General features: G+C 54.2%; 1 protein-coding gene and 1 long non-coding RNA gene across 9 annotated transcripts; one reads left to right on the top strand and one right to left on the bottom strand.

Moving 5' to 3' along the window:
- Positions 1 to 210: 210 nt before the first annotated feature.
- Positions 211 to 44,744, bottom strand: ADGRL1 (adhesion G protein-coupled receptor L1). Of its 8 annotated transcripts, XM_036239896.1 has the most exons (25): positions 44,559 to 44,744; positions 29,643 to 29,807; positions 25,611 to 25,824; positions 21,851 to 21,960; positions 18,428 to 18,442; positions 14,265 to 15,065; positions 13,063 to 13,377; positions 12,204 to 12,307; positions 11,733 to 11,918; positions 11,399 to 11,437; positions 11,059 to 11,242; positions 10,766 to 10,888; positions 10,052 to 10,266; positions 9,587 to 9,757; positions 9,325 to 9,408; positions 8,925 to 9,134; positions 8,616 to 8,836; positions 8,408 to 8,474; positions 7,941 to 8,032; positions 7,011 to 7,179; positions 5,224 to 5,352; positions 4,944 to 5,040; positions 4,725 to 4,853; positions 4,535 to 4,552; positions 2,017 to 4,063 (listed from the first exon to the last, which is right to left on the bottom strand). In XM_036239896.1, the coding sequence occupies exons 2-25, from the start codon at positions 29,710 to 29,712 to the stop codon at positions 3,315 to 3,317; spliced, it is 4,512 nt and encodes a 1,503-aa protein (XP_036095789.1). In that variant the 5' UTR covers positions 29,713 to 29,807; positions 44,559 to 44,744; the 3' UTR covers positions 2,017 to 3,314. The 8 variants fall into 8 exon arrangements, with proteins under 8 accessions (XP_036095793.1, XP_036095789.1, XP_036095790.1 ...); XM_036239897.1 differs by lacking the exon at positions 18,428 to 18,442; XM_036239899.1 differs by lacking the exon at positions 9,325 to 9,408.
- LOC118615220 lies at positions 1,924 to 7,131 on the top strand. Its single transcript, XR_004956402.1, has 3 exons — positions 1,924 to 2,022; positions 4,549 to 4,745; positions 7,024 to 7,131. It is a non-coding gene; the product is annotated as an uncharacterized LOC118615220 (long non-coding RNA).
- Positions 44,745 to 69,849: the final 25,105 nt, after the last annotated feature.

Genomic DNA, 69,849 nt, shown 5'->3' on the forward strand with positions numbered 1-69,849 from the left:
CAAATATTCAAAGACAAACTGAACCTGAATTGCTGCTCAACCAGGCCTAGGAACCTACCAAGTTCTGGGTAGGTTCTGTGACTCCAGGCCTCTGCCATGGGTTCTCCATGCTGCAGTGCAGGCCCCTCATGGTGTCAGAGCCTCATGTGGGTGCTCCATGCAGGTCCACTCACCTGTTTATTGCCCCTCAATGAGTCACACCACTCGTTATTCCAAGAAATCTTAATTTCTTTATTGTTTTTTTTTTTGACTCAACAATTTTTTAAACTTTTTTTTCTGAAACGTTCTTGTTGTTATGAGCCTTTTGTTTTGTTCTCGTTAAATGCACTCGACCCAAAATTGGTTTGGCATATCGAAAAGGAGACCAAGGAGGGACTGGGGGCATGGAGGGAGGGAGGCCCGAATGGACAGATAAATTGAGGTTGAGAGAAGAGGAACACAGAAACAGCAAGGAAAAAACAGGGAAAGAGGTGGAGACACAGAGAGAAAGGAAGGCAAGGGAAACCAAAAAGAAAAAAAAACAACAAACCCAGAGAAAAATAATTAACCAGATTGAGGAGCAAATGAATTCAGGAGCCCAAGGAAGGGAACAGGAGAGGAAACCAAGACCCTTCCTTCTCTATACCGTCCCAGCTGGGGTGGGGGCGTCAAGGCACCAGGTCTGGTTGGGGTAGGGGGATGGACACCTGGGCTCTCGGTAGTGGCTTTGTACTGGACTGCAGTGGCATTCAGCCCTGCCACACAGCTCTGAGGCCTAGGAATTCACCCTGGTGATTCTGGCTGGAATGGGAACCAAGGGACCCACTGCACCCTCTCTCTCCCCTTGATTGTCGGTGTCTAGAGATAAAAGGAGGGCTGAACAGGGGAGGATGAGGGACTCCTTGCATGCCTCCAGTTCCCCTGGAAACTCTCCTGCCCTGCTCTTCCAGCCCTCTTGCTGGTGTCAGAGGCAACCTCTGGCTCTAGCTGGGCTGATGTGTGGGCCAGGCCAACTCCTCCATCTACCCTAGTCTCCTGCCAGCTCTTCACAGGCTGTAGCTGCCCCTCCCACAGTAGAGCTCCTGGCCACCCAAAGCCAAGGCAGGCCCTGGAGCTGGCTCCTACCCTCCTCACAGAGCCACCTGGCCACCCTTACTTCTTCTCTGGGTCCAGACTCACTCATGGTCTTCTGGTAAAGGGGGTTAAACTTCCCTGCTAGAAAAAGCCAGAGATGGGACCCAACACTGCCTTCTCCCCACACATGTCCCCATACACAGGACAAATCACCATCTTTGGTCTGACCCCTTCTCCCCTGATGGGGACAAGCCAGCCCCAGCTCCCCAGAAGGGAGGGGCCTTCTAGCAGCAAAAAGGGCCCCTCCAGCCACCTGTCTGTTTTCCCTAGTTCCTTCCTAGAGCTCCTCCCCCTTAACCCAAAGAAGTTCATGGTAGCAGCAGGCTGAGACCCAAAGATGTTTGAAAACTCATGGCACTTGTGAGAAAAGAGGAAGGGGCAAAAGATACAAGGAGGGGTCAGAGTCGAGGTGGAGGGCCACCCCAGGGGAAATGGCAATTATGGGGCTAGATTAGTGTGGTACTGGGCTATGCTACCCCCAGAGTTGGGGAGGGGGGTTCTGGGAGGACCAGGGTGACAAGCTAGAGAGGGGACCAGAAGAGGTACTCGGGAGACATTCCAAGCCTGACGCTTTTAGGGTTTTCAGGTTCGGGGGTGAGCCCCCAGAACGGGTGTCCTGACTTGAGGCCCTGGTACCTGACTTTGCCTCCCCTGCAGGAGGATGTAGGGTAGGGAAGGTGATCTCTCACCTTTTGCGTCCCGCACCACCCCCACCCCCAAAAGAACACCACCTCACTATTCCCAGCCCTCCCTCCTCAGTCACATGAATCGCTGCTGTCCTCTTCCTTCCCTTATCAACCTCTCTAGGCAGGAAGGACTCCCCTCATCCCCAGCCAAGTTCCAGAAGCAATATACAAGAGGCAGGAACTCAAAGGAACAGCACAGCCATCTTGGCGAAAGCATCTTTGGGTGTGAGGGGTGTCTCCCCTGGGCCAGAGGGGAGGGAAGTGGGAGACAGGTCCCCAGTCCTGGGGCAGGCAGTGAGGTACACACCCCAGAAGGGCTGACTGATGCCAGGGTCAGGTGGAACAGGGGAAGTGGTGACAGAAAAGGGTGCCAGGAAGGAAACAGGTTCTTTGTTTTGCTGTTGCTTCTAGATTTTTTGTCTCTGGATTGTAAAAAGCTGCTCTGGGGGCCACCCACCTGGCTGGGGATGCACACATACACGGGAAGTCCTGGCTGCCAGGGCCCAGTGGCACTGCTCTGCTCCAGAGAAAGCCCGGGCTGGCTGGGCCACAGGCTCCCAGTGGCTTCAAGTGATGAGATTTTCTTTCTTTTTTTTTTTTTTTTTGTCTTTTCCATTTCTTTGAAATATTTACAGCAATAGGAGAGGAAAGAGCAAGGGAAAAAGGGCCCCCTAGGGGGAGATCCAAGCCCAGGACCCACTCCCCAGGGAGATCCAGACCCAAAATCTGTTCCCCAGATAGCCAGGCCCACAGGACTAGAACTGCCCAAATATGGCCACCCCTGTGGGCCGGGGGCCCTTCAGGGAGTTGTGCTTCATCAGGAGTCACCCTAAGGGAGGGGGTCATTGGGTGCACTTGAGGATGGCTGAGGGGATAGGTCTGCTGGGGAGGCAGGGACTAAGAGCAGAGGGAAGGAGCTTCAGAGAAAAATTCAACCTTTAAACCACCAGCCACAAGTGCCTGTTCCTCTCACCGAGGAGCTTATCTCCTGGGCTAGAGGCCCCAGTCTCCATGGAGCAGGGAGCTGTAGAGCAGGAGGAACCTGTCCATCTGTCCTCCTGCCCCCACTGCTCCCTCCCAGTGCAGCCCAGCATTTCTGGCTACAGAAAGAGGAGCAACCGATAGGTTCCATCCAGCAGGGCCTTTGGTCCAGGGACACCAAGCCCTCATTTCGCTACAGCAGGCAGGAAGAGTAGGGGAGAGGGGACAGTCAAGAGTAGGATGCACCCTTCCAGTTTCTCCTTCCTTACTCCCCTGGGGACCTCTTGGCTCCTTCTCATGGCACTTCCCCCAAATTAAGCTGGTGCCGTGTGGCTGGTGGGAAACACTGTCTGTGAACCCTGCACCTTGGGTCCCCACAGCAGAACCCCCAAGAGGCCTAGAGGGCCCTTGGACAATGGATGCCTGGAGAGTGGCCCACTAGCCACTGCCTCCTTCAGTCTCCCTCTCCCACCAAAGCCCTGCCCAGGGTTCCCTCCCTGGCCTAGGCCACCAGCCCCTGGTCCATGCGGTCCCTCAGAGGCTGGTAACCAGCTGCATCTGCCCATCCCCATCAGGCCCTGGCCCCTCGAGGCCTGGGGCTGCCAAATAGCCTTCATGGCTGGGCCGCCGCACCTGGTAGTAGCCTTGTAGGGGGTTTCGGGCCACCAAGGCTGGTGGGCGCGAGGTGTAGTAGATTTCAGGAGGGACAGGGGGTGCGGGTGGGGGTGGGGGTGGGGGCAGAGCCTCACTGGGCCCCTCAGGGCTGCTGTCCGGGTAGGAGGGTGAGTCCCGAAGGTTGGCCCCACTGGCATAGAGGGAGTCCCGGCCTGGAGGGGAGGACAGGGGCCGGCTGGTGGCCCCGTCCTCTGCTGTGCAGCTCTCTGACTCGTCCAGATCGCTCTGGTACAGCACCGACTGGGCCCGGGGCAGCAGCAGTGGCTCCTCCAGGGCCTTGTAAAGAAGTTCAATCTCCGCCCGGTCAGCACTCCCGGGCCCACCAGCCTCTTCCTCACTGCCACCCCCCGGCACAGGTGGTACAGGGGGCTCAGGCGGTGGTGGGCCCTTGGCCCCGCTGCTGCTGCCCCGAAGGTTATTGTGCACCAGCTCCGAGATGATCATCTTCTCAAAGGCAGCAGCATCTGCCAGGTTCCGGCTTCGGGGTGGCTCGGGTGCCCCGTCCCCTGGAGGGAAATCCCCACTTCGCAAAGAGTAACTGTTATTGAAGTTGCCGTTGAGGGGCAGCGTGTCCATGCCGCAGGCTTCTCGGCCTCCCAAGGGGTGCTCTGCAGGCAGAAGGGGGTTGCTCAGGAGGAGGGCCAGGCAGCCAGAAGGATGCAGGCCATGTGGAATAGGGGTGCCTGGGCTTACTCTTACTCCTTCTCCTGGGGACTGGGGTCTTCCACTCCCTCTTCCTCACTGGCAGTGGGGACACCCACTATACAGGTTGGTGGAGGGGGATGGGGACCAGTTTTCCCAGATTCCCCTCCCACCTAAGGGCTCAGATTCTTAGCGGTGTGAGGAGACTTGGGGGACTGGGTCTATTTCCTGTGCTCTGACCCTCATCCCTTTCATTCCCCATCTGAGGCCCAAATGCAACACCAGCCAGCTGCCAAACCTTGCATGTGCATGCATGTGCACGAGTTAGGGGCAGGGGAAGCACCCTGAGTTGTCCTAAGTAAGTGAGGCCATCCAAGGAGGCCACCATCTCGTTCCCCTCCCAGCCTCGGAAATGTTACCAGGAAAGTCATACTCACTGGGTTCCCGGTAGCTCCCTGCAGGTGTCAGCCAGGAGGGAAAAGAAAGAAGGTGAGTGGACTTGGAATGCTGAGTCCAGGCTCCAGTTCAGGAGGCACGAGGACACCCCAAGTGAAGAACCCTCAGGATGCAGACCCCATACTCCCTGACCTGGGCTGCTGCCCTCGCCCAGCACCAGAGTATTCTCACCTGGGGAGTTGAAGACAGGAGGTGAGGAGGGATTGAAGCCCACTGACTCAGCGATGAGGGTGTTGTAGGGGCTAGTGCCCCCACGGGGCTGCAGCACAGGATTGGTCAGGAGGTGGTTCCCCATGGTACCTGCCCAGGAGGTCAGAGGTCACAGGGCAGCCTGAAGACAGGCCAGGAATCTCAAGGTACTGGAGTCAGGGGCAAAGGACACTGTCTCACCTCGGTTCAGGGTGGGGGTGCTGTTGATATCCCCCGCCATGAAGGAGGATTCTGTCTGTTTCCTCACAGTATCATTCCACATCCTCCGGATTCGGCTCTGGGGACACAGCTCAGACATGAGGTGGCCCTCAAACTTCCCACCCTCCAGATCTTTCTGAGACTACTTGCCTGATGACCACTACCAGGGACCTGGGCAGAGCACTACCCAGTCTTTGGGGCTCCTGGGTCTAACACTCAGTCCCAGGGAGCCCTGCCTGGTGTCAAGCCCCAGCTAAGATACCTGGGTCCCTGTGTAGTAGCGGGTGTTGCTCCGCATGGCTGAGGTCTTGAGTGAGCCGTGAGCGCCCCCGGGTGGGGAGCGGATGCAGCAGTAGGAGTGTCGCAAGCACTTGCTATACTCCTTGTGCACCTGGGGGGTGAGGAGAACAGGCAGCTGGCAGCAGGTGCTCCCACCTCAGGAGTCCAGAGACCAAGGTATGGGCAGGCATCAGAAAGAAACCTGGCCTGTCCTCTTGCAGCCAGCCAGAGAAGACTCTCTCCTCACTCAGGCCCATCTTCCTTTCTTCACCACCACAGTTTCTCATCCGTTCACTGACTCAACAGCTCTTTAAGGAGCATCCTTTAGGCATGGTTTATACTCCAGGGATAGAACAAATCAGACACAAAGCCCTACCTCTCAGAGCTGCTATTTTAGTAGGCAGAGACATAACGTAGATGCAAACATCAGTACATAATGTAGAATGTCTTAGAGTGTTAGTATTGCGAAAAACCTGTAGCTGAGAAGGGGATTATAGGCAGTGCTGGTAGGGGTGTGGGGTGGTGGTGGTTTGATTTCAAATGGATAAGGAGAGGCCTCACTGAGAAGCAGACACTTTGGCAAAGACTTGAGAAAAGTAAGGCAGCGGACCCCTGTGGATATCTAGGGAGGAGCAGGGGACAAGCCCTAAGGACAGTCCATGTCTAGATGTCTTAAGAGAGCAGAGGAGGGCATGGCTGGAAGGGAGGGAAGTGAAGGGGGGTCCTGGGCAGATTGTGTGGGCCTAGGGGGCTTCTGTAAGGATGTCACTATTCCTGTATGTCCAATGGGGGCCACCAGTTTTGAGAGGAGGAAGGATATCGTCAAACTTGCAGGACTCTGATTGCTGCCTCCTTCATCCCCAACCTTAGCCATGCCCACCTCACTGTTCCCCCAGACTAACAGCCTGACAGGGCCCCCCCCCACTGCCTCCAGGACCAAGTATACAAATGCCTTGGCTCAGTTTTCATGGCTTGAGTCTTTTTTTTTTTTTTTTTTAATCCTCACCCGAGGATATTTTTCCACTTATCTTCAGATATAGAGTGGGAGGGGGAGAGAGAGAAACATTGATGTGAGAGGGACACATCAATTGGTCACCTCCCATACCACCCCAAGCAGGGCTGGGAACCAAACTGCGACCGAGATGTGTGCCCTTGCCCGGAATTGAACCTGCGACTCTTTGGTTTGTGGGCTGACACTCTAACCGCTAAGCCAGACTGGCCAGGGCAGTCTTTTTTTTTAAGGGAGGGAGAGGAAAGAAGCGAGATAGAAACATCTATGTGAGAGAGAAATATTGATCAGCTGACTCCTGCACGTCCCCTACTGGGGATTGAGCCTGAAATCCGGGCATGTGCCCTGACAGGTGCTTGAGTCTTGTGCGCCCTGTATGCCCTCTCCACATTCCTATACTTCTGTTACAACCTGTATTTACTTTCTTAAGATTTAGATTTTAACATGTTTTATTTAAGAAGGAAACTTTCTATCACCACAAAACTCACAGTCTGTCCCGTAACTATTAAAATAGGAAACGTGTCGGGATGGTGCCCAGAGTCATCTCCATTCTGCACGCCTGCTTCATGCCCCACACCCTAGGAAGAGACCCTGTCACCATGTCCCAAATCCTTTCTTCTCTTCCAGTCTTCTATCCTGCTCTTTTCCTGAGTCCTCTTCACCCCTGGCTAGATCCTCCTCGACTCTGAACCCGTGCTCCCCTTGCAGCAGAAACAGGCCACCACAGAAGACAGGCACCTGGGCCTCCTCCCTGACCTTACCTTCTTCTGCAAGGCGCAGTGAAAGACGAAAATGAAGACCCCCTGGAAGGCGTTGAAGGTGGTGAAGAGATAGGCCATGACTACTGACTCCTTGTTGATGAAGAGGAGGCCGAAAGCCCAGGTGAGGCCCAGCAGGAAGAGCAGCGCGATGGCCCCCAGGGCCCAGGATCTGGGGTGGGTGGGGAGAAGAGACAAGGACATCAAAGACCCCACCAGTGGAGATGCCTCCCCCATTAGCCTCTTTGGGCCGGGTTGTTCTCTGCCAAGACCCATCTAGGTGAGTAGGCCTCAGGATAATGGCCTGCCCAGCGACACTTCCACCCAACCTGGGCCTGATGGGAGGTCAGGGGACAGGAATAGTCAGTCATTCCCCTGCATCCTTTATCCTTTTAGCCATGTTTCCAGACCCTTAAACTATCTTTTGCTGCCTAAGGTGCCTTGAAATGGACTCGCTTTAAAAAAATTTTTTTCCTCTGTTGATTTTAGAGAGAGAGGAAGTGAGAGGGAGAGACAGAAACATTGATGCGAGAGAACATCAACTGGCCACCTCCTGTACCCTTCCCACTGGGGATTTGGCCTACAACCTGGACATGTGCCCTGATTGGGAATTGAACCAGTGACTTCTTGGTGCATGGGTCGACGCTCAACCACTGAGCCACACGAGTTGGACAAAATAGACTCATTTTTTTAACTTAGTCTTGCCCTAAGGAGTTATGCGGCTATGTCCCCAAAATCACAGGCTGAACATGCTCATGCCAGGCTTTTTAATATTCATTAAGTAGACATATAGCAAGCACAATAAGACACCATCTTTGTCCTTAAATCACACTGTATGACAACAGAGTGACAGCACCACATTTTATGAAGTCCTGGGAGAGGCTGGGCTGGTGTGGGATTTTGGGGACAAGGGTATGGGGAAGGGGTGCTCACTTAATGTTGTCTAGGCGACTGGAGTCGGGCTTGAGCACAGACGAGCTCCGGATCATCTTGTGTAGGGTCACCATGAGGAACACCAGGTTCACCTGGGGGCAGGACAAGGGCAGGGGCTGGGCTGGAGTTGCTCTGCCTGTTGGTGTGAGCTCCTGGCCAAGTCTCAGCCTGGACCCCCTTCTTCAGGGCCTCTTCCACTGGTTACCTGCCTCAGGTGCTCGCCAACTGGTATAACTCTGTTAACAGGGTTTCTGCTATTGGGAGGATGGGGTCCATAGCAGGGGCTCATATCACAGTTCCTGGATGGATAAACCTCATTGCTGGGGCTCTATAGACCCACTGTGCTCTTGTCCTCTTAGTTGGCTGTTCAGTTCCCGTGGGTTTCAAGGGCTTAGGGAGACTGGGGGTGCTTGGGGACCTGGATAGAGGATGGAGATACAGTACCGGGGTACTGCCTTCCAGCTTACCACAATAACAAAGGAGACCGGCCCAATGAAGCTCCAGATGAAATAATTATCCACTCGGAGCCAGCAACTATAAAGGAAGCAGGGCTGGGTAGGTAGAGGCGGAGGGAGGCCCCTCCCTCTGACCCCAGGAGCCCAGTGCCCCAAGGGTCCTGCTATTGAGCAGGGAACTAGGCAGGAGGAGAGATGGGGGGGGAGGGGAGGCACTCACGCCTTCTCGGTGCCATAGCTGCGGTAGTCGATGGCAGCTGCAATGCCTACCACCAGGGCTGGGAAGCAGTAGCCACCCAGGTAGTAATACTTGGTGCGGGAGTACTCGCTCTCAAACACCTCCACCAGCAGCAGATAAAGGTGCACACCCTCCAGGCACAGCCAGGAGAAGGCAGCCAGAAAAAAGTAGTGCAGCAGGCCGGCGAAGATGGGGCAGGCAATCTGGGGGGTGAGGGCACAACAAATAAGGGGCTGCCTGGACAGGTGGCCTCTCCTCCCTTCCCCTGCCCCCACCTCTTGCCTCGCCCACCTCATACTGAGTCTTGTCTATGCCAACCAGGAAGAGCAGCTCAGCCAGGAAGAGGTTGATGCACAGGTTCTTGTGGATGGTATTACGGTCAGTCTGCAGCCCCCTCAGGAAGCAGAAGGTGGAGATGCAGATGGCCAGGCAAACCAGGGAGATCACGATGCCTACCCAGGTGATGACTGACAGCAGCAGCTCATTGATGCGGCCCTGGTACTGGGGAAAAGCAATGGGTACACTCAGCACCCTTGGCCCTGCACACAGCCAGGGTCACCCTGGGCTTAAATAAGTACCAGTTGGGGACAAGGCTGCAGGCCACAAGCGCTGTTGGTGCAGCCCCCTCCCCCTGGCCTTCTGCCCTTGGCCAACTTGCCAGCTCCCACCCCTCTGCAGGTGGCGCGCTCACTTCCTCATGCTCTGGAAGGCGTGTGGAGAGATGACAAAGGTGACACCAACTTGCTTCTCCAGCGTGCCTTGGGAGAAGGTGGGACTGTGACCAGAGAGAACCAGATGTGTGGTCTCATACCCTGGGCAAGACTGGTGGCCCCCCATGCCCACGAAGCTGGTCTTCCCTGGCACTGCCCATGCTGTACTCTATGATGCCATGCAAAGCTGGGCCAGAGAGCAGGCCCACCAGGAGGAGCACAGCGGAGCACCAGCCAGCTTACGATCTCACGGTGAGCCATGAGCACGGCAAAGTTGGTGAGGTGGCTGCAGGCACATGTGGTGTGGGTCTTGTTGGACTCCACCAGGCGGCAGCCTTGGGTCGACCAGTAGCCCAGCATGGAGCGCTCCGAGTAGTTCCAAAAGGAGCAGTTAGCATTGAAGTGGTTCTTGGCCTGTTTGGTGGTGGTGGCCGGGAAGTCAGATCTGGGGAGTCTCCCTCCAACCCTCACACCCAGCTACAGGGATAGCAACAGGCATGGAGAAATGTTTGGGGCTCCAGGTGGCAGTCTGGTATCCCTGGGGACAAATGACTTAAGCAGTTGAGGTCAGGGCGGGAGGGGGCTCATGGCTCAAGGAGGGGGGCAAATTAGCTCTTGGGTGGATGAATAGGTTGTGGGGGGATATTCAGCATGGAAACACAGAGGATGCTGGGACCCTCATGGAGGGTGGGGGGTGCCTCAGCTCACCTCCAGGTGGGCCACAGTGAAGATGACAGGGTCCATGAGAAAGACACGGCTGGACTCCTTATTGATGGAGGCTGCGATGACCTGTGAGTTCACCACCAGGGAAGTGCCCCCTGGGCCACCCGTGCCTGTTTCGCCCGCCAACTTCACTGTGGCATTCTCAGTGGACAGGAAGAGACCCAGGTTGTTGTAGAGGATGAAGACAACCTTGACCACCCCTGGGGAGTACAAGTATAGCAGGGTGTGCCATCAGCCCTTGGCCAGTGCATCTCCAGCCACTGGGACCTGGCTTCTCCGGCCACAGCCCAGGTGAGTGGGGCTCAGGGAACCCTGCCCCAGGATGACCGCTCGGTTGTAGGTAGTGCCAAACAACAGGACAGCGGGCCAGAACACACAGGCACTTCTCATTTGCAGTGTCACCTCAAGCGAATCCCTGAGCTCTCTGTGCCTTAGTCTCAAGTGGGACAATCCTCCCTGAGCTATGAGGATCAACTGCTTTGCACAGAAGTGAGCCCTGCGGACTGCAGTGTCCTGGGCTCTGTGGGGCTTTGGGAAGACCTCATGAGTACCCTGAAATGTTCCACCAGCTTGAGCAGAGGACATCTCTGTGTTGTTATGGGTCCCACCTTTTCTCGGACGCTTCAACCCCATAAAAGCTGAGAGTCACTGTTCTTCGTAAGTGGGGCAGGGCTGCCACCTTGGGGGCTGGGCACTGACCGTTGCGGCTGTTCTGCTTGATGGTGTTGGCTGACAGCTGGATGGAGTTTTCGCTTGGGTACTCCTGGGGGAACACCAGCTCCTGCACTTGGCCCTCTGTGTTCAGAACCGTGACCTCCAGGACTGTGGGGACAAAGGATGGCAGGGCATACAGGGTTGGAGTCTGTCCCCACTCCAGGGCCCAAGGTCAAGGGCCAGAGTGCCAGGGCATCCCCTGTGAATTCTGGAACAGGGGGAACCGCACAGTTTAAGATTTGCACTTGAAATTGCCCCAGTGAAACCACAGCACTCACCCACATTCTGTTTGGCAGCCAAAAAGCGGGCCGGCTCCCTGACATTGTCGGCCAGCAGGAAGGCGCCCTCCTCTAGGACGTCCAGGAGCATCGTGGCTGTATGCACCTGCTCTGTGGCATTCATGTCCTTCCAGGACTCGAGAGCCTCTGGCCGCAGCAGGTTGTCCACTGTTTCCACCACAGCCTAAATGAGTAGGGTAGGAGGAAGGGGTGAGAGTTGGGGGTGGTGCTGTGAGTCTCCCCACACCCTCCAGTTTCTCAGGCTGGGCTCTGTATCCCACTGGTGCCTCCTGTGGCCTGCCCCACACCCCTCAGACAGCAGGAACCCTCTGAGCCTCACCTTGATGTAGTCCTTGCAGGTTCTCTCCCGTTTGTGCATCTAAGGAAAAAGATGGAGGCACTGTCAGCCTGGCCTCCTGCTCTACTCATCCCAACCCTCTCACTCTTCTGTCTGCCACAGCCTGGCGCTGGGCCACGAGCGAGAGTTTTTCTTAAGGGATCCCCCAACCCCCAGGACCTCCAAGGTCTTTCCCAGATGGGAAACTAGCAGGCCTGGATTCTGTCCCTTCTTTCTTTGACCATCATGGGTGGCAGCCCAGTTCTCAGGTACCAGGCTGGAACCTTCCTGAGCCCCTGGGACAGTGCCCACTGTTGGCCCTGCTGCCAGGCCCCACCTTGTTGTAGTTCTTGCCAGCTGACTCCCGCTCGATGGGCCGCAGAGCCTGCAGCTGGGCATCCAGGATGTCCAGCAGCTGTTCCATCAGCTTCACAGAGGAAGACACATCTCCCGCATAAATGGAGCCCCGGGTGTGGCGGGCCAGCTCACTGGCAATGTTGGCTGCATTCTCCCCGCTCTTGATCTGCATGAGGCAGAAGTGGGGAACCCAGCTCTGTCAGAGACCCTCCTGCTTCCCCCATGGTCCCTTTGCACATGCCTGGCCTGCTCGGCCCTTCTGTCTATCTGCCCTCTCTCCCACTCTGCAGGCTAAGAAGTGGACCCCACATTCCTGCCTCCCAGATCTGCCGCCCATTTGTCTCCCTCTGTCCCACTGCTCCACTGCCCCCACTGCCCCTTGTGCCCAGCCGCCCAGAGCCCAGTGTGTGAGCACAAGTGTCTGTCTGGGAGGAGCAGCTGCTGCTAGTACCTTCTGGGCCACCTGGTTGACCCAGGGGGAGGTGCAGTTGCTGAGGTCAGGGCCCCGGGGGTTCCAGAGCCCCAGGGCTGGTAAACACTGGAAGGAGGCAATTCCTGCAGGGACAGACAGACAGGAACAGAGAAGGGAGCCACAAGGAAGGAGGAGAGAAGGATGGGCCAAAGCAGGGGAAAAGGATACGACAGAGGGGGCAAGTAGGTGAGGGGAACATGAAAGACCAGACATGAAGCAGACCAGACAGTCAAGAGAGGTGTCACTCTGAGGTGACATAAGTCACTCCTGACTTCCCAAGCTCTCCCTCTTGGTTCCCCTTCCACCTTTGCCTACAGGAATGAGAACCTTTTAGCAAAGCCCATCTTGGAAGCCCCTCCCTCTCCACAAAGCCTCTTCTGACCCTTCCCTCAGATCCCTGGAGCACCTGGACCTGGCCCCACCCCTCTGGCACTTCAACTGCAGTCTGTCCTGCCATTAGCCGCTCCCAGGGCTGTTCCATCTCAGCCTAAGGCTGGGACACACCCAAGTCACCTCTGTGGGCTCCCTGCAGGGTCTACCTGGTGCTTTTCATGTGGCAGGTACTCGGTACTGCAGATGGGGACAGAGTTTGGGGTGGGGGAGAGTACTGAGCTGAACTGCTACTATGCCCTGGGAGCTCTGTTAGGCTCTGACACAGCTGCAGATGTCAGGTGTGACCCTGCCATTTAAAACCCATGGTTTGGCAGGGGAGACGGACAGGTAAGTGCATCTGTGCTAAGCTGAGTGATGGGCATGTCCCGTCCCTTCTCTGCCCAGACCAGCAATGGCCACCCCTGAAGGCAGTCACAGTGGAGGTGACTGAGGCCTCTGAACTCACCTCGCGTCCCCTTAGGGCAGGGCCTCTCCACCAGCATGCCCTGCTGGGTGGCCGGCCACTGAACCCGCCGCACCTCTCGAGGTTCACAGAAGAGCTCTGGAGACACGTGCAGATTAGGGGCTGGGGGCCGCCGGGTGCTAGGGGCAGGGGCTGTGGCTGGAGGCAGGTCAGGTCCCAGCTGGTTGATGGCACCCACCGGGTGCGTGGTGAGGGGTGCCCGGCGGAGTGGGGTGGTGGCTGCAGGTGAGGCCGTGCTGGTGAGGGGTGTGGGCCGGACTGTGGTGGTCGTGCTCAGGGGTGGGGAAGTGGCTGGGCCTGGAATGGAGAGGAGACATGAGATAGTCAGCCCCATGCTTGGAACCCTGTCACAGCATGCCTGGGCACTGGGATGCCTGGCACCCTAGCATCTTTCTCGACAATGAAGCAGAAAGGTGTCCTGGTCCCCACTGGGTCTAAAAGCAGATCTCCTCCACATTCTCTCTGCCCACAGAGGTCCCTCACACCTGTAGGACCATGTAAAGCATCAAAAAATGGTAAGAGTTCACTCATGTGCACCCTGAAGTCTGAAAAAACCACCAGAAAGGAAAGGCCATGAAGGAGATGAACATGGCCACTTCCCATCCTCAGTTACTCTCGCTCTGGTCTCTGTAACCTGGCCAGGTCCTGTTATGCACAGGAAGCTGGGGTTAGGGACCCTGGAGCCCTGGGACTGCTCAAAGCTGGCTCAGGGCAGCTGAGGGGACAAATGAAACTACGGAGAGGCCCTCCCTCCTTCACATCAGCAGCTCAGCCTTGTTCTATTTCACCAGATATTTGGGCTTCCACACAAGATTTTGGTTGTTAAGGGTTCCAGGGCTAAAACTGCACAGGCCACTGGGAGAGGCAGTGCACTTGGTAATTAGGTGCTCCGAGTCCTGAGCCCAAATACTCAAATACATAAGCTAATTCTCCAACCCTCCCCAGTGCCTCAGTTTCTTCTTGTGTAAACGGGAGGTGGGGGTGGGGCAGTAACAATCCCTGTGACTGGGAGGATTAGATGAGTTAGTTACCAGATGCGAAGTGCTTAGAACAGCATGTACTGTGTGACTCTGAGTTCCAGGTCTCCCCCAACCCACCTCCAGGTCCCTAAGAACTCCCAGATTGTACCCCTGACCCTGGGACCAGGGGAAGGGCCTGAGACAGTGAACAGGAGCCATCCTCACCAGCACTTGGGTCGGGTGGTCCAAACTCCAGGCTATAGCGCACCACGAAGTAGTTGTTCCAGACGTAGAGTTGGTTGTCGCGTGGATTGTAGTCCACAGAGGAGACAAACTGGTAGGGGTTGGGGAAGGCCAGGCTGACCGGCTCCTCCCGGTTAGCATTGGTGTTGAAGGCATAGTCCACACGGTTGCCAGCCGCCTCGCTGTCATCGTCCACATAGACAGAGCGCAGCACGTAGAGGACGCCGCACACCATGAAGGCATTGGACGCAGAGCGCTTGTCGTATCCTGTTTCCCAAGTGCCCTCGAAACGCAGTGTGTAGGGGTTGAGCTGGCTCACCACCAGCCGCCCGTTGTTGCCCTCAGTGGCGTAGATGACCCACAGCCCGTTCTCATCCACGGCCAGATCGATGTCAGTCTTGCCCCCCCAGCGGTAGGGCGAGGTGTCATGGTAGTTGGCTGTGTTGATGACCGTCTCCCCGCTCTTGATTCGTGTGCGCAGATCGTACTTCACGATGTTGCGCGTGCGCTCCTTGTTGTAGAAGACGGCGCCGTCGTAGACCACGAAGCCGGTGCCATCCACGCGGTTGGGCAGGCGGTAAGTGGTGGTGTGGCGTGCCGCCACGTAGTCCTCCCACGAAGCATACTCGGTCAACGTGTCCGTGCGGTAGGGGATCCAGGGCATGACGTAGATGCGGTCGCCAGCCTGCAGTGGATCCTTACACCAGGCACCAGACTGGTGCTCCGACTCATGCGTCGAGGTGGGCTCCAGCACCTTCTGCAGGGTCCCTGGGCACACGAAGACTGGGCAGGGTTGGTGGGAGGGGAGGAGACAGGAGAGGAGAAGCAGGGGTGAGGGAGGGGAGGAGAGAGGGGAGAGAGAGGCAAGTTGGTCACAAGGCCAAGGGGGAAGCCTGACTGTCCCCTCCTGCTGCTGCAGTCACGGTTGCTTGGTAGGGCTGATGATGGGAAGGGGGTTTCCGGGCTGGGACCCCTGCCCCGCCCAGCTGCCCCTCTCCCTGGAGGTATCAACCCTGGAGGCCATTAAGAGCAGGGTTAGTGCGGGGGAGGAGATACCCCTCTTTCCTTTCCTGGCTGATAGAGACCCCACAGGCTGGGGATAAAGGGTTTGGCAAGAGCCTTCCCAGAGACTTTCTGGTGTGCCTTAAGCATGGCAGAAAGACTTCCTCACTGCAGCCACTGCCTGGCAGCTTTGAGGTTCCAGGGACTCAGCACCCTGCTCCTTTGCCATCGTCTCCGCCCCCTATGGAAGAGCTAGAGTTGAGGGTCCCATCCTTCACCAACCACTCAAGGACAGATTTTTTTTTTTTACTCCACTTTCTTCCTCCTGCAAAAATTGCAAGGTAGTGATGTGTCTGTACCCACTGTGGGTGTCAGGAGCGTCCCCCCATTCCAACGTTCCTGATGCAGCCTGTGGCCTCCCTCCCCCCCCAGTACATACACAATCAGGAAGGGTTTTTGGAAAAGTCCAGCCCCTCCCCTACGGTGCCCAGCCCTGCCCCCAGCCGGCAGGGTCTCTCATGGGGTTTGTTCAGCAGCAGACACTGACACTGGTGCACAGGGATGGGGGGGTGAGACATGGGGAGGCAGGGACTCCCCAGGAGAGTTGGGGAGGGGGAAGGAAAGCTGCATGGAGGGAAGAGAGACAAGGTGGGGGGCCTCAGCAGAGGTCCTGGCTCCAAGGGAAGCACGCTGGAGACCACCTGGGAAGAAAGGGTTAGTGCTGGCAGAGGAGAGAGGGGATGAGCAGAGAATTCACTCCAAGGCCCAGGCCCGACTGAGGGTCCCTCAGGGGGGGCAGTCCCAGGTCCAGCTCAGAGTGGGCAAGGGAGGGAACCAAGTGCTAGGATAAAGACCCAGCCCACCCCAGCCAGGCCCCCACCTCCCCTGCCCCGGACCCCGATTTACCTGCAACCATCCCCGGCTCGGGAGGAGGGACCAAGGCAGCGCTGATGTCAGAAAGGTGGGGGGCCCCGCCCCACCCCCCCATTCCCTGAAAAGGAGGAAAACCTCAACTGCATCTCGTTGGCCCCCGCTGGCCTGCCCACCCTTGCCCCATCACGTCCCAGGGCCACCTACTCCTAGTCTCCTCTACTGACCCAGTGGAGATTTGAACTTTCATGGTCAGTATGGCCAGACTCCCCTCCTCCTCCCAGAGTGGTGACGGCCAGAGGCCCCTCCATCCAGGATGGCTGGGGCCTCCCTCTCACCTCCCTGCTAGCAGAACCCACAGACAGGCCAGGGTGAGGGTTTGCAGTGAATTCTCTGCTTCTGCTTGGCCTGTCACCAAAGCAGATGGCCCTGAGGGGGACAGGGAGGGCTGGGACCTGGCACTGGCTTGGGGGGCAGCCCAAGGGTCCCCAGGCACAAAGCAGCCAGGAGCATGCCCTATTTTAGAAGGGGAAGGGGAGCCTAGGGCACAGAGGTGGGCAGGGACCAGAAGGATCCTGGCTTAGGCCTTAGGGCTTCACCATCTCCCTGTTCCTGGTGCCCTGCGGTGTTGGTCTGTCCTTCCACCTATTTCCTATGTGCCCAGGTCTCCCCTCTCCCCAAGCCAGGGGGCCCCTGCCAGCTGTGTGTGTGAGGCGGGTGGTGGGAGGTCTCAGAGCCTGACCTGATCAGAAGGGTGTGGAGGAGGAAAATGTGGTTAAAGGTTACCTTGGGGAAGGGGGAGAATATAAAGAAGGGTCTGGGGCCTTTGCCAGCAAGGACCGCCCCCCCTAGCACCAAGCTCCTCTTCCCTCCCCGCACCCGCCTCTTGAAGAGAAAAGATCCAGGGCTGCGTGTCCAAACCACCACCGGACCTGCAAGAAGAGTGTCTGGTGCTGGGTAGGAGAGAGACTCCAGGAAAGAGAGAGGCGGAGTGTGGCAGGGTGTTTTGGGGCAGACCGTGGGCTGGCTTCCCAGGCCTCTCTGAGATGGGGAGGGAGACAGCGGGGAGGGGAGCAGCTTGGAGGGACCCCGCCCCACCTCCCTTGAAGGGGATGCTCCACAGACCACCGTAATTTCAAGGCAAAAGCTATCTGAAAGGGTGTCGCACCCAGCCTTTCTCTTGCTGCCAGCCTCAGAGCTGTCAATTTCCCAAAACTTTCAGGGGAGGAAGCAACCATCCCCAATATCCCAATATGTCCTCCAAGCCCTTCAGCTGCAGCCCCTGCCCTCCCCTCCATGACAGAGAGCCCTACCCACCACTCTCCAGTGCTGAAGGTTAAACCTGGCAAGAAATTACGGTGTTCCTGGAAGTCCCCAGACCTGGCCTATACTGTCCCCACCCCCCTCTCCCTGGTCCTCTAACCACAACAGCCCAGAAGAAACCCTGACTGCAGCTTTGCAAGTGTTTCAGAACCAGAGAAAAATGCTTCCCCACCCCGCACTCCCCCCACCTCGAGGCCCACCCCCACTCCCTTGCCCCCCCATCTGACAGGCTGCCCTCCCAGGGCTGAGGACAGTTTATGCCCCTCCCCAGGGGTGGGCCCCCAGCTGGTAGAGATTGGGGGTTAGGGGTGGGGGAGGCTGGTGCTCTGTGCTCCAAAACAGCTCTGGGCCTTGGAAATGCCAAACCAGAAGGAACTTAAAGCGACCAGGAGCCCGAGGGATAGGATGCATCTGCTCTCCAAAAGGAAAACAAAGGTGTTCCCTCCATCCCGCCTCCCCTCATAGGACAGAAGTTACCAAAGTTGGGGCAGGAAGAAGAGAAGAGACAGACGGCTCGCCCGATGCCCCCCCCCACCCCGCCCCCAGTAGGGAGCCAGGGAAGGGTGTCCCCACCCGCCCAGGATGCTTACAAACTTCTCCTGAAGGAGGCAAAAGAAGTATGAGAGAAGGCCAGGTCCCTCTAGCAAGGGCCAGGGACTAGGAAGGAGGGACAGGGAGAGACAGAGAGGCAGAGAGAGAGAGACAAAAGGTCCTGCCCATGTACTCAGAGAGGAGCTTCCTCCGCTGTCTGGGGTGTCTGGAGGGTGGAGCCGCCCATGGCTGGAGCAGGGCTGGCCCTACTGGGAGGACACCGGGGGTGGGGGCTATCGCCTTGACCCAGTTGGGGGGATGGGAGAAGAAGGGGCCAAGAGGGAGGGTGGGTCACATAAGTATGGTACAGGTAAAACAAAGTGTGAGTTAGGGGTTAGCATTGGTAACAGTGCGTTTACCTTTCTGCTCCACTTCTACTTTAAGCATCGGAAGAGAGAGAGAAAACAAATTGAAAAAAAAATGTGCAAGAAAAAAGAGAAAAAAAAGAGATTAAATTGCTTTTGTTTCTTTTTTGGCAACATGTCCCCTTTTCCTTTCTTTCCTCACTCCTGGTTCCCCAACCCCAAACGTTGCATCAGCTCAGCCCCCACCCCCCAAGTCCCTTCCTCTGGGGTAGGGTTGGGGCAAGAGGTCATGAGGGAGACAGTCACAGGGAGGGGAAAACACGCAGGAAGACAGAGACCAAGAGAGACACAGGGTGAGGGGGAGACAGGCAGGCAGGAGGACCATGCCTTCAGATGTGGGTGGGCACCTTCATGGGAGTGGGGAGTCCCAGCTGGGAGGCGGGCTCTGGTTAGGGGAGTACCAGGGAGGGAGTGGAGGGCACTCTGATCCCCTCTTGCCCTGCCTGCTGCCCTCCTGCCAGAACCAGGGGCCCAGGCTAGGGTGTTCAATTCCTCCTGGGACCTGGGTGCCCAGAACGGAGAGAACAGGCTGAATTCCTTCCCAGTCCGTGCTGGCCCTGCCTCAGTCCAGCTGGGTCCCCCCAAGCCCTCACAACCCAGAAAAAGCCAACACGGAGAAAGGGGGGCAGAGCTAGACACAGAATGACTGAGAAGCAGACAGGCAAAGCCCCCCTGGGCCTCAGAGAGCTGGGACAGGGGAGACAGAGGCAGAGGGAAGAGGCTGGGGTGGGGAGACGTCACATGGGACAGGACAGCAGGTGGCACAGACACTCTCTCCCGAGACTCAGTTTCTCTGCCCAGCAACCCCCCGGGAGCCCCGGAGCCAGGAGCTCCACGCCACCCGCTGCTGGTGGGCCGGTGGTACCTGGGGGAGGAAGGGGGCATGGTTAGACTGTGCACAGCTGCAAGGCAAATCCAGAGTTAGTCAGGCCTGTCCAATGTGTGTGGGAGGGATCCCACACATCCACTGGCCCCACCCCATGGTAGCCCCTACACCCACCCGCAATAGGCCTGCACCAGCACTGGGATCACCCCAGACTCTGAAGCCTCCAGACTGTGCCCCTGGCCTCTCAGGAACCTCTCCAGGGCCACTCTGGAGGCAGAAGCAGGGAGGTCCATAGGGGCAGGTTTGGCTGCCTTCCCAGTGCCTCATCCAAGGCCTGGAACACAGGAGGTGCTCAGCAGACTGGGGGGGACAAGTGTGTGCCCAGCCTCCCTGCTCTGTGGCCTGACTCAAGTCCTCTTGGTAACCCAGCCCCTTCCTCTGGGACCAGGAGCTAACAGATCTGCATGTCTAGAACATACATGGCCCCACCGTGTCCCCCAAAACTGTGCATGTTTGCATGTGTGTGTCTTGTCTCCCCCAGAGCTCGGCTGGCGCTGTCCCATCAGACTGGGCTGACTTGCCTTCCTCCTGATCTCTGTGGGCTATGCTCCTGCCCACCCAGGGGGTTAGCTTCAGAAGGTCTCTCCACCCCTTTCCTCCCCAGGCCCTCTAAACTTTTTTCCTGATTCTTTACCTGTGTGGCATCCATTCTGGACTCCCCTTAGACCAAGGGATTTTCTTTCCTGCCCTTTATCCCATCTGCCTCAGGAGGAACTGGGTTCATCATGTTTTCGTTTTGATTATCAACAGCAATAATAAGAATTGCTAGTTACAGCAGAAACATCGATGACCAAGTGCCCAGCACTCACCAGGTGCCAAGCACTCCCTGTGCAGTCTTTTGAGAGGCCTGTCCATAGATGGGGAACTGGGCTCAGTGACGTGAAGCAATATAGCTGAGGCCACAAGCTGGCAAAAATGGGCACCACTTCCTTCATACCCAAGTCTCAGGGCACATGAGGAGCTTTACTCATGTTCTCTCTATTCCTGTCAGTGTCCCAGAGAAGGTGTTTGGACCCTTCCCCCATCACAGATGGATATACAGGTTCAGCCGGCTGGCAAGGGCACTCGGATCATTACTGAGCACATCCTGAACCAGGCTTGGGTCTGGGAGCAAGCTCTGAGGCTGGCCCTGGGCTGGCTGCTTCGCACCCATGAACCCCTTGACTCTCACTCCCCTACAGCGGCCCAGAGAAATGAAGTCATTTACTCAAGTTTCAGAGCCAGAAAAATTCAAAAGCCTGGCTGAGCTTCGAATCCAGCCTGATTTCCCCGTTGTGCTATGCTCCCCACCTCCTGCCCTCCTTCCCTGCTGCCCCAGCCCCGGGGATGGGCAGTGTCCCCAGTGCTGTGGGAAGACTTCAATGATCAGATGGGCGTCCCCCTCAGGCGGTGGCTGGAGGCCTCTGTCGCTGAAAGGAAAGGGCGAGGAGTAAAAGAAGAAAGTTATGGAAGCACATAAGCGATCCTGATTTCCCTAGTGCATATCATCACCTGCGAGGAGAAATCAAAAGTTGGGGGAGAAGGCTGGAGTGGGAGGGGAGAGGAGGGAGAATCACAGGGCCTCCTGTTCCCGCCCCTACCCCCACACACACTCTGGTGGCCCTGCCTCCCCCCTCTGCCCAGAGGCCCTACCTCCTGGCTGGCTCTGTGGAGTGGGGTTGGGGGAAGGACAGGGGAGGCAGAGGAAAGAGTGAGGGCAGGAAAGAAGGATGATGTTAAGGGTGGGGTGCTGAGGAGGAGAGACCCTGTCTTTGTCTGCTACCCTTGGCCAGGTGCTAGGCCTCTGGCTCCCCAGATAACCCTCAGGCTTCCTGGGGGCTGCCCTCAGTCCAACACAGTGGCACTTCCTTTGCAAACAGGAAGTGCTGTCATGGCAATGAACAAACCAACCGGGAGCTAGGAATCTGTGGAAGATGCCCCCAGCCCTTCTCGCGGAATCTGCCAGGAGGCCTCAGCGGTGGTCTGCCTCTCCATGGGCATACAGTCCAGCTTCCAGGGCTGGGAAAAGGCAGGAGTGTGGGTGGGTGAGGGGTGAAGACAAGAGAAAGGAGAGGGAGTTCAGAGAGGAAGGTGGTGAGGGAGAGGGAAGAACAGGTGTGTGGGGGTCAGGAAGGGAAGGGATGAGAGGACAGGGAGGCAGAGGGACTAAAGGATTAAGGGAGAGATGTACGTGTGCCAAGCAGAGTGTGGGGGTGTGGCCTGGAAGTATATGAACAAGCCAGGTGCACATGAAGAAGCAGGGCAAGTCGGCTAGGGTAACAAGGGTTGGAGAAGGTGCCCAGTGGAAAGGGACAGAGTCTTTGGCTGTGGCTGGAGAAAAGGGGGGGATGGGTAGGCACTGAGTGTGGACAAGGGTGTCTAGAAGAAGAGAAAGTGTGAGGGAACAGGCCCAGCTGTTCCCCACTTACCTGGCCCCAATTTGGCCGTGTGTGTGTGTGTGTGTGTGTGTGTGTGTGTGGTCAAGGTATCTCCTCCTCGCTCACTCTGGGTGGGGAAGTACCCATGTTTGCATGAGGAACAAGATGACTCACTGTAGGGGACACAGTCGTACTGCACCTCCAGGTACTTGTAGGTCCCAGGACAGGGGTCAGGAAAGGCGTCAGAGCCGGCAACCACCACGCACTGGGTGCGGTTATTACACCTGTGGAGGAAAGACAGGGAGCTGGGAAAAGACAGGCCCAGAACTGGGAGGTCTCCAGGACAAGAAGAACAAATAACCCTAAACTGGGAAGAAACCATGGAGCCCAAGGCCAGAGGCCTTTCATGGATACTGTTTTCTGCTTCCCATCTGCTCTCTCCCACTAGACAGGCTTCTTCTACTCTCTGCTCCAGCATGGCTTTAAACTCAGGCCGATGCCATAACTGCTTGCCCCTGCCCTGGCTGGCTGGGCTCAGTGGTTAGAGCACCAGCCCATGGACCAAAGGGTCAAGTGTTCCATTCCCAAAGGTCAAGGGCACATACCTGGATTGCAGGTTCGGTCCCTAGCCCTGGTTGGGGCATGTGCGGGAGGCAACCAATCGATGTATCTTTCTCACGTGGATGTTTCTGTCTCTCTCTCTCTCTCTCTCTCATGCTCTCATCACTCCTCCCTCCTTCCCTTCCACTCTCTCTAAAAATGAATGAGAAAAAAATATCCTTAGGTGAGGATTAAAAAAAACAAGACAAAAAACTGCTTCCCCAGCCACCCTTTATCACTTCCATCCTGGCTGTGTGCTATCACATCCTTGGTGTTTGCCCTAAAAGGACTGCACAGCCCCTCCTTTGTTCACAGAAGAGTAAGGCACGTGAAGCCACACACAGGAGGCAGTGCTTTGCAGACATGCTGTTAATGAAACGCTCAGCGTCCTTCCGTGCCCGCCTCGTTGGATAGTGCTGCTGTGAGGATCTGCAGCCAGGGTACCCAGGACAGGGGCAGAGTCCTCACCTCATGGTGAAGCCATTCTTGATCTCCACAGGGAACTGTCAGCGCCTGTTAGCTTCTCAGGGTCTAGCCAACATGTAAAGTGAGGCCTACTTAACAACAACTGGAAAATGTTGCTCCTCTGTGTCCCCACAGTCAGGGCCTGTTTCCTGGAGCAGCCCAGGTCTCAGCTGGCGGGATAGCAACCCAACTGTGAGTGTGCAGGAAGCAGTTTGGGGGGACTTCCTGACAACTATGTCTTCTTTCCTCAATCCTGCCCTTAACCAAAGAGGATCTGCTCAGAGCCACCCACTCCAAACTTCTTCTTTAAAAACAGGACACTGGCCTCAGAAGGTTAATCGGGGAGTTACCTGTGGCCCAGAAACTCCACCCTTTGTTATATTCCCAAAATAAGTGAAAGCTCGTGCTTAAACAACTATTGTACGTGCACATTCACAGCAGTGTCATTCACATAATCACCAAGAGGCGGGAACAACCCAAATGTCCATCAGCGGATGAATGGATAAACAAAACGTGGTCCATCCAGACAATGGAGTATTCCTCAGCCACAAAGAGGAGGGAAGCACACGCCACAATGAGGATGAGCCTCGAAAACATGCTGCGTGGGAGAAGCCAGACACTAAAGGCCATGTGTTTCATGATTCTATTTAACTGAAATGTCCAGAATAGGCGAATCCAGAGACAGAAAGACCAGAGGTTGCCAGGAGGGTGGGGAACGGAGAGGGACTGCTGACGGGCACAGGTTTCCTTTCGGGGTTATGAAAATGTTCTGGAACTAGGTAGGGATGGTGGTCGCAAAACTTGTGAAACATACTAAATGCCACTAAACTGTTCACTTTAAAACAGTGAGTGTTATGTTATGTGAATTGCACCTCAACATCGAGAAGAAAAGGGAAAGCCGCTGGCCGTCCAGCTGCAGAGAGCATGTGGCGGGTGCAGGAGGCAGAAGACGGATGAGGTGGTGAAGGTCTTCTCAGCTCCGAGCACTGTGTTTATTCGGGGGTGTCTCTGTCAGAGCAGTGACTGCACTCTAACTGATACACAGCACCTCCAGGTTTAAGACAGTAGAGTAACAGCCTCATAACACTCCCTCAGCCCTGGTAACCACACTGCTCAGCATTTTCCCCTCTGGAAATGAGAACCCATGAGCATCGAAACTGAGCCAGTTGCTGTGCTGGATGCTGGGGAGACACCACAGATCCCAGAACCGGAGCTGAATAAACTCTAGGGGAGAATGAGGTGAGGGAGGAGGAAGGAGGAAAGGGGTTCCAAGGAGAAGGGGGCACTGCCCAAGTAAAGACTGGGAGGTTGGACTGTCACCACCCATGCAGGGGAGATTGGAAGGGAAAAGGGACAAGATTAATGGAGGGGCACAGATGTTGGACAGAGTGAAGTTGGGAGGGAGGGGATGAAGCGGCTCTAGCCTGGCCAACCAGTCTGAGCCACCTGAACACACACGTCTGTCCTGTGCCGAAAACTCTCTGTAGGCACTCAGAGTCCCGCCCAGTGACATATTCTAGAATCCTCTGCCTGAATTCAGGGAGCTGCAGAGCCGGCCCAAGCCCTCCTTCCCTTTTCCAGTTCTATGCCCTGGGTTCCGGAGAATCCTGCATTCTCACAGGTATTGGGCAAAAATTCAGTGAGTGCCTGCTGCGGACACAGCAGTGACAGACAAAACTTCCTGTCCCTGTGGGGCTGACAGCCCAGCAAGGGAAGACATAAAATAAATAACATAAAGAGGCAAAATACCTATTGGAACTGTGGTGGAAGTCAGGGCTAGAAGAGAAACAAAGCAGAGAAGCGGTGAGGAAATGGGAGCTGTGATTTTAGAGAGGGTGGTCAGGCAGGCCTGGAGGGGAGGTTAGGTGAAAAACCCCCGAGTGAGGGGAGGGAGGAGCCATGTGGCTGCTGGGGGACAGCAACACAGGCTGGGGGAACGTCAATGCAAAGGCCCCAACAAGGCCCTTAGGGGAAGACGCCCGGTGTGTAAGGAGTAGGCAGGATGGCTGGAATGGAGTGAGAGGGGGAGCATGGAGGAAGTGAGGGCTGGGGGAGGAAAGGGCAGAGCATGCAGGGCCTTGCAGGCTGAGGGAGGACTTGGGATTTGGTTCTGAGTGAGGTGGGAGCCAGGTAGGATTCTGAGCAGACCTGGGATGGTTCCAGATTCTGGTGCTCACAGATGCACTCTGGCTACTGTGGAGGGAACAGGCTGTAGAAGGCAAGAGAGAGCAAAGAAAGGGGGCAGAAGGTACTGTGGGGGGTGGGGGTGGGGTATGGACTTGGTAGAAACAGTGGTCAAGTCAGTAAAATTTGAAGGAAGTGTTGACCAGCTCTAAGTGGACAAAGGCTTCTGCAGATTTGAGCACCCAGTGCCTCTGCCTGGCATATCCCCACTCACTACATCCCCACGTACAGGCACTACCATTCTCATACTCACACTCACATGCACTTCTGCCATCTGTATTCAGATGTCACCTCCTCAGCGAAGCCTGGTCAGATTCTGGCCCTCCCTCAGCTCCCATGACACCTGCACCCTGTCCCGCCATTGCCTTTACATTGCAAGCCCTCGCCACCTCCCTGTAATCTTGGTATGGGCTTCTGGAGGCATCAGGCTCATGTGTGTATATGTGCGTGTGTGGGGGATACAGAAGGGTGGGCGACAAGATGAGTGGGGATGGGCTGGGTCTCTGCTGTTTGCATGGCACCTGGCACCTAGCAGGTACTTGGGAAATGTGTGTGGAACACAGAAGAGGAAGATGGAAGGTGACCACTGTGCATTGTCCAGGGAGTGCATGGAGGACAGGCACGGTGTTCAGAAACTCCCAAAACTGCCACCACCCTGCCTCTGAGAGTCCCGTGGGCCCCTCACCTCTGCGACATGATCTTGAAGGCATCAGGCAGGTAGCACTGCACATTCTCCATCTGGAAAGGGTCAGCATCGCAGATCTTATCGTCCGTGCGTCCGTAGTTGGCATTTTCCACCATGATGACATCGCTGCCTGGGCACCGAAGCTCGATGGGGTAGCCTTCACATGCCAGCTCCCGGCGCATCAGCCCAAATGGGAGCCCAGCCCGGCTCAGGCCTGTGGGGAAAGGGGGCAGGGTGTCATGCTCAGGGCATAGGGAAGGGAGGGAAGACCCTGCAGAGGCACCACTTCCAGCTTAGCTGTATCTGGGACACATGCTATATGAACCTCAGTTTATTCATCTGTAAAATGGGCTTCTCAGTGTACCCAATGTAAAGTCGTTAACCTGCTCAAAGAGAGTTTGGCTTTTGCTTCAGGACCTGGAAGAGCCCTCCAAGCCCTTGGAATGTTCTGCCTGATAAGAATGTCAGTTTACTGGGGGCCTTGGGCCATGCCAGAGAGTCTGTGCTCTGTTAGGGGTTGAATTGTGTCCTTCCTCCCTAAATTCCTATGCCAAAGTCCTAACCCCTAGGACCAAATTTGGAGATAGGGTCTTTATAGAGATAATCAAGTTAAAAGGAGGCCAGTAAGATAGACCCTAATCCAATATAAAAAAAAGGAAATTTGGCCTGGCTGGTGTTGCTCAGTGGTTGAGTGTCGACCCATGCACCAAGAGGTTGCTGGTTCAATTCCCAGTCAGGGCACATGCACAGGTTGTGGGCCTGATCCCCAGTTGGGGGCACACAGGAGGCAGCCAATCAATGTTCCCTCTTACCGATGTTTCTATCTTTCTCTCCCTCTCCCTTCTTCTATCTCTAAAAAATAAAATAAAAAAATACATTTTAAAAAGAGAGGAAATTTGGACACAGAGACACACCAGAAGGAAGACCATGTGGAGACAGAGGGAGGAGATGGCCATCTATAAGCCAAGGAGGGAGGCCTGAAACAAATCCTTTCCTTGCCGCCCTGAGAAGGAACCAACCCCACCAACACCTTGAGCTCAGACTTCCAGCCTCCAGTACTGCGAGGAAATAAATTTCTGTTGTTTAAGCACTTCCATCTGTGGTACTTGGTTACAGCTGCACTGACAAGCTAGTACACTAACAATGTGGTTCAGATGGGAGCTTTGGGTCATGAAGTATCGGTTGACCTCTGGAGGGGCTGGAGATCAAGGTCAGCCATGTGGGTGGTCAGAGCCCCAGCAGAGATGGTGGACACCGAGGCTCAGGGGAGCTTCCCAGGGTGGCACTGCCAGGAGAGTTAACACTGTCCACAACCACTGAGGGAGGGGACAACTGCAAGCTCCATGCATGAAACTCACCTGGATGCTGCCCCATGTACCTTTTCTCTTAGATGATTTAAATCTGCATCAGTTCACTGTAATAAACTGTAAATTTAATGGCATTTCTGAATTCTGTGAATCCTAGCAAACCATCAAACCTGAGGATGGTCTGAGGGATCCCTGAATTGCAATTAGTGTCAAAAGTGAGGGTGTGATCTTGAGTGCTTCCCAAAATTTATACCACCCCACACAAGGTGCAGACGTGGCATTGGGGTGGGTTATGAACTCATATTCTGGAAGAAACCACAGAGCCTGACTTGCCACTTCCTAAATGACAGGCGAAGCATGTCATTGGCCCAGGGATCAGCAGCCCCAGAATCACACTGCAGCTGGTTCAGAATGCAAATTATGACCACCTTACCCCTAGGCCTGCTGAATGAGGAGGGGTCAAGTCAGGAGCCTTTGATCTATACACCCACCAGCAATTCTGATTTTCACTCGTTTGGACAGCCACCCTGTAGCCTCCCTGGGCCTCAGTTTCCTGATCTGTAAATGGGCACTCATTGCCCAGAGCCCTACTGTGAGGATTCATGCGCTAGGAATGAATGTTTGTGACAGGGGTGCTGAGCCTGGTGCTGTGAACGGTGAGGGCGCCACCAGGAGGGTCCTCCTCATTACCACCTGGGAAACCTCACAGAGTTGTGTGAAAATGAAAGAGCACACCCTGGGCAGGCTCAGCTCTCGGTGGGGTTGCACTGTCACATCGGTCCCCATCATGTGTCATACAGGAACTGAGAGCTTGAACTGATGGGTTTAAATCCCAGCTCAACCACTCCCTGGCTGGTGGCTTTGTCCAGTCACTGACCACCTCTGTGCCTGGTCCCTTCCCCGAGGAGCTGACAGCTCCACCTCATAGTGCCAGGGTGCGGGAGGGATGCGGTGAATGCGGCAGTGCACAGTGAGACCACGGGGTGTCGATTACTGTTATTATTAAGATGATTAAGGCAGCTAGTCTCTGCAGGACAAAGTGTGCGTGGCTGGGTCCAAGCATGCTGAGGCATCCACCTTCCCAGACACTGGTCCCAGCCGGGCCTTGCTGGATGCCAGAGGGAAGTGGGGATGCACAGAGTGGCCCAGAGGCTCCAACATGGGCATCTGTTATTTGTAGATGAAGAGAAGGTACCAGTGCATAGGGGTAGCAAAGCTAAGCAGGCCTCTTCTCTTTTTCTTTTTTATATCCTCACCCAAGGATATTTTTGCATTTATCTTGAGATAGAGCCGGAGGGACAGAGGGAGGAAGTGAGAGGGAAACACTGAGTGAACGCCACCCACACGACTCCAACCAGGGCTGGAGACAAACTGTGACCGAGGTTCGTGCCCTTAGCAGGAACCAAACCCGGGACTCTCTGGTCTGCAGGCCAATGCTCTAACCACTGAGCCAAACTGGCCAGGGCAGCAGGCCTCTTTTCTAAGAACTGGTCCCTCCACTGTTGGCTGGGGACCCATGGAGAATGGCAGCTAGGCCCCTGGGGTTTTCTGGGGTGAGTTGTCCCACTTGGGGGAAAGTTTTACATGTGTTCCTCTAGCACCATCTGCTTCCACAGCTAATTTTAGACCTTCCTGGGTCTGGGAGGCAGGCTGGGGGTGGAGGGCTGGCTCAGAGGGGCCTAGGGGGTGGAAACAGCCCCTCCCAGCCCAGCTGGGACTATAGGGCAGGACCTGGATGGGCAGAGACCTTGGGCACTGGGGAAGCAGAGGGTGCCAGCTGGCCAGAACAGTACCAAGGCCCTGGGCATGTTTGAATAATGCCTCCTCCTCTTTTTTGGCTTTCTAAAGGTGGAGCTACATGATGGGGCACTGGGAAGCAATGTTCACTGTCAGTGCCCTCCAAATCGGCCTCAAGAAGTGGGCAGGGGGCATGCCCCCGGGCAAGGGGGAAGGCCAGCAGGCCCCTTCTCTCTGCCTCCCTCCTTGCTCTGCCCTTGCCCACCATGGGACCATAACTGAGTAGCTGGTAAGGGTAGATGGGTAGATTTGTGGGGCACTAACTGTGGCATGCACAGGATACCAGGGATGGCACAGGGCTGAGCTGGGTAATTTGTTGTTTTTATATTTTATCCTCACCTGAGGACATTTTTTTTGCATTTATCTTCAGATAGAGCAGGAGGGAGAGAGGGAGGAAGAGAGAGAGAGAGAAACATCGATGCGAGAGAGACACATCGACCAGTCGCCACCCACACAACCCCAACTGGGCCGGGGACAAAATGTAACTGAGGTACGTGCCCTTAGTGGGAACTGAACCCGGGTCTCTCTGGTCTGCGGGCCGACGCTCTAACCACTAAGCCAAACTGGCCAGGGTTAATTAGTTGTTTTTAAATTAAGTGTTAATGGGCACACTTTAATTAAGCCTCTTCCCAGTGAGAGCCAGGAAGATGTAGACGTGTGTACACACACACACACACACACACACACACACACACGAGCCTCAGCTCACCAGGAAGGCTTGCATCCCAGGCTCTGGGACCCCTGGGTGTTGGAGGTGAGGGTCTAGGGACCTTCAGTGTTGCTGGGAATGCGTAACCACCAAGCCTTCCTCTGGCCTGGTTCCTGAGGTGTGGGTGGGGTGGGGGCCTCAACAAGTAGTCCAGAGGTATTTCAATATTCTGCCCATCCTCCCAGCCAAGGTTTGGAGGCATGGCCCAGTAGCACCTACCTTGGGTGGCCGAGGTGACCAGGACGGCGGTTATGCAGAGACTCCACAGCACAGCAGCCAAGCGGGCCATGGCAATGGCTGGGGGTGTTTTCAGGGCTCTCAGTGGCTTGTACAGGGGTCCTTGCCCTGCATCACCAGGTGGGCACCACGGCCTGGCCCACCAGCCTGGGGAGGACAGGGAGAGTGAGGTAGGGTCCACCCCTCAGCAGGCTTAGAAGGGGCTTTTGGGCAACCCCCTCCTGCTGGTGGCCAAGGGCATCTGTCCTGCAGGCCTGACAGGGGCCAGTCCATGTCCAACACCTCCACTGACAAAAGCCACACCCTCTGCCCAGAATCTGCCCCCTTCCAGGGCCCCGGGCTCATACCACTCCTATCCCTACTCCAGCAGACAGAACAGCCTTTCTGGTGACAGAGGCAACTCATCAGGACATCACCAGGCAGGCCTCAGTCCCTACATCCTGGGGAAAGGGACCCTCTGGAAGCCTCTTACCCATTCTGAAGTCCCGACCCTGCCCATTGGCCCCACAGCCTAGCTTCCTCACCTGCAGAGCACACAGGGTGGGGACCAGGCATCCTGGCTGGGTTTGCAGCACCCCCTTCATGATCACCGGCAGGAATCTAGGCCCCACCCCCAGCCCCCTACTTCCTGTCTCTCTTACTCTGGTAGTTAATTAGAATCCAGCTGGCTGGCACCATATATCGGGGAGTAGGGACAACTGAGTCCCCTCTTTCCTTCCCAGAGAACCCTGGAGTAAGCTGGAGACAGGCAGGCGGGGAGGGGGGAGTGCAGCCCCCTTGAGGGCCAGGGAGGGTAAGGAAGGGGTGAAGGTTGTGTGCCCAACCCTGCCTGCTCTTCCCTATCCAGGGGCTGCTCTAGCACAGAGCAAGGTTCTGACCCTTTCATTTCCTCCCTCTCAGTCACTCCTCCCACTTCTTGCTGCCTCAGTTTCTTTTTTATTTTTATTTTTTTATCCTCACCAGAGGACATTTTTTCATTTTTTGTTCAGGTAGAGTGGGAGGGAGAGAGAGGAACAGAGAGAGAGGAGAGAAACATCGATGTGAAGAGACACATCGAGTGGCTGCCACCCGCACGACCAACCAGGGCCAGGGACAAACTGCAACCGAGGTATGTGCCCTTAGCGGGAACCGAACCCGGGTCTCTCCAGACCACAAGCCGACGCTCTAACCGCTGAGCCAAACCGGCCAGGGCACCTCAGTTTCTTTGGGATGCTCTTCAGTTGCATGCCCAGATCTCTACTCTCGGCCCTTTGCTGTGTCTACACCCATTTTGCCACGTGTAGCCCAGCCCTAGCAGCACCAGCCTAGCCAGGAATTTGCTAGAAACACATTCTCTGGGGAGGGCCAGCACCTGTGTTTTAACCAGCCCTATAGTGTATGAACCCCCACTCTGTCCCCTCCTGCTGCCATCCCAGCCTGTCCCACAGGCTCAACACCATCCACCACCCAAAACTTTCCCAATCTCTTATTTCCAGTCTGGAACCTCTCAACAGAGACACAGCTACTTGCTGCCGCGCCCCCCTACCCCCCCAATGAAAGCTTATTGACTGGCCCAGTAAGCTTTCAGACCATGTCTCTGCTCCAGTCACCCCTGCCTCTTGCTATTCCTCCACCACACCAAGCCCTACCCCAGGGCCGCACTTCCTTTGGACAGTTATCCACATGGCCACCTGCTCTGCTCCCTCATCACCTGTAGGCCTTTGTTCAAATGTGACTACCTAGCGTATGGAATGGCCCCTGCCCAGCAGGGATCATTGGGTTGTTTTGCTCACAGCCCCATCCCCAGCTTCTAGAACAGGCCCAGCACACAGCAGTGAATATTTGTTGAATGAATCTCAGACCCCAAACTAGGAGTCTGCCTCAGTTCCTTGCCTCTGCCCCCCTTCATAAACTCTGTCAGCAACCCTGTGGGCTCTGTAAAAGATCTCACCCATCTGCTCATTTCTGGGCCTCAAAGCCACCACCCAGGAGCAAGCCACTAGCCTGCTGCACCTGGACACTGTCCTGGCCTCCACACCTGCCCTCCACTCAGTGCTAAGGGATCATTTAATGACATAGCTCTCTTTGCTCTCCACTGAAGCTCCATTCCTCACCAGGGTCTAGAGGCTGCTGGTGATCGGGGCCACCAGGTTACCCAACTCTTCCATTCCTAGACTGCTGCAGCCCCCTTCTGCCCCGCCTGCCCCACCCCCAGCCTTTGCCTGGGCCGTTTTCTCTTCCAGGATCCCTTACACCTGCTGCAGTCTTTCCCCGTTCAGGCACCAGCCTCCTGCCACGTGCAATGGGACAGTGACTTCACAGAATAGCCCCGAGTCCCTGCAGCAGCTTTCTGCCCCTTTCCCACCCCACAGCAGGACACTGCCCCCACTGCCCAAACTCTCCTCCCACAGCCCTGGCTGGACATGGCCTGTGGCACGTTTGGTTCATTTCACAGCATTTTATAAGTTTACACTGGGGGAAGCGCGTTCCTCACCAGCTCATTTCTCACCCCCACCCCATCTTCCAGCCTTGGTCAGGCTCAGGAGAGGCACTGACTCAGGCTGATGGACACTCCCTTCCCTGTCTCTCCCTGAGGCACTTAAACTGGTTATCAGGAGGTTAATGCTGGGGAGGATGGGGGCCCAGGCTCTGAGGACAGCTAACCCATATGGGTCTGGGTCTTGAGTCTGCCATTTATGTGCTGTGTGACCTTGACCAGGTCCTTTACCCTCCCCCACCCCAGTTCCCTAGTCTGAATCTGCAGGGTTATGGTAAGGACCCATCAGAGGGTGCTGTCCACAGCACAGTGTGAGTCAGGCCACAGGGGAGCATCCATCCAAGGGGGGTGGTTCCTATCCTTCCTGCTAGGCTGCACCCCAGGACCTTGGAACCCCAGTGGGGAGTCCCCAGGCCTCTTCCCTGTCCTTATCTTCCTCTTGAGGATCCCAAACAGCCTCATGGCTTTAGCTACCATTTATACTGTGACTGCCACATTCAAGCTCCAGCTGCCTCCCTCCTCACCTTCTACACCTCCACTGCAGTTTCCGACATTCCTTAAGCCTGACCAGACCAAGACAAAGCCCCCCCACCATCAATCAGCCCATGGTCCCACTATCCTCTTCGGTCCTTGGGCCAAAACCTCAGTAGTCAAATCCTTTGGCTCCTCTGTCCTTCATCCCCACGACATCCAGTTCAGGAGCAAGTCCTGGGTTTGTGCCTCCAGGACATTCCTGTCTGTCCATCCTTGGCAGCCACCCTCCAGACCCGGGCTCACCGCCTACCCAGATGGCCCTGACCTCTTTCCTACTGCACTCCAGCCCTCTTACTCCCACACTCCAGGTTCGCTCAGCGGATAGAGGGGCCTTTTTAAAAATTACGGTTTTAGCCCGGCCGGTGTGGCTCAGGGGATTGAGCATCGTCCCATGCACTGAGAGGTCTTGGTTTGATTCCTGGTCCGGGCACATGCCCAGGTTGTGGGCTCAATCCCCAGTAGGGGGTGTGTGGGAAGTAACTGATCAACATTTCTCTCTTAACACTGATGATTTTCTCTCTCTCTAAAAAAAAAAATCAATGAAAACATTAAAAAAAAAACTATGACTTTAGCCCTGGCTGGTGTTGCTCAGTGGTTGGAGCATCAACTCGAACTGGAGTGTCTCGGGCCTGATTCCCGGTCAAGGGAACGTAGCTAGGTTGCAGGTTTGATCCCAGTTCTGGTGGGGGCGCCTACGGGAGGTAACTAATTGCGGTCTCTCTCTCTAAATCAATGGAAAAAATATCCTCAGGTGAGGACTACAAAAAAAAGTCAGTGGCATTAATTACATTCTCAATGCTGTGCCACCACCACCATGGTCTATTTCCAAAACTTTTACAATCAACCCAAACAGAAACTCTGTGCCTATTAAGCAAAACACTTCTTTTCCCCTCTCCCCTTCAGCCCCTGGCAAATACTAATCTGTTTTCTGTCTCTGTGGATGTGCCTGTTCTGGACATTTCAGATAAACGAAATCACTCAATATGATGTTTTCAAGGTTCATCTAAGTTGGAGCACATGTCAGAACTTCATTCCTCTTTATGACTGAATAATATGCCACTGTATGGATGGACCACATTTAGTTCATTCATCCAAAGATGGACACTGGGTTGTTTCCGCACAGGGTCTTTTCAAAGATAATCTGAACAGTTTGCTCCCAGCTTAAATTCCTGCAACAACTCCAATTCCATGGCCCATGAGGCCACACATGCTGACTCCTGCCCCTGTCCCCTCATGCTCCCGCCACCCGGCCTGTGTGCCCAGCTCTGCATCCCTTAGATCTCAGCTCAGGTGTGTACTCCTCAGAGGTGTGGGCGGGCCTCCAACACCCTGCCTCACAGCACCTTGCAGTCAATGCCTGCCTATCCAGCCCCCACCATCCTCTAACCTCCTGTGCCCTGTTTTCCTCTTGGTAAAATGGGGATACCTCATAGGACAGCTGTGCGATACGATTTCACACACAGGAAACACTTAGGGCCACACCTGACACATAGTGAGTGCCAAGTGTCTCCTGCAGCAATAGTTCCACTGTCACCACGGATCACGTCTCTGCCATGTGACTTGACCTGTCCAGTTGTGGATTTCTTTTGTACCCTCAGGAGAACGGAAGCTCCTGAGACTGTCTCCTGGTGCCTAGACATGCAGTAGGTCCTCAAATAAATATTTACTGAATGAACCAAGGTGAGTGAGTGACTAAGGATGGTGGTGGGGGCAGCCGGAGATGGGACGTCTGCCCCGTGACCTGGGCCAAGCTTGGCCCACACTGGCTAGGCACCAATGCCTCAGAAACACAAAAAGTGTTCCCCAGGGGCTGCCAGCTGCTCCCCAAGGCCCCAGGAACAGCTCCCCCGAGAAGCCCCAGACACACCCAGAACCAGCCCCAGCTCAGGAGCTGGGCCCTGCAGCTCCCATCCCCTTCCTTCCTGGCCTGACGGCACGTCCATCCCACTGGAGAGTTTCACTTGCCACCTGATGCCCACCTAGGTGGGGAGGCCAGGCGTGGGTATGTGGGAGCCACCCGGGAGACCCAGGCCTGACCAACCCTGAGGCCTTTAGAGAGGGCTAGTATGGACTAAATCTTGTCTTCCCCCGAAAAAGATATGTTCGAGTCCTATCCCTCCTATCCCCCAGGACCTCAGAATGGGACCTTACTTAAAAGAAGTAATCAAGTTACAGTGAGGTCATTAAGATGGCCCCTAACCAGTAGAACGGGTTTCCTTATAAAAAGGGACAATTTGGACACAGCTATGCACATGCGGAGAACTCCACGTGAAGACAGAGGCAGAATCAGGGTGATGGGTTTATAAGCTAAGGGACCCCAAGGGCCGTGGCAGCCACAGCCAGCGGGGAGGCTGGGTAGATTCTGGCCTCGGAGCCCAGAAGGAGCCAACCCTGACGGAGCCATGACCTTGGACTTCCGGCCTGCAGGACTGAGACAGTACATTTCTGGCACTAAAGCCACCTAGTCTAGGGAACTTGGTCACATCAGCCCTAGGAAAATCACAGAGGGGTTAGGACACATGGAGGTGAGGGGCAGAGGGGGGCAGGACCTTGGGGAACACCGCTTCGGGGAACCTTTCACAAGCTGCAGGGCGGTGCAGAGCTGCTGGGATCTCTGGTGTTTGACCACCTGAGGTGCCAGGCGCAGCAACTGACACATGCTTGTGCCGAGCACGGTGCACTTGTACCTCACTTAATCCTCATGAGAAACGAGTCACGGGGAGGGACCCACATTTCATAGATGAGGAAATCGAGGTCCCAGGGGTACCTAACTGGTAAGGAGGCTTTGAATCCAGGCAGACTAACCCCCCAGGCTGGGCACTGAGAATTGGGGACACCCTGGGGGCCAGAAGAACTCCCCTCCAGGCCCCACTGCATTTGTGTAAGTTCTCAGGGCTGGACTTCCGGTGGCCTACACCCACGGGGCCAGCTGAGCCTGCACCTGCACCTGTTGCCACCTTGAGCCTCAGTGGACTTGAATGGCCCCAGCTGAACCCAAAGGAAGCAAGGCTCACTGCCCTCATGCTGAGAGAGGGACTGGGCCCCAAGTGGGGCTGATTCCCAGGTTGGGCAGGGGGCCCACCTGCCTCACACCTGCCACGGTGTTTGTGCCTGAGCCCCTGACCCCCAGGTCGGTCTCAAGTCAAGAGGTGGGGGACAACGCGCAACCTGGTGGTGGGTGTTGCAGCCTAGGCCCTGTCCTCAGGTGCCCTGGGACAGGGCAGGGCAGGTGACAGGAGAATGGGCTGCTGGAGGAGAGGGGGCACCTCCCACTTGCCCTAGAGTACAGCTGCCATAGCAACCCTCTGTGCTCAAGTGGGTGGGAGTCTGAGTGCCTGGGGGGTAGATCCGACTGTGGGGCTCTGAGCCCCTCACTACCCACCCTCCACACAGTATCTCCCATTCCCTCCTCAGCAGATAAATCCTCCCTGAGCCCAGAAGCCGAGAGCCCAGCTCCACAGGCCCTCCTCCTCCAGAAAGCCTTCAGGCATGACAGAGTGAGCAAGGGGCAGGCCCTGGATCTGAATCTGCTGTGCTGCCTTGGGCAGGGCTCTTGGCCTCTCTGAAACCATTTCCTCATCCCTATTCCAGACGAACAGATCTACCTCACACAGACAGAACAAGTGCCCAGAGCATGGCCCTCCTTCAGGAAAGGAATTGTGGGTTCAGGGAGGGCAGGATCCCTGCCAAACAGTCATCTTCCCATTTCTGACATTTCAGCAGTGGGCAGCGGGTCCTCCTGGGTGCTCAGTAATGTACAGTAATCCTGGACCCCTCTTCTCCTCTCACCCCCACATCCAACCCCAGCAGCTCCTGTGGCCTCCCCTTCACAATCTTCACTTCTCCATACCCTTTAGCCACCTCCCTGGTCCCGTCCCATCATTTCACCCCCTACACCAGCCTGGTGGTCCTCTCCCAGGTCTCCTGGCTCCTGTTTACACTGCCCACAACCTGTTCCTCCCATAGTGGCCAGAGGGCACCTGTGAGCACCTGAGCACCTGCAAGCCTCTCCAAAGATCAGAACCCTCCACTGCTCCCACCTCACTCAGACCAAAAGCACAAGTCCTCCTGTAGCCTACAAGGCCAGCAAGGCCCTGCCCACTCTGCCCTGGCCCCTCCCTGCCCTTACCACCTGCTTGCTCAGCTCCCATTTTCCTGGTGGAAAACTCTGGGCACAGTCCCACCTCAGAGCTTTTGCACGGGCTGTTCACTCTTCCTCGGCCACCCAGACAGCTCCTCTCTAGCCTCCTTCGGCCTTTACTCAAACACCGCCTGCTCAGGGAGGCCCTGCTGGCCCCAGCACCCCTACATCCTGTTCTGGCTTTTTTAGGCCCACCGCACTCAGCGCTGGCACCCCAGCCATGCATCTTACTTATCTGCAATACCATCTGGGGTCTGCCTGTTTTGTAAGCTTTATTTATTTATTTTGGGAAATTTTTTCTGTACTTTTAAATGGCCAAACTTGATTATATCAGATGCTTTTTTAAATTTAAATTTTATTTTTTTATTTACAGTTTATCTTTATTGTTGAAAGTATTACAGATATTCCTTTTTATCTTCCCATTGACCCCCTTCTCCCTGCCCCATTGTTTTCACCACTCTATTGTCTGTGCCCACCGGTTGTTTTTTGTTGTTGTTAATCCTCACTAGAGGATCTTTTCACACTGATTTTGAGAGAGTGGATGGGGGAGAGAGAGAGAGAAACATCGATGTGAGAGAGACACACTGACATGCCTCCTGCATGACCCTGACGAGGCCAGGGATCAAACCTGCAACCCAGGTATGTGCCCCTGACCAAAACTGAACCTGCGACCCTTCGGTCTGCAGGCCAATACTCTAACTGCTGAGCCAAACTGGCCAGGGTATTGCTTGTAAGTTTTAAAAGATCACTCTGGCTGCCGAGTGGCACTGGACTGCAGAGGAGTGGGGTCTGTTCATAGTATCCCCTTTCCCCAGAGGCCTCCTTTCTGGTCTCCCTCCTCTGTTTGCCACTCCCACACTATCCAATCTCCACCGTGTAGCCAGGGTGATCTTTGCAAAACGAAAACCCAATCATGTCCCTGCCTGCCTGCAATTCTCCATGGCTCCCTACTGCCTCAGTGTCCTAACAGAGTATCTCAGGCCTGATCTCCTGCTACTTTGTCATCACCTACTCTGTTCTCCCAAGGTACTTTTTCTCTGCACACCCTCCCCCTCCCCAACTCTCTCTCTCTCTTTCACACACACACACACACACACACACACACACACTGTGCTGGGCCTCCCCCCCCCCCCTTTTTCCCCAACACTCTGCCTACCAGGACTGCATTAGTCTTCCCACACCCACACTAGCAGCACATGAGGCCTCCACCTTTTGCTCCCCTAATTGGATTTGGACTCTACTGTTGATTGGCTGTCTTTTCCCCCACTGAGCACTCCACAGGGAAAGTTTCATCATGGCTGCTTGGCACTCTGTTGCATCCCTTGCCCCAGGCCAGGAGCATGTACTTTTGTTAATTTGTTTAATGAACTAAGACAAAACAAATCCAGAGAACAGGTCAGTTCATTCAGTGGATAGTTACCCAGTTCCCACCAAGTCACAAGTGCTTTGGGGGAAGATAAGCCTGAAGGGGAGAGACTGGGGGTAGGAAGTAGACAGAGACTGCATTGTTGAGGGGGTGACATTCTGGCAGAGGTCTCAGGGAGGTGAGCCATCTAAGTACCTGGGGAAAGAGGACCCCAAGTCGCAGGAATAACATGTGCAAAGGCCCTGAAGCAGGATGTGGAGTGTAGCTTCAGCCAGGAGAGAGAGGGGGAGTAGGAAGAAGAAAGGGGGATGGTCACAGAGCAGACCATGCAGGGCCTTGTGGGTACTCTCCACCCCCACCCCTCTTCTTTCCTCCACAAACCTGCAGTTTCTCCCATGGCCCCTTTCCTCCGCCTTCCAGCCAATCATCCACCAAGTCATGTCAACTCAAGACTGGAAAGCCCCCTACCAGCCTCTCTAACATCTCAAGGCCTGCACTGGAGCCCTCACCTCGACAGACAGCCGCAGTGCCTGCCTTCCTGCCCTCTCAGTGTTCTTCACCGGCAGCCAGAGGGAGCTTATGCTGGACATTCACACCCTGTCCTGTGGGCACTGATCTATCCACAATTCTTCTCATTCCCACGGACAAACAAAAATGCAAACTCACAAACTAGTCCTTTGGCCCCTAGACCACGAGCAAGATCTTCCCTTTTTTCTTTTGAGCCACCACCTACTTTGTGACCTCAGGGTAGGCCCCTCCCTCTCCCTCTCCTTCCCCTCCACTTTATCCTTCCTTCCTCCTCCAGGTCACAGCTGAGAAGCCCCCTCCTCCAGGAAACCCTTCTAGGGTGGCCAGGCGCCTCCTCTGCTCCCCACCACAAAGCGTGGTACCACAGTGCCTGGAGGTCTATCTCCCCATCAAGGTGTTCACTGCCCGGCCCTGAGCATCCCACTCTGGGCTCAGCAGAGCAGAGCTGAAAAGTCACAGAAGCCAGGGCCAGAAGCAGAGGGCATGGAAGAAGGCTCTGGGTCCTCTGGTGCCACAAGGTGCTGGCAGTGCAGGGGCAGGGTACGGGATGCAGAGAACAAGGGAGGGGGAGACAGTGCTGGCATCCCATGCTTGTTCGAGGACCAGTGAGGAAGCCAGTGTGACCAGTGGGGAGTGAGCACAGGAGAGTAGGAGGATAGGGCAGGGAGGCTACACTGAACTCACCCCAAATGGGGCTGCCCCCTGCTGATGAGGATGCATCCATGGGTGCCCCAAGCCCCACTATCATGGGCAATTTGGGGTGTTCTAAGGCAGGAGTCGGCCATCCATGGCCCGGTCACCACCTGTTTTTGTGCAGCCAGTGAATTAAGAATGGTTCTGCCACTTTCAAAGGGTTGAGAAGAGGCAGAGGAAGAATACGCAAGAGTTGGTAAGTGGCCCACAAAGTCTCCAATACTTACTATATGGCTCTTCATGGAGAAAGTCTGCAAATCCATGATCTAGAGCTGTGCTTCTTAACCCAGGGTGGAGGTGGAGATGTGTGGGGGAGGGAGGACCAATTTTGCCCCCAACCTCAGCCACATGACAATGTCTGGAGACATTTTTAGGTGTGACCACTAGTGTGTGTGTGTGGGGGGGTATGCTACTGGTATTTAATGGGAGAAGACAAGGACAGCCCCCACAAAGAATGATGTGACCCCAATGTCAGGACTGCCTTGGCTGAGACTCTGCCGTGGGCCCCTCACCTGCCTGTACCACCTCACCTGTCTGTACCACCTCCCCAACAGCAGACAGGGGCCCCACCTGACTTCCTGGGTATCTTTAGCCTCTGAGGAGGGGCACTGGCTATTTTTAGCTTCAGCATCTATTTATTAAAATTTTTATTTCCCCAAATTTTGGATTTGGAGTGTGGCATGGGGCCTCTACTTGGCTAGTTCCCCAGGGCCAGGGCAGACCAAAAAAATAGGTCCCACCCAGCCGGTGTGGCTCACTGGTTGATGGTTGACCCATGCACCAAGAGGTTGCTGATTCGATTCCCAGTAAGGGCACATGCCCAGGATGTGGGCCCCATCCCCAGTGGGGGCATGCAGGAGGCGGCGAATCAGTGTTCTCTCTCATCGATGTATCTATCTCTCTCTTCCTCTCCCTTCCTCTCTTTCTAAAATCAATAAAAAACAAAAACAAAAAATAGGTCCCATTTCATGAGAGACAAGGTGGGTCAGTGCCCCAGGAAGAGGTAGAGGAGGGGCTGCTCAGGCTTTGACCTTGGGGCTCCTATCTCTGGCAAGGGCAGGGGCCCCACATTTCTCCTCTGAGCTCTAAACTCTATAGCACATACAGCCCACAGGAAAGCCACCTGCCCACTCAGACACCCTTACCCACAAATACCATGAGGCTACCTCAGAGACAGTCTGCCCAGGTGTGCCAGAGGACAGGTGCAGAGCTGGTCTAGCCTGGCCTCTGGCAGGCAGCCTCCAATTCCCCCAAGGGGTCCAGGGCAATGGGAAGCCCTAGCTATTCATGACCATGGGAGTCACCCTGAGGTCTCTGGTCCAATATGAGGCCAGGCCCCCTCATATTAACTCAGATAAGATTTCTTGAACACCTACTGTGGGCCAGGTATGAGTCTAGGCACCTGAGATCCAAAAGCAAACCAAATAAATTTCTTGAGCATATGGATCCTGGTCAGGGAGACAAGCAATAAACAAACAGGCGGAATAAATCAAGAAATTACAGAGTGCGACAAGCCATCAGTGTTATGGAAAGTCAGGAGGCGAGTAAAAGGCTCCAATTTTAAACAGGCTGCATGAGGTAAAACTTACTAGGGAGGTGACAGTTAAAACAGGTGAGCAAGCAAAAGCTTTTCAGATATCTGGGTGAGGTCCCAGGTGGAAGGACAGCCAGTGCAAAGGTCCTGGAGTAGAATCATGCTTTGCATGTTGGAGGAACAGCAATGAGAGAGAGGGCAAGGAAAAAGAATTTGGACCCCAGGACTCCCTATGTCTGGGACTGTTACAGTGCTGGAATGCAGGGCCTGCTGCCTTCCAAGTCTGGGGCTGTTCTTCCCCAGCTGGGACCCTGGTCGCTCTGAAGGGGGAGATACAAGCCTTCTCCCCAACTCCTATGATGTGAGCCCTTGACTGAAATCACTTATGTGTCACTAGACTGTGAGATCCATGAGGACAGAACCAGGGCACTGTCCCCATGGCATTCCCAGCATGGCACCTAGTAGAGAAGGCACTTGGCAAATGCATGAAGAGGTGACCTGGCCTCATTCCAAGGAGCCCCTTATACACACACCTGGGTACACACCTGCAGGTGCACACAGAATACACACAGCAGCTCACACGTGGAGCTACACACACACAAACACAGGGCCAGCCCCTCTGCAAAATTCACAAACACCAGCACATAGGAGACTCCTATGAACGTAGGACCAACTTGATGACATGTGGTCCCTTGCTGGCTCAGCCAGGTCACCATCCAAATCATTCACAGAACAGGTGCAGAAAGACAGACAATGACAATACTAGATTTCCCCCACCTTTGGACCCCACTTTTCTCTTTCATTAGGGTGGCCAAGACCTAGTCCAGAAAGGGCCATGGCTCAAGCATGCACCTTCAGGGTCACTGTAGTCAGGACCTGGTTCCAGACCCAGGGAACCCCCACCTAGGGAGCCCCTCCTTTTGCCTCCCCACAGAGAGGCCTGGAGGAGGGGAAGTGTCTGGCATCTGGAAATCGGATTCTTGAGAGGAGCCCACACAGAAACCAGAGCCTTCCGTGTCCTTGGCCACCCGTCTGACTGGAGAGGTAACAGGGCAGAGACCACTATGGAGCCCGCAGTCGGACAGGGGTGGCAGGGATCCCACTCCTTTTCCCCATTAGGGGTACCCACTCCAGGACCTAGCAGCACAACCTCTTGGGATCTGAAACCCGACCCCAGATGCCTACACTGGGGCTGAAGCCCCACACCATCTCCCTCCAGCCTGGGGGACACAGGGAGGACAGACATGTAGATGGCACAAATCCCTGTATGCAGGTCCACTATCCTGGAGCCCAGACCTTGATGCAAACAGTCTCAGGAGCAGCCCAGGCACTTGCCAGCCCCTCCCCCACATAACCACAGGGTCCTCCTTGGGTGCCCCCCCAGAGAAGGGGTTCCCTAGGGCAGGCTGGGAATAGAACTAGGCTTTGAGTCTCCTGCTTTCCACCTCCTCCCTACAGGGCCCACAGCCCAGCTGCACTGGTCCCCAGCTCCCTACCCTCCCCCACCCTGGGCGCCATCTCCACATCCAAGGGCAGGCATCAGTGCACCCATCAGTGATCAAGCCCTAAGACAACTCCCCACGAGTGGGGGTTGGGACCAGCGCCCAGTGGAGGGAGGGCAGGCCTAGCAGGGCATCAGAGACCAGGAGTGACAAGCATAGGGTGGGCTGAGGCCCTGCAGAAGGTCACTGAGGAAGAGGAAGGTGGTGATGCCAGCAAGAGGGCTGGCACTCACATGTGCATGTGCACATGTGGTTCAGAGCATGGGTGCGATTACTGCCAGCCAGGGATCGAATTAGTTCCCTTTTCCTCTTTCCAGATGATTTTTCATCTCTGTAATTAATGGGCAAGTCAGTTCTGAACAGCATGGCAGGCAAATTGCTAGTTAGGAAAATCATGGATAATTTTCTCGATATGATAATGAAGGTTGTATTCCTTCTCTTATTCTCCCCCTTTTCATCCCACTTTTAAGTAATAAATTCAACATTAGTAAGAAGGGAGTGGCGAGGAAAGAGAAGTCAGCTGGGGCCTGACCCAGGCCCACCCAGAGTCCTTAGCCCCTGGCCACTGGGCAGGCAGAGAGGATGACAAATGGGGACACTCTGTGGAGCACCCTGACCAATTCAGGGTGATCAATTCTGGGTGTCAGGCCTAGGAGACCTGGTGAATGGCAGGAAGCCAGCCCCAGGCTGTTGGCCTGGGTGAAGAGGTTGAGTCTGGGGTCAGGTTACAAGCTCAGGCCAGCCCCTGGGCTGCCCAAGAGGGAAGAGTCCAAAGGTCTCTCTCCAAGCAGTATTTGAGGTCAACAGGCCCAGAGCAGACATCCACACTCAGGTGTCCCACACACCTGTACCCACATTGTCCAACCACCTTTTGACAGTGACTCCCCTTGCAGCTAAGGATACAGAGCAAGCCAAGAGAGGTAGAAATAGAGATAGAGATAGCGGTATAGATAGAGGTAGAGAAAGAGAGAGAGAGAGAGAAAAAGAGAGAGAGAGAGAGAGAGAGAGGGAGGCACCAGCCATCTTGGCAGCCATTTTGAACCCCTCCCCCTACTCCCCTAGGCACACCACATGTTTGGATATAGGCAGAAAAACCCAGGCTCAGGGTCCTGCAGAAGCCAGAAAGAAAGGGGGCCCTGCCTCAAGACTGGGATGGAAAGACACCCACGCAGCTGCCACGACTAGGGGGAATGGGGCGGACCAGTAAGGTACAGTGAGGTGCTGGGTAGGGATGGGGCTGGGTGCTGACCTAGACTGAAAGAGTTGGTACTGGGATACGCGAAGAGGCCGTGTACAGGCAGGGTGCTGTCTTTAGATGGGAGCCAGGGGTGCACTGGGGGGCATTTTCTGGCCATGGCTGGAGCACACACAGCACTCCCCAACCTCTTCTGGCTCAGACTCCTGTCCCAGGACCCTCAGACGGGAGGATGGCAGTGAAAACCCCCAACACCTGGTGCAGGGGGAGGGCTCGTCCTCAAAGCTCGAATCCTAGTAGATCAATTCTGACAGCTTCCCATTCTTAACCGAGTACCACGGAAAGAAGATGCTGCCGGGCTGCAGCACTCCTCCTGACAGCGGCGCCCAGACAGACCCCTCCCTATACCCCGCGCCTCCGCTTCCCAAAGAAAAACAACCCCAGCCCAGCATCCTGCGGTGCCAGCCCCCGACAAGGCTCCTCGGAGGCCTGGGTCTCGCGCGCGGCGTGCACACGCACCCTCCCGGCTCACACCCAGACACCTACACAAACAGGGCGCCAAGCACCCGCGCGCACACGCACCGGGGACACGCAGGCACCGCCGCGCCGCTTCCCCACAAAGGCTGGTGCGCGCGCGGGCACACGAAGCCACGCGCGGGCACATTCACGGTCCCCTCCCCCCGCAGGGTCCCCGCGGCCGCCCATCCGCACCCCTGATCGCCGGGCGCTCCGTGGGGGCCGTCTTCCCGGCCTGGGGGTGAGGTGCCAGCAGCTCCTGACTCCCCTCCTGCTCTCATGCGATGACCCGCGGCTCCAGCATCCCCTCCCCCTTCGCGGCCCAGCCAGACACAGGTTCCCATCCTCTCCCTCTTGGCCCGCACACCTGGCCCAGGTGCAGTCTCCCTCGTCTTGTGCCCACAGATACTCACCTGTCCAGCGCCGCTCTGAGCTGGGCCCTGTGAGTCTCTCCTGCGGCTCCGCGTACCCGGGCCCCCCGCCCGGCACATCTCCCGGAATCGGGACGGGAAGGAAACGGGTGAGGGGTAGCGGAGCGAGGGCGGCCTCCGTGTCCCCTCCTTCCTTTGGCCCAGCACCGCCGCCACCAACCAAAAAAAAAAAAAGGCGGATCACACAGCTCCAAAGGCGGCCTCCTCGCGGCGGCGGCGGCGGCGGCGGCGGCTCGGGGCTGGGGGCGAATGGCTCTGCGCCCCTCCCGGGGAGGGAGGCGGCTAAGGCGGCGGGGCGGGGGCGGTGTCAGAGCTCCGGGGGCTGGGGCGAGGCGGAGCCCCCCGAGGCGGCGCCGGCCGCGGCCTGCATCTCCCCCGCAGCTCCGCGGCCCCGACGGAGGTGGCACGTGTGCGCCCAGGAGACTTCCCAGCCCCCCCGGACGGCAGCGGCCGAGGGGTTAGCGGGGCAGCAGGGGCGCCCCTGCAGCCCCCCGCCGCCCGGCGGCGCAGCTTCGGGACCCGCGCAGCCCCATCCGCCGGGGCCTCCTCGGCAGACGGCGGGGCGGGGGCGCCGCAGCGCCAACAGCTCCCGCGCCGACGGCTCGGGCTCCCCGCAGTGGCCGTGGGGGGCTCGGGTGGGGGAGCGAACGGCGCGGAGTCTGGCGGGGGCGCGGCTGGAAGCTGGCGCGGCGGCGTCGCGCCCCCGGGGCGGCCGGAGGAGGGGCGCCGGGCCAGGCCCGTGGGCACCGCAGGACGCGCGGACCGAGCCGGCGCCGGGCACCAGCAATGACAAGCCGCCTGTTCGCCCCGCTCCCCGGCGCACCAGCTCCGGGAGGGGGACAGCGGGAACACGCAAAACCCGGCCCGGCGTCACCGCCCGGGACCGGCCACCGCAACCTCCCCGAACGCACCGCGGGCCGGCCCCAAAACCCGGGCTGGAGTTTTCTCCCTTTCGCCTCCTCCGGCCCCCCTGGGAAAGCGGTGAGAGGAAAAGCGAGTTGCTGGATCTCAGCGTTGGAACGCTGAGGGGGGGAGAAAGGCGCAAGTAAGACCTGGAGCGGATTCTGCCGGCAGGATAGTAAAGGAGAGGCGAAGAGCCTAGAGAGGGGAGAAATGGAGCGATCTGGAAAGGGTATGCAAAACCCGGGTAGGATTAGGCAGAAACGGGAGGAATGGGGAGATGGGGAGCTGCGACATGGCCAGATGCACGCGGGGTACGCAAATTTGGGGCTGGATCCTTCCTCGGGAGACGGAGTAATGCGTCATGCCTAATGCAGTGGAAACAAGTAAGACCCGGTCTTATGTTCCCGGACCTAGGCTAGCAGGGGGCTCCAGCAGGAGGCTGCTTGGTTGCTGAGGAGGCGTATGCTACCCCCATCTTTTTGGCTGCGACGTGCAAGGGGGTGGGGCAAAAGGAGGGCTGGACTCTGGCAAGAGGAGACCTGGAGCGCTGGCTGCACCGGAGCGGGAAGGGAAAAGCGGTTTCAGGATCCAGGGGCGATGCGCCGGGCGAGCGTCGTAGAGGCTGCCACCCTGGGACACCAGACCTACAATAAAAGGCGAGGAAAGTCCGTAAAGCCAGGACCGGAGTCGCCCGGACGGGACAAAACCCCAGCAGAAGAACCCGGGCAACTGGACAAGGGCTCAGAGCTGACCGAGCGTCAGGAGCGGAGGGGAGGGAGTGTTAGGGAGAGGTTAGTATCTAGAAACGCCTCTAACGTCTCACTTGGGGCGGAGGTGGGGGGAGTGGGGGGCGCGAATGACGAGAGAAAAAAGTGAATTTTAGGTTCTTGACAAGAGCTAAAACCCGGTACGGATTTGCAAAGCCTAGCAACTACACTGCAGCTAGTGGACTTGAAGAAGTAAGGAAAGGAACCGGCGGGGTCCTAGGCATCTGAGGGGCACGTTTCAGGCTGAGGCTGCAGAGGGAGCCCCGCTGGTTCAGTCCGACCTGATTTGGATCCCTGGAGCCACAGCAGTGACTGCCAAGACCCAGAGTCCGGGCTATAAAATCGGGCCCCAGGCCAAAAATAAGCACTTCAGCAGAATAGACAACTCAGTGCAGGGTGGGGGCTGGGAGAAAATTGGAAGGGAGAAGAATCCTGGAGAGGGGAGTAGGGGAAAGTCCTGAGCAGTAAGACCCAGTGAGGATCTATCCAGACCAGACTTGGAAACCTAGCTGCTGGTTCCATTTTATGAAAGATGGGTGCAACTCTTAAGATTGATGGATGGGGAGGAGCAAATCCCTAGCTTTGATCCTTGGGGAAGAGTCCATCCAAGTCAGGCCTAAAAAGTAAAGCAAAGTCCAAAGTAGGAGCTGAATCTTGGTGGACCCAGAGTGGGCATTAATGGCTTGTGAGGAAGAGTAGGGCAGATAAGTCCAGATATGAATTATAGAGGAAGGGGGTGAGTTAAGGATGGGGATGGTGGCAAACCCAGTCTTTGTCTCCAGAGAAGAGAATGCATTGCCAACCAACCTTGGTTCCGCAGGTGAGGTATATAGGGAAAGTGTGTGGAAAAGGCAGTGGGAGGGGTTGGATAGCAAATACACAAAACTTGAGGCAGAATTGCATGGGAACTATTAGTATCTAAGAAAGCCTAAGTTTATTAACGTGGCCTCTAAGAATCCCTTCTGAGAAGCACGTCCTGGTGGTTGAACTTAGGGAAAGAGTTGCAGGGTGGCTGGGTGACCAGGGGTAACTTCTGCGGCAACCCCCACCTTCCACCCTCTTTTATGACAGCCTTCATTTCAGGACTGGGCAGGATTCTCATAGCCTGGAACCTGAGACACAACTGTGCCCCAAACTTCGAAATGGAGGATGTAGGTGGGCCACCTTCATGCTCCCTTCATGGGCAGGACTCCGCAGCTCCAGAGCTCCAGCTTTGATTCTGGGTGGCCAGGCCAGACAGCTGGATCTGAAGAACCAAATGCGAATGAAGCAGAGGTTGATGCGTGCAGAAACCGATCCCATACATCTGTGTTTGGCTGCAAATCTATCTATTATGGGGGTGGGGTGAGGGCACCTCAGTTTCCCACTTTGAGATATATCACCAGCACCTGGAAGATTTGGGGATGCTGGAGACTGGCTACAGTACTTTAGGGCAACCAGGACACCCCCACATCCAGCCAGCCAGGTTTCTATAAACCCAGCAGGACTGAAAGGGAGAGGGGGACCTGGGCAACCCCAGAGCCCTGGGGCTCCCAGCCTCCTCCAATGACCCCACCCTCTGTTTCTGCTCAGCTTATCCACCTCCCACTGCGGACCCTAGGAACCCATGAGTTTGCCTAGAAGGTGATTCTATCTTGCATTCTCCAGAGGCTACAAGAAGGGGGTGGTCGTTATTTATATGAAGGGAAGAGATGACATGCTTTAAGGAACCCCCGGCTCAGTTTGGAAAAATCCTGGCCAGGACCTCTTCCCCTCCCCTCTTTCTCCCAGTGCCCATTGTCGGTGCACCGCCCCTGGTCTAGATGGGGTCGGTTCACCTGTCTCCATTCCATCACGGTCTCTGGCCTCGTGGGCCAGCGGCGCAGGAGGTGAAGGATGGGGAGAGGCTGGGGTGCCAAAGAGCCGCGGCAGTCTCCGCCCCCAGACCCTCGGCTGCGCAGGCGCAGTGGAAGCCACACCAGCAGCTGTGCTGCTGGAACTAGTGCTTCGGTGGTGCGCGCGCAGTTTCGTCCCGGCGCCCAGTATCCCTCACCTCGCAGGTTGATAACCGCGCCCCGCCCCGGAATCCTTGCTATCTGCTCTCTGGCGCTCCTCCTTTCACTCACCCCACCTTGTGTCTCCAGACCCCCACTCATTGTGCCCTGCGCTTTGGACACCCATGTCCAGTCCACCACTTGTGCACCCGGTGTCAGGAAATCCCCACACCCCGGATGTTCTGCGCCTAGGACACCCCCTGTTCTGATACCCTGTGTCTTGGGGACGTTATATTGCTGTACAGCTCTCACCTCTGGCACTGCAACCTCAGACACCACTCTGTTCACCCGTGCCTTCTGGCTCTCGCTGTGCCCTCCAAGTGTTCTCCCACTGCCTGGTCCCCCTACACTGATCATCCCAGGTGCTGTGCTCCTCCAGCCTCCCCTATCCCCATTGCTCTGAATCCTTTGCCTCAGGCTGAGCTCCCTGGTTCCCAGTGCCCTATCTCAGGCTCCTTAGGTTCTGCAGGAGGGAGGAGGGAGGGTGTTCTGGGGGTGGGGGGTAGGAGAGTAGGAGAAACAAGTTTCTGGACTCAAGGAAACCAGTACACACACACACACACACACACACACACACACACACACAGAGGATGCATCCTCCTTTCAGGTCATTTCATTATCCAGTTCATGTATTCATTCCATACATTTCATACTCACAGAGTGCCCCTTACATGTTCTTAGTATGGGGCAGTGCTGGGCCTTGCGGATGACCTAGGGCCCCTCAAACAAGATTAGGAGGCCTCTCATGGGCACACTCGCTCTAGTGGGTGATGTAACACAGAAAGCATGATGGAATTAGCTCTGAAAAGTGAGGAGGGTGCTAGGGAATGAATGGCAGACCTTGATATTGAAGGGTGGGTCAGTGAAGTTCTTTGTGTTCCTGGCCCTCTTGGAGACTCCCAATACCCTCATCTTAGGCAATGTCTGAGACCCCTCCTGTTCCACACCCTCATCCAAATGAAAAGCAAGATAAAGAGGTCTCAGCATTGGCCTGGGAGGATGGGGCAAGGATTCATTCCAACTGCTGTCTTTGGGCAGGGGGACCAGTCAGTCAACAAACATTTATTGAGCACCTACTGTGCACCAGGCACTGTTCTGGATGTGGGGACTTAGTGGTGAACAAGGCAGATAAGATTCTCTGTTCATGAGGCTGACATTTTAATAGGGAAGGCAGACAAGAAATCAGACAAATGAAAGATACACAATGTCAGATAATGTTAAGTACCATGGGAGAAAATTAAGGAAGACAGAGGAGGGCATGGTGATGGCTGCATTTTAGATAGGGGAGGTCAGGGAAGGCCTTTCTGAGAAGGTAGTACTTGGTTAAAGACCTGAGGAGATGAGGTAGGAGTCATGGGGGGACCTGGGAGAAGGGCATTCCGGGCAGAGGGAACATCCCATGCAAAGGTCCTGAGGCAGAAACATGCTGGGTATTCAAAAGTGCCATGAGAGGGCCTGTGTGGTTGAAGAAGGTGAGGGCAGGGCAGTTATGGGACAGATTGTGCTGGCCTGGTGAGCTTTGGGGAGGACTTTGGCTTTTGGTCTGAGTGAGGTGGGAGCCATGGAGGGTTCTTGAGCAAAGGAGTGATATGACCTGCCTCAGGTGTTCACAGGCACCCTCTGGCCACTATGGGGGAGCAGGATGTGGAGGTCAAGAGCAGCACCTGGGAGACCAGGGCAGAGGTGACTATGCTGATCCAGGTGATCAATGCTGGGAGTAGTGATGGTGCAGGTGGGCAGTGGGTAGATTTTGAAGGTGGAGCAGATAGATTGGAAATGGGATGTGAGGGAAAGAGACAAGTCAAAGCTTGTGGCCTGAGCACCTGGAAGTTTGGAGACCATGGAGGGGGCTGGTTTTGGAGGGTTGATCCAGGAGTTATGTTTGGTTTGATAGATGTTCAAGTGGAGGTGTCTAGTGGTGACTGGGAGAGGCCCAGGTAGCTGAGAAATGGCTTGAGTTAACACTGACAGGCTTGTTTACTCTTTATGATCACCCCATGAGGTGGGTACTTTCTCCCCAGGTTACAGAGTGAGAAAATGAAGCTTTGTAACTCTCCCAAGTAGTTAAAATACCATCAGGTTCTGAGCCAAGCCTGTCTGACCCAGGGACTTGGTCAGTTGGAGCCATTGCCCTGCTCTGCAGGGGACAAGAAGAGGAATTGGTGGTTGTCCAGCTCCCAACTTCTCTTTTACTCATCTATTCATCCTCAAACACCTATGGATACCAGGCTCTAGCCAGGGCTGGCATTAGAGTGAAGGGCCTGAGGTACTTTCTGGGACACAAAATTTAAGAGAATGCCTCCAAAACTCAATGATTAAGAGAAATAGTATTGCAATACAATATTTAAAATATGATTGATCTTTTTTTTTTTTTTTTGTATCCTCACCCGAGGACATTTTTCCATTTTTTGTTTAGGTAGAGTGGGAGGGAGAGAGAGGAACAGAGAGAGAGAGAGAAACATTGATGCGAAAGGAACACATCGAGTGGCTGCCACCCGCACAGCCGACCAGGGCCGTGAACAAACTGCAACCGAGGTCCGCACCCTTAGCGGGAACCGAATCTGGGTCTCTCAGGACCGCAGGCTGAGGCTCTAACCGCTGAGCCAAACCGGCCAGGGTGATTGATCTTTTTAAAATATGTTTTTATTGATTTCAGAGAGAGGAAAGGAGGGGGAGAGAGAGATAGAAACATCTCTGAGAAACATCAAATGGCTGCCTCCTGCATTCCCCATACTAAGGACAAGGCCTGATACCCAGGCATGTGCCCCAACCAGGAATCCAACCAGTGACCTCCTTCTGCATGGGACAGTTGCTCAACCAACTGAGCCACACTGGCCAGGCATATGATTTATCTTAATGGCTGAGTTTTTTTTTTTGCTTCACTCTGATCTTGAACCTGGTTCCAGGCTGTGTTCTGGAAGCCCAGGGTATGACAGTGAATAAGAGACACAAAATCACTGTCCTCTTGGAGCTCACACTTTATTTGGGAAGCATATGATTTATTAGTAACAAGATTAACCTCTCAGAATGTGATCGCTATTATGAAGGAAAAAACCATGAAGAGCCATGAGGTGGGATGTGGATGAGTATGATTTAGGCTAAGGTGACTGGGGGTGGAGCACTTCTCTGAGGAGGAGGCATTTGAGCTGAGACCTGAAAGCTGAGGAGACAATCATGTGTGATACAAGAAGAGGGAACAGCAAGTGCAATGTCCCTGAGGTCAGAACAGGCAGGACTATGTGAAGAGCACGAGGGACCAGTGAAGTGGGACTACCAGGCACAGCCTCAGACGTCGCGGGGGAGGGTCTGGATTAGATTCTTAGTGATGGGGAATCCAAGGGAGGGTTTTGAGCAGGGGAAAGTGGAGGGTCATAGGGTGGTGCTGACATGATCTTATTTTTATGTTAAAAGATTATAGAAGAGGTCCCTCAAGAAGTACAATGTAGAATTACCATAGGACCTAGCAATTCCACTCTTAGTTAAATGCCCAAAAGAATTGAAAATGGGGATTCAAATACTTGCATACTGATGTTCACAGCAGTGTTACAAAAACTGGAAGATGGAAACAGCCCAATGTTCATCAATGGATGAACAGATAAATAAAATGTATACCCATACAAGGGAATACTATTCAGCCATAAAAGGGAAGGAAGTTCTGACACACTACAACATGGATGAACCTTGAAAACATTATGTTGAGGGAAAAGAAGCATACACAAAGGGCTAGATATTGTATGATTCCACTTATGTGGAATGTCTGAAATAGATAAATCCACAGAGAAGGAAAGCAGATTGGTGGTTGCCAGGGGAGGGATGCGGAGTGACTGCCACTGGGTATGGAGTTTCCTTTTGAGATGATGAAACTGTCTTGGAACTAGATAGAGATGGTGGTTGCACAGCACTGTGAATGTACTAAATGCCCTAAATTGTTCATTTTAAAACAGTTAGTGGTTACCCTGGCCAGTTTGGCTCAGCAGTTAGAGTGCTGGCCTGCGGTTCAGAGAGACTGGGTTCAGTTCCTGCTAAGGGTATGGTTCAGAGAGACCCGGGTTCGGTTCCCGCTAAGGGCACGTACCTCAGTTGCAGTTTGTCCTGGGCCTTGACCCAACCAGGGCCATGCGGGAGGCAGCCACTCATTGTGTCCCTTTCATGTGGATGTTTCTCTCTCTCTCTTTATCTCTCTCCCTCCCACTATATCTGAACAAAAAATGGAAAAATGTCCTCGGGTGAAGATAAAAAGAAAACCAGTTAGTGGTTAATTTTATGTCATGTGAATTTTGCCTCAGTTGAAATCAAATTATAAGGGATTTGAGAGGGATACAGGAGACTGGGGAGGTGGCTGCCATGGCCAATCCAGGTAAGAGGGATGGAGGTCTGGAACAGTGTTTTGGGGAGAAGTGTTCAGATTTAAGCCATGTCCTAGAGGCAGAGAAAACAGAACCCCTTAAGCTTTGCCCCCACCCCCCACCAGGACTGCTCTCTACTGAAACTGCAGACACCCCACCTGGCTCACTCCTTGGCTCCCCTCTTCCCTTTATTCCCTCCTGTAGCATTTTCCCACCTTACCTATGTTTCTTTCATTTATCTGTTTGTTTCTTCTCCCACTGGAATATCAACTCCCCCAGGCCAGGATTTTTGTTTCTTGTTCTCTGCTGTGTGCCCAGCACCTAGAACTGTTCCTGGAACATAGTAGATGATCAGGAAAAAGTAGGGGAGTGGAAGAAAACGAGAATCCTGGAAGCAGTCGGGGTTCAGCCTGAGCAGCAGGCATGATCCTTTCCCAGTTAGGCACTGAGAGGGGAGCCCACTGAGGCTGAGCTTCTCTCCCCGGCCGCTAGGGGCCACTGCCCCGCTGCTCTGCAGCCACCAGGTGAGGATGCCCGTCCCTTCCCCCAGGTACGCGGAAGGCGCGGCCCGGAACCGAGGGGAGCAGGTGAAGAGCGCAGAGACGAGAGTGAAGTTGTAGGGTGAGGGTGAAAGGAAAGAACTGAGCGTGTCTGAAGTGGGAGCTGCTGAGATGGAGGAGAAAGAAAGCCCTGGAGACATTAGAGGTCTGAGAAAGTGAGGAGACCCCACCCTACCCTCGCCTCAGGAGGGGTGACGAGGGGAGACCTGAGTTTGGCAAGGAGGAATTTAGAGGAAGATATCCAGGGCAAAATTCGGGGAGGCAAGACAGGTGAGCAGTGAGGAGTCTGGGAGAGTCCCTGGGGGGAAGGGGGCTTGACTGGGAGACATTTGAGCAGTGCATGGGGTTAGCTGGGATGGTTGGGGAGGATGCCAGGGAAGGGGCCCTGCATTTTGCCAGCCTTGGCTGGTATAGATTTTGGCAGTAAGGGTGCTGGGGACGCACACGGACTTCTCAGGCCCTGCCCCTTGGGCCAGCATGGGAAAGAGCTTCTGAGGAGTGTGGTGTACCTACCAAGCTCATGGTAGGATTCCAGATCGCTTCTGCAGAAGGTATGGCCAGGTAAGTGGTTTTTTCAACCTGGCATGAAGGCTCTCCCTCTCTCTCCTTCGTGCCCCATGACCAGTATTCACTGTGCATTGAGCTGGGTGATGGCAAACTACACAGTCAAGGTCAAGAACACATGAACACAATGTGAGGGGTGGCAGACAGGTAGGGACTGTGGGGGAGTACTGCTGGGAGGCCCTCCCTGGCCAGGGGCCTCAGAGAAGCCGCCCCTGAGGAAGTGACCTGTAATCAGAGAGCAGGATCCTGTCTCTGAAGATGAAAGGCCCTGGTGATCTGGGCAGAGAGGAAGTTCTGAGACTGTCACTAAGAAAAGTGAGAGCAGGGTCCAGAGAGTAAGGCAATAGGGAGTGGGAGGGCCTGAGGCAACCCGAAAATGCCTGCTAGATCTAAAGGGGCTGCAGGCTTTGTAAGGTAGAGTAGAATTGGGAAGGGTGTTGAGAAGGGAGGTGAGAGTCCTATGGAGGTCAAGGCCATGGCCACAGGAAGGTAAAAAGTGTTTCCTGACCTTGCTTGGGCCCAGGACAGGGGCTGTAAAGCCAAATGGCAACCAGGGGACAAAAATGCAGAAATGGTGTGAGGCTGTGAGAAGGGAAGGTGGTAGCTGTGGGGAGTTGGAGGTGCAGCCTCCTTTTAAACTTGCCACTACTCAGCTCCGTCTGAGAGCCACCACGTGGGCAGTCAGGCTCAGAGTTGCCAGGATGGTTTTTCAAAAGAAGCCAGAAGTCAGGATTTTTGTGCAAAATTCCCTGGGCTTTAACTATCACACATTGATTTACTAATGTTCCATTGCTCCAACCTAGCAATTCCATTCCTGTTTAATCACTAAAACACACATATATGATGTTCACAGCAGTGTGGTTCATCATCGCCAGATGCTGGACACCACCCAGTAGCCATCAACTGGCAAAAGGAAAATAAATTGGGGTATATTCATACTGTGGAATATGATGCAGCAATGAAAAAGAGCCAACAATGAATACATGCAGAATGGATGACTCTCAAGACAATACTGAGCAGAAGTGCAAGGCACAGAACAGAACGTAAAGCATGTTCCTATGTCATGTTTCTATGACATTCAAGAACAGGCAGAAGTAATCTATGGAGTGAGTCAGAAGAGCCTAAGTTTCCCTAATGGTGACACCTTTGACTTGGGGGCTGGATGATTCTTTGTTGTGGGGGGGGGGGGCATCCTGTGTGTTGGAGGATGTTAAGCAGCAGGCCTGGTTTCTCCTTACTATATGCCAGTAGCATCTCCACAGTTGTGACAAATGTCCCTTGTGTGTGTGGAGTGCACAATGACCTTCAGGTGAGGACCACTGGGAATGAGACACTTGGGGGCATGACTCTCACTGTAAAGTAGCCTTAGAAGTATCTAAGGGACTAGAATATTCTATATCTTGAGCGAGGTGCTGGTGACAAGGGCGGAACATATTTTTTAAATTCACAAAGCTGTGCTCCTAAGAGGTATGTGCTTCACAATGAAAGAGTTAACCCTACAACAGGGATGATCCTCGAAAACATTATGCTGAGTGAAAGAAGCCAGACACGAAAGGCCACAGATTGTATGACTCTATTTATATGAAATGTCTAGAACAGGAAACTCCATAGAGACAGGAAACAGATCAGTGGTTGCCAGGGGCTGGGGGAGGAAGGGGTAATGGAGAGTGACTGCTAATGGGGACGGGGTTTCCTTTGGGGTAATGAGAATGATCTGGAATTAGGTATTGGTGATAGTTTCACAGCACTTGAATAAGCAAAAACACACTGAATGGTGTACTTTAAAATGGTTAATCTTATGTTAGGTGAATTTTACCTCTAAAAGAAATTAAAACAAACAGACAAAAAAGAGTTAACCCACACAAGTGAAGAAGTCATGTCCTGGGCCAGCTTGACCATTTTACAACGGAGGAGGGATGATGGGAAAGTGAGGCATCACCTTCCAGAGAAAGCAGGATCTGTGAGCATTCTCTGTGAGGAAAAGGCTGAAGCAACTTGGAGACAGAAAAAGTATGTCTGGACTCAGGGGAATGCTCCCTTTAACCCAACCTGTCAGTCCCGGAAAGAAATCGGCTGGCAGGTCAGAGGCCAGCCTTCGAACTGTGGAAGGGACTGCTGAGTTCTGACGGCAGAAGAGAAATGACAACTGCCCCACAGAGGGATGTTAAAGTGGTGCTTGCCAGGGTGTTCTCTGCAAGCTTGGGGAAGGTGGGGGGGCTCACCCCAGCTTCTTGGCAGCCCACAGAGGACTTCAGGTGTCACTTGAGTCTATGCCTCCCCTCCTGGCAGGGAGACCTCCCCCAAAAGTGGGCCAGGGGTCAGGTATGGGTGTCCCGGGTCTGGGTTCCACTGGCCTCAGAAATTGAGTGAGTGAAGAAAGCAAGCAAGCTAAGACTCAAGGAAGCTGTGGGGCCTGTAGTGGGCTGAATGGTGGGTGCCCACAAGGTAGGTCCACCCAGAACCTGTGAATGTAACCTTGTTTGGAAAAAGGGTCTTGGCAAATGTAATTAAGTTAAGGCTCTTGTAATGAGATCATCTTGGAATAGGGTGGGCCCTAAATCTAATGACAAGTGTCCTTAGAAGAGGAAAAAAGCCAAGAGGACAGAGGGGAGGGACATGTGAAGATAGGGGCAGGGATTGGAGTGAGGCGGCCACAAGCCAAGAACGACTGGCAGCTGTGGAGGCAGGAAGGCTCCTTCCTTGAGTCTTTGGAGGGAGCACAGACTTGCTGACGCCTTGATACCAACTTCTGGCCTCCAGAACGGTGAGAGAGTCGATTATTTGTATCAAGCAGCCCGGTCTGTGGACCTTTTCCCAGCTGCCCTAGGAGCCTAAAACAGGCCCTGATATTCAGTTCCCCACACATTTCTGGAGCCCCTGCAGGGGCTTGGGATGCACTGGGGAAGAAAACACGAATGGATCATTTCAGTCTGCTGGGGCCATCATTCATGGAAGAGCACTCCAAGGATGGAGATATGCAGTGGGGTGGAAGACTGCCTGGGAAATCTACAGCTGAGGCGATGACCCAGAGCTGGGCCCTGAGCACGCTACAACCTACAGGGGACAGCAGGTAATATAAACACAGAACAGCCAAGTCAAAAAGACCAACTGCGTCTGCAGTGGTGCGGGTGATCTTCAGCTGCAGGGTCAGAGATACAATAAGGTGTGGTTCGGACTGTGGCAAAGGATAATAACTGTCAACAATTACCAGCACTGGCTTAGCACTTTCCTTATACAGTATTAACTCATTTAATCTTCACATTAACTCTAGAGGCAGCTACTACCATGGTCCCCTTTCCAGGCGGGTTTACTGAGGCATAGGTGCTGTGTTAGTCAGCACCCTGGCTGGAAACGAATAGTTCAATGAAGGGACACATTTATGAAGTGTAGACAGATGTAGGGAACCATAAGGAATGATGCCACACCTTGGACTAGTGGAAATGTAGAGCCATTAGCACCCCTAGGTCTGAGAGACGGGAAGAAGCAGCTGTCAGAACCTGGAGACATACAGGCTATGTGGATGGCGGGACCTGTGACCTCTGACAGGGATTCAGGGGATGGGGGCCACAGGGTGAGAGGCTGAGTTGTAAAATAGGTGTTGTCATCCCTTGATATCCATGGGGGATTGTTTCTAGGACCCTTGAGGACATCAAAATCCTTGTATGCTTAAGCCACTTGTATAAAATGGTGCAGTATTCACATATAACCTGTATACATCCTCCCATATACTTTAAATTATCTCTAGATTACTTATAACACCTAATGCAATGTACATTTTATGTAAATAGTTATTACACTGTATTGTTGGGGGAATAATGGCAAGAAAAGTCTGTATGTATTCAGTAGATACAGGTCTAGCTATTGGTTGAATTCGAGGATGTGAAAACTGCAAATACGGGTTACTGTGCTTGCCCCCGCCCCCACCCCTGCCTCTCACAAGGGTCCTCATTTGTGTTGCTGGGGTTCCCACAACCCAGCTTCCCTGGACACTGTAATAAGTGGAGAAGCTTCAATTGGTCAAGCAGAAGATCCTAGAACAGAAACACTGAGTGATTCTAACCTGCGCAGTTTGGGCCAAGAGTCCCCTTTACCACTTACTATGTGGGCACTGGCAAACCTGTGCCCTCTCCTGGTGGGGGAGGAGGAGGGGCAGCCCTTGAGAGCACCAGCCCAGCTAGGAGGGCTGCCTCAGCTTTGCAGAGGTCAAGTCTTTTGATGGAAAGCCAGGAATTCAAATTTTTATGCCACCATCATCTGATACTTAAAAACTGGTCACTCATTTAAGAAAAACCCTGCCTGGACCAGACAAATCACATCCATGGGCCAGACTGGGCTCTGGGTGTCGAACTCCCAGGCTCAGCAGGTGGACGTGAAGGGGGCAGGGTATCCAGGTGTGGGAACAGGGATGTTCAGAGAGGCCGCGGTGAAAAGCATCATGGGTGAGAGGGAGACCACTCACCAGTGGTTAGTGGGTCTGACTAGGAAGTGCCTGGGGCCAGGGCAGGTGCAGGATCTTGAGGGGGTAAAACTGGACAGGTGTTTTGAGTCTAGATTGGGAAGGACCATTGGAGCCATGCTAACAGGTTTCAGCCTTGAAGGAGAGAAGCCAAAGATGGCTTTGAAACAACCAAATGACTCCGTCGTGCTTTCCTCTCCCCCCACCCCAAAGCTGGCTGTGGATCACAAACGAGTGCGCTCACAGCCTGGGTAGAGGGCGATGCTTCCTACAGTCAGGCACGATGCTCGATGCTCGGGGCAGTGGTGGTAAGCCCCTGTTTGTGAATATTTGAGCAACTGCTATGTATTCCATGCCGAGGATACAGGACAAGGCATGGTCCTGCCTTCAAGGGCAGGGACAATGGATGAGAGAAAACAAAGGGAGAGGAAAACCCAGGTGGTGATTTTTTTTTTTAAATGTAAAACTTAAAACAAGATAAATTGGCTCAATTCAGGCAGCCCACTGGCCCAGGAGACAGAGCAGGTGGGCAGTGGGACAGGGGGTCCTAAGTGGGTTCCAGACTGCCCCTCCTCCCCTGGGATTCAGCATCCTGGCCCAGTCTCCTCCCCAAACTCACCCCCATCACACCATCAAGAACAAGCCCACGGCTGACATGGATTCCTGACTCAGAGCCTGAACGGGGAAGAGGGGGAAGAAAAAGCACCCATCTGTTCTCCCTCTGATGGATCATCGTGATTCTCCCTCTAGTGCTCACACCCCACCTCCTTCTCCTATTTCCTCACAGCGACATCATGTAACTGCCGCAAATGGGTTTTCCCTGCCCATCACTGTTGTTTTAATAATGGTTCGGTTTCTGACCCGGTTGGGGGGGCAAGGGGAAGATTGTCAAGAAATTGAGGACAGGGGGCTTGCTCTGTGTGTGTGTGTGTGTGTGTGTGTGTGTGTGTGCTTGCTATTCCCCTTCACCTCAGAGAAGATTCTGAACATCCTGCTGAGACACTAAGTGACCTATCCTGTTGTGTAATGCTGTTCAGAGGGGAGTGCAGCCCCCTCCCCTGGACAGAGAAATTCATCCAGATAACTCCTGGACATGTTTACTGAGTACCTACTATGTGCTGTCTGAGCTCGGTGCAAGGGGACACAGTGGCCTTCTAGCCCTGCCCTCCCCAGGCCCACATTCCAGAAGGGGGAAAGTGACATTACAAAATAATTGTGCAAAACTAATTATAATTATAATTATAATTATGGCAACTGTTCAGAAGAGAGTGTGGGGTGAGACAGGAACAGATAACAGGGCTCTTGGTATAACTGAGTCCCCCTCCCTGGAAGAGACCCTCAAGCTGAAACTTGAATAACAGGTGGACAGAGTTGCAGGAAGGAAGGCCATCTGGAGGGAGGGAACTTCCTAGGCAAACACGTGGAGGCTTGAAAGAATTTGTTGCGGGCTCAGACCTGGAAGAAAAGTCATATGTTCAGTGTAGACAAAGGCCTGGTTGGGGTGACGAGGAATGGTGTATATCTTGTACCCAGGTCAGAGCCAGATGTGGGGGCAGCTTTCACCCTGGTTCTAGGCAAAAAGTGTTCCTCTTCTATTGAGACATGGCCATGACTGTCCCATGAATATTCAGCCCTTTAGTCTCAAGGCCAGTGGCAGTCCTTGTTTTTCTGATTTGAAAACAGCAGCTCTGGGAGGTCATGTGGCTTAAGGTCACACCCAATCCCTCCCCAGCCCCAACCTTGATCCTGTCTCCTTGGGGCTGAATGGTGGCCCCTCCTCCCTGCCCAAAAGATATGTCTACAGTATAACCACAGGAACCTGTGAACGTGACCTTATTTTTAAAAAGTGTCATTGCAGGTATTAGTGAATTAAAAATATTAAAATAATTTTTTTTCTTTATTGATTTTAGAGAGAGCGGAAGGAAGAGGGAGAGAGAAATAGAGCCATCAGTGAGTGAGAACATCAACTGGCCGCCTCCTGCATGCCCCTCACTGCGGATCGGGTCCACAACCTGGGCATGTGCCCTGACCGGGAATCGAACTGGCGACCTCTTGGTGCATGGGTCAATGCTCAACTACTGAGCCACACCAGCGGGACAGTAAATTAAAAACATTTTTTTAAAAAATGTTTTTATTGATCTGAGAGAGAGGAAGGGAGAGCAGAACAGAGATCAGCAGTCTCCTGCAGCCACCCCAACAGGGGATTGAACCTGCAGCTTGGGCATGTGCCCTGACCAGGAATCAAACCAGTGGCCTTTTGGCGCACGGGGCAGTAAATTAAAAATCTTGAGATGAGCCCTGGCCAGTTTGGCTCAGCGGTTAGAGCATCAGCCTGCGATCTGGAGAGACCCGGATTTGGTTCCGGCTAAGGGCGTGTACCTCAGTTGCAGTTTGTCCCTGGCCCTAGTTGGGTTGTGTGGGTGGCAGCCACTTGATGTGTCCCTTTCACATCGATGTTTCTCTCTCTCTTTCTCTTCCTCTCTCTCCCTTCCACTCTATCTGAACAAAAAATGGAAAAATATCCTCAGGTGAGGATAAAAAAAAATCTTGAGATGAGATCATATTGGATTAGGACGAGCTCTAAGTCCATTGGTAAGCATCCTTAGGAAAAGGAGACAGACACACAGATATGGGGGGAAAGGCCATGTGAAGACAGAGGCAGAGATCAGAATGATGTAGTCACAGCCAAGAACCACCAGAAGCTGGGAGAGGCAAGAAGGATCCTCTCTGAGTGTCCAGACGGCCACCTTGATTTCAGCCCAGTAATACTGATTTCAGATTTCTCGCTTTCAGAACTGTGAGAGGATACATTTCTTTTTGTTTCGTTTTGCTTCGATTTTGTTTTCTGTTCTTTTTAAGCCACTCAATTTATGGCTGTTACAGCAGCAACAGGAAGTGAATACATTTCCTTTCCCAGTAAATCATCCTGAGTTGTCGCTCCTCCCTTGTCCCTGCCCAGCCAGGGAGAGGGCTCCATCCCGCCACATCTTATGGTCTTTTCTCAGCCTCCAGGACCCTATACTCCCCGAGTTCCACTTCCACCTCCACAGCTGCACTTTCTGAGTCTCTTCTGCTGATTCCTCCTTGTCTCCTGACCTTGATGTTGGAGAGAGAGCTATGAGCTTGCCCTCTTCTCTCCTTTGTCTTCACTGCCTTCCCTGGTTATCTCAACCAGCCTTGAGGATTGAAACACCACTATACCTACCAGTGACATCTCCAGCTCAAGCCTCTCCACTGACCTTCAGCTGCCCTCCAGATGTCTCTACTTGGAAACCTGGTGGCCATGCCCAAGTATCATGTCTGAAATAACTCTTGACTCCACCACTCGCCCCCAGATCTGCATCTCCCCCATCTTCCCTATCTCAGTCAATGGCACTACCACTATTGCCATGGGGAAATGCTCACCCTCCCCCCTCCAAATTCATGTTCACTGGAATCTAAGATGCAGTTTTATTAGGAAATGGGGTATTTGCAGATGTCATTAGCTAAGGATCTTGAGATGCTGTCATTCTGGCTCTAGGATGGGCCCCAAGTCCAATGACATGCAATGCAGCTATAAGTCAAGGAACACCAAGGATTGCCTCAAGGAAGGATTCTCCCCTAGATCCTTCAGAGGAGCGTGGACCTGCTTTTGGACTTCTGGCCTCCAGACTCAGACAATACACTCCTGTTGTTTTAAGCTACCCGGTTTGTGGTAATTTATTATAGCAGCTTTAAGAAAGTAACACAGTTGGATTTGGCAGAAGACACCCTGATGTGAGTACAAATGGTCTACCTGGGAGGTAATTACAAGAAGTACTGGCAGGGAAGAGGGGAGATGAGACAGAGAAGGGAGGGCACCCAGTAAAGAGTGTATTCATCTTGAGCAGGTTATCCTGGGACATCTAGGGTTTAATCCCCAAGGAGACCTATGGGACATGAACCTCAGAGTAATCGTATGCCAGGGGTAAGAGAGCTGGGGTATTTATCCCTCAACTCCCAGCCTTCATTGGTTGAGGTCTGCTAGCAGGGGGAATGGTTTCTCCAGAACACCTGGCTGCACCTGCACAGGCCTGAGCTGCCTCTGTAATCAGAGAGTCACCAGGCAAAGAGAGGCATGTACTGGCAGTATGAAGTCATTGGATTGATGTGCATGGTGAGATGGCAGCATCTAAATGGCCCCAAATGATCCCCACCCTTGCATTATCCCTTCCCCTTGCGTGTAAGTGCAACTCCACAACTTTCTTCTGGCCAATGGAATGTGGCAAAGATGATGGGATGTCACTTCCGAGATTAGGTTACAAAAGACTGGCTTCCATTTTGATTGCCCTCTTGCTCTTTCTCTTGTTCACTCTGAGGGACGTCAGCAGCCATGTTGACAGCTATCCTAGGGAGAGTCTGACAAAGAATGAAGAAAACCTCTGACAACAGCCAACAACTGAATCCTGCCAACAACTGGTGAGCCTGGAAACAAGCCTTCATGTGACCACCGCCCCAGCCACCATCTTGGTTGCAGACTATGAGAGACCCTGACCCAGAGGCAACCAGCTAATGTTACACCTGGTTTCCTGACCCACAGAAACTGTGAAATAATAAATGTATATTGTTTTAAGCTAATGGGTTTTGGGGTGATTTGCTATGTGGCAATAGATAACTGGAAATGCTGTGTGCCACAAGACACAGCAGGGAAGGCACACAGACAGTGATTAGTAAACCATCTACTCAGTCACTCTAGATCCCCTCTTTCTCTCATGCTCACATCCAGTCCATTAGTAAACCTGTCGACTCCAACTGCAAATCTATCCTGAATTCATATATCTTTCCCCACCTGCACTGCCACAGCCCAGGTCAAGCTAGCCTTGTCTCTCGCTTTCATTAAAGCAAAGGTCTCTCCTCCCTGCCAGTCTCCATCCAGATAGTTCTCCAGAGCCAGAGAGGGTTTTCAAATTATAAAACAGATCCTGGCGCGCAGTAGGTGCTCAATATATAATGATAGAGTGAGTTCAGGTGTCAAGTCAGGCTAGATGGGGTCTCTCTTACAACCTGTAGTTCAACCCCTTTCCTTTCCAGCACCTGCATAAGGAGAGGAATGATATAAGGAGAGGGTGGTTGGGTCTCTAAAGGCAGCTCCCTGGCCTCATGTCTTCCTTCACACTCAGCCAGTGCTGCCTGCCCTGTGTGGAATCAACACTCATTAAACATTTGCTGTATGACTTTTGAGTACCTGACAGACATTATTTCATTTAATCCTAGAAATGAGCCAGAGCAATCCTGAGAAACAGAACAAAGCAGGAGGCATCACATGCTCTGATTTCAAACTATATTACAAAGCTATAGTAACCAAAACAGTATGGTACTGGCATAAAAACAGACACATAGATCAATGAAACCAAATTGAGAGCCCAGTAATAAACCCATGCATATCTGGTCAACTAACATTTGACAAGGGAACCAAGAAGACTCAATGGAGAAAAGACAGTCTCTTCGATAAATGGTGTTGAGGCCCTGGCTGGGTGACTCAGTTGGTTGGAGTGTCATCCTGTCCACCAGAGGGTTTTTGGTTCAATTCTCGGTCAGGGCACATAACTAGGTTGGGGGTTTTACCCCTGGTCGGGGCATGTGTGGGGGGTGGCTGATCAATGTTTCTCACTCTACCTCTCTCCTTTCCTCTCTCTAAAAATCAATAAAAACATGTCCTTGTGTAAAGATTAAAAAGGAAAACAAGCCCAGCTAGTGTGGCTCAGTGGTTGAGCATTGACCCATGCACCAAGAAGTCGCCAGTTCGATTCTAGGTCAGAGCACATGCCCAGGTTCTGGGTCCAATCCCCAGTAGGGGGCATGCAGGAGGCCACTAATCGATGTTCTCTCTCATCCATGTTTCTATCTCTCTCTTCCTCTCCCTCCCTCTCTCTCTCTCTAAAATCAATAAAGAAAAAAAAATTTTTTTAAAGGGAAAACAAATTTACTACAAAAATAAATAAATAAACAGTGTTGGGAAAATTGAATATTCACATTCAAAAGAAGTTATACCTGACTTATACCACTCAAAAAATGAACTTGAAATGAATTAAAGACTTGCCCTGGCCAGTTTGGCTCAGCGGTTATAGCGTCGGCCGGTGTGGACCAAAGAGTCACGGGTTCAGTTCTGGTCAAGGGCACGTACCTTGGTTGCGATTCGTCCCTGGCCCTGGTTGGGGTATTTCGGGAGGCGGCCACTCAATGTGTCCCTTTCATATCGATGGTTCTCTCTCTCTCTCTTCCTCTCTCTCACTCCTACTCTATCTGAACAAAAATGGAAAAATGTCCTCAGGTGAGGATTAAAAAGAAATAGATTAAAGACTTAATCCTTGAAATGGTCTTTCCAGGTAGTACTGCCATTGTCCCCATTTCACAGTCAGAGAAAATGAGGCACAGAGCAATAAAGCTGCTTGCCTGAAGATGCCTCAGCCAGTCCCAAGGGGGGCTGGAATTTCAGCCCACACACTTTCAACAGCAGCACTGGGGTCTTCACTGAGATTCCACTCATGTGTTCCACATGTGATTTCTCTCCCTTTGGACCAGCTGGGCATTTCAGAGCTCTAAGTGGGTTTACGTCCCTTGGCTTTGTCCAGAGGCAGTTTTGTCTGGCACTGATGAAAGAGCTACTGCCTCCCTCAGGGAGATTCCAGCCTAGCTAGGGAGAAAGGGCATCCATAACCTTAAATCCACATTAATTACAGCAGCCACCTAAACCCGTGCTGAGGACACCTGGGAGGCATTCATTCTAGCTGGGGAGATTCTGGAAGGCTGGAACGCTTCCCCAAATGTGGAAAAGAGGACCCACAAAAAGAATATTCTCCCTGTTCATCTCTGTGCCCTGGGCCTGCAGGGGTTGCTAAACATATGAGGCCTGGGAGTTATGCACCTGAAAGCAAAGCCTGTGTGAGTCATTTGCTTTGTGTTTCCCTGCCTCTCAAACCTCCTGTATGAGTTTCCTATGGCTGCTGTAACAAAGGACTACAAACTGGGGGGCTTAAAACAACAGAAATGTACTCTCTCTCAGTTCTGGAGGCCAGAATTCTGGAATCAAGGTGTCAGCAAGATCACACTCCCTTCCCGTTTTCTGGAGGCTGCCAGCCATCCTTGGTGTCGCTTGACCTGTAGACGCATCACTGATCTGTCTCTGTTGTCACTTGGTGTTCTCCCTTTAGTATTTGCATCTGTGTCTCTTTTCTTAGAATAAATGTACAGTCTAGTCATGTTGGATTAGGGCCCCGACCTACTCTGGTATGATCTCATCTTAACTAAAAACATGTGCAATAAACCTATTTCCAAATAAGGTCACTTTCGCCCTGGCCTGTTTGGCTCAGCAGTTAGAGCATCGGCCTGCGGTCCGGAGAGACCCGGGTTCGGTTCCCCCTAAGTACTTCGGTTGCAGTTTGTCCCTGGCCCTGGTTGGTCGGGCGGGTGGCAGCCACTCGATGTGTCCCTTTCACGTCGATGTTTCTCTCTCTCCCACTCTATCTGAACAAAAAATGGAAAAATGTCCTCGGTGAGGATTAAAAAAACAACAACACACAAATAAGGTCACTTTCTTGGGTATTGGGGATTAGGATTTCAGTATCTTTTTCAGAGGGACACAATTCACCCTGTAACACTCTCTCTCCCTGATGGACAGTTTCATGTTGCTATTTCCTGGGTTAATCCAGGAGTCCAGTCAAATACATCCACTCTCCCTTTTTTTTTTTCTTAAAAATTTTAATTGATTTCTTTAAAAAAAATTTTTTTTTTAAATTGATTTGAGAGAGAGAGGAAGGGAGAGGGAGAGAGAGAAACCTTGATGAGCGAAAACATCAATTGGCTGCCTCCTGCATGTCCCCTACTGGGGATTTGGCCCACAGCCTGGGCATGTGCCCTGGCCGGGAATCAAACTGGCGTGCGACCTCTTAGTGCAGGGATCGACACTCAACCACTGAGCAACACTGGCTGGGCTAATTAATTTCTTTAGAGAGAGTGTGACAGAGGAAGGGAGAGAGAGAAAGAGAGAGAGAGAGAGAGAAACGTTAATTTGTTGTTTCTCTTGTTTATGCATTTATTGGTTGCTTCTTGTGTATGCCCTAACCTAGGAATTGAATCCACAAGCTTGGCGTATAAGGATGATGCTCTAACCAACTGAGCTACCAGACCAAGGTGACTCTCCCATTTTTTTATGTTGTAGTACCCAAGCCTCAATCTGTATTTTGCTAACTAAAAATAATAATAATAATTTTTAAAAGATCAATGAACTGCTACCCTGTCCTGCACGTTTTTAGAGAACCAGGGAAATTTAATGTCACCATTCAGGACTGCACTGGGCTGCAAGTATCAGAATACTTGAGCTGCAGTGGCTTAAACAGCAAGGTTTCTTTTTCCTCATCAAACAATGTGGAGTTCAGCACCTGGGGCTACTGGAGGCCAGCAGCTTGATGCCATCAGGGCCAATACCACCCAGCTTCCCCTGGTCACTTAGATTTCCCTCTAGGTCACTTATCTGGTCCTCACCACAACACGTTGCTGTTTTTACTGCCACTTTATAGATCAGGGAACCGAGACTTGGATAATAACATGCCCACCATTCCCTGAACTCCAGCTGACTTCGTCTCTGGTCTCACTGGCCAGGAGTGTGTCACATAGCCATCCCTAGAAGCGAGGCAATAGCATTTATCTCGTGGAATCCTCAGTATCTATGAGGTACATGCTATTATCATCCCAGTTTACAGATAAGAAAACTGAGGCCCTGAAAGGCTCAGTAGAACCTCATTTAGTCATTCATTTATCAAATATTGATGGAGTATCTACTGTGTGCTAGGCATGGAAGGTGCAGCAGTGAATAAAATGAATGCTGCCCCTGAAGTATTAGCCCTCAGGAGGGCATACATGCTAATTAAGGGAGAGGGGAAGAGAGTGTATTCAAAATAATACAAACACTATTAGTTCTAGGAATAACACCTAGTGTGGTCCAGGCACTGTTCTGAGGGCTTTTAAGCCACTAAATTACTTATTCATCTCAACAGCTGTGTGAAGTGGTTTATTACAATACCCACTTTATAAATGAAGGGACTGAGGCTCAGAGAGGTTAAGAACATGCCCAAGGTCACACAGCCAACAGCTGTGAAGTCAGGATTCAAATCTAGGCCTTCAGGTTCCAGAGCAGGAGCTCAGGTAAGTAATACAATGTTAGGTTGTGATAAAACAGGTGATGGGTAAACATGAGCTGGCTAAATGACCAGGGAAGTCCCTTCTAAGGAGGTGACATATGAGCAGAGAGGGAGGGTGGAGCTTCAAGGATATCTAGAAGGAAGAGGCAGTGGGAAGCCTGAAGGTGGGAGCATGCTGGGTGTGTTTGGGTTCAATGAGGGGCTGGTGTGCTTGTACCCACTTTGCATGTATGGTCTCCTTTTGGCATTATTAAAGTCTTATGACAGTTTTTCATAATTATCCTCATAATTGATAGATGGGGAAACTGAGGCTCTGAGAGGTTACTGAGCTACCTGGGAGGCACAACCACAATGTGAACCCTAGCAGCCTGACCTTATTGCCCAACCCCAAGGGAAACAAGGAGCAAATGTCAGCAAGCTGGGAGGGCTGCCTGGAAGTGGTTATGTCATCGGGACCCAGAGGGACTGGAGGAGATTGGAGTAGAGAAGGGCAGGTGCTGCAAGAAGACCACTGAGCATGACACATGAACCTGTTCCTGGGGACAGTTCTTCGAGGGCAGATTTCCAGGCTCTGTCCTGCCTCTCCAGCCTGGGCTTCCCTCAGGCCAGCTCTGCCTAAAGGGAAGGCAGCAGCAGGAGCTTCATTAGCGCCTAGGAGGCCCCAGCAGCCGGGGGTGGGGGGGTGGGGGGGATGGGGGGGCATGAAAAGAGTCAGAGAAGGGAGCCATCCTAATTTTGGCACACCTGGCAGGGGGCACAGGGCCACTGAAAGGGAAGCAGCAGGGGCTGTCGGGGCAGGCCCCGTCATTGTTCCAGCAGGATCCTCGGATGTCTGGACTTCAAATGCAAAACCAGAGTAAAGGGGGGGTGGGGGCCCGGTGGCCTCTTCTCCTCCTTTCATAGACCAAAGGACCCTAGCGGCTTAGCTCTTTTTCCTAATTTAAAGATATTTCAGGCGTTTGGAAGCTCCCCTATGGTGAAAGAGAAAGGTTGGGAGTGGGGGGGGGGGGTGTCTTGAAACTCTCATCATGGTTGCTGAGGGAGAATGAGGGAGTAGGCAAGGAGGAGGGGGTACCAAGGATGGTTTGGGGCCAAAGGTGGGACACTTGTGGAGTAAAAAGACCCATATTCTGTTCTCAGCTCTCCCCTGCCTCAGTTTCCCCTCTCTGGAACTTCGATATTCCTCTACAGAAGGTAGGACAGGATGCAGAAGTACCCAAACGCTGTCCCTGCTAAGGAAAGAGAGCTCCTCCAGGTCAACCCTGGAGGCCTGGAGGCCTGGGGTGAGGGTCTTGCCCCCAGCCAGCCCTGGGGAGGGCATGGTGAGTGTGGGGTTGGGGGGGAGGCGGGCTGCCAGAGGCCTGAGAAGCAAAAGGAAGGAAGGAAGAAGCTACCCTTCTGCCCAAAAGACTGATGGGGGAAGTTGGGTTTGGTGCCAGGTTGGGAAAGAAGGTCGGGAGCCCTGGCCAATTTGGCTCAGCGGTTGACCGTCGGCCTGCGGACCAGAGTCCCGGGTTCGGTTCCCGCTAGGGGCACGTATCACACACGCAAAAAAGGTCGGGAGCTAGGCCACTGGGGTGCAGCCACTCCATGTCAGGGGCTGAGGCTCCTTGGCTCATCTCCACCGGGGAGGGTGCACCGGAACTAGGAGAGAGCTAGCCTGGGAGCCCCGCTGGAAGGGGGGGTGGGTAGGTGGAGCCTGTGGACAGCTGGGAGGGGGGTCGGTTTCCCTTCCCTCAAGTCCAGGCTGCCCTCTCTGCCTTTTTCTCCCCCTTCTTCTCCCACTCCTTCCCTTTTCCATCCCACCCCAGACCGCCTCCCTTCCGGCCCCCCTGCCCTCCCTCCTCACCTCTCCTTAGCTCCCCTTCCCCAGCACCCTGGCCTGCTCTCCTGCCCCCCGCTGTCCCCCCCTCCCCCCGGCTCCCAGCCATCCATCCCTTCTTCTCCCGCCCCCTCCCGCTAGCCCTCTTCCCTCCGACTGGATCCCGCCTCCCAATCCTCCCAGCCCCCTCCTCCCTCCCTCTCCCCCCTTCCCTCCTCGCTCCCGGCCCTCTTCCCACCTTCCCCAGCTGGAGAGGGGCCCACTCCCGCCCTCCCCTTCCCCGGGCGCGGGCTCGGCTCCCGCCCCGCGCCGGGGCTGCCATCTTGCAGGATGCTGGGGAGGGAGCTGCCGGCAGGCCGCGGAAACCAGGCATTTTTTATGAAGCGCCCCCCGCCCCCTTCTGGAAATCGTCCATTAGCGCCGCATTGATTTCCTCGCGCCACCCCCTCGCCCCGGGAGCTGGAGGGTGGGCGAGACTGGGGAGGGGCCGCCCGGGGCGGGCGGTGTCCTGGCTCCTGGGCCGGAGCCCCTCGCCAGCACCCCAGGTCCCTGGGCTCCGCAGGGGCAGCCCCGCAGGTGGGCCAGGCTGCCAGGCCTCGGGCGCTGGTTTCCAGAAGTAGGGGGTTCGGGCGTGTGGCTTTCTAGTAACTCCTGGACCGAAGGCGCC

This window comes from Molossus molossus, unplaced genomic scaffold (genome assembly GCF_014108415.1).
Source record: "Molossus molossus isolate mMolMol1 unplaced genomic scaffold, mMolMol1.p scaffold_m16_p_4, whole genome shotgun sequence".
Lineage (NCBI taxonomy): Eukaryota > Metazoa > Chordata > Mammalia > Chiroptera > Molossidae > Molossus > Molossus molossus.

What these genes read in the sequence shown, in the direction of transcription:
- ADGRL1 (XM_036239896.1), bottom strand. Translation starts at nt 29,712, where the DNA reads ATGGCCCGCTTGGCTGCTGTGCTGTGGAGTCTCTGCATAACCGCCGTC. An exon ending in AGCTATGGCACCGAGAAGGC is followed by an intron (nt 8,475 to 8,615) that starts GTGAGTGCCTCC and finishes CTTCCTTTATAG; the next exon opens with TTGCTGGCTCCGAGTGGATA. An exon ending in CACCCCCACCCTGAACCGAG is followed by an intron (nt 4,854 to 4,943) that starts GTGAGACAGTGT and finishes CCTCCTGGGCAG; the next exon opens with GTACCATGGGGAACCACCTC.